At 40.1% G+C, this 72,089-nt stretch overlaps 1 pseudogene and 1 gene segment (V, D, J or C); both read right to left on the reverse strand.

Moving 5' to 3' along the window:
• Nucleotides 1-6,531: 6,531 nt before the first annotated feature.
• On the reverse strand, nt 6,532-58,593 carry LOC138603250 (immunoglobulin gamma-1 heavy chain-like; annotated as a pseudogene).
• LOC138602545 (immunoglobulin heavy constant mu-like) lies at nt 21,248-26,016 on the reverse strand. The segment is given in 6 exon segments: nt 21,248-22,502; nt 22,965-23,261; nt 23,369-23,680; nt 23,791-24,075; nt 24,243-24,524; nt 25,568-26,016. Coding segments are annotated over 6 exon segments (1,407 nt in total).
• Nucleotides 58,594-72,089: the final 13,496 nt, after the last annotated feature.

A 72,089-nucleotide genomic window follows, 5' to 3' on the forward strand; every position in this document is an offset into this window, starting at 1 on the left:
GTGCAGCATTGAAGTTGCCTCATTGTGTCTCAAAGAGACGGAGCTTCACACAGAAGGCTTTCATGTGTGTGTAAAGCTGTGGCACAAACTGCTCTTTGCCTTGTGGGCTCTTGTTCAGTGTGTCAAGATGACCAGTCAGATGAACTAAAAATGCCAGGTCTGCCAACCAGAGAGGGTCACTCAGTTCATGAAGAGGTCGGTCCTTCTCTTTCAAAAACTGGTCGATTTCTGATCTCAGGGAATAAAAACTGCTGCAGCACGGAGCCACGACTTAGCCAGCGCACGTCAGAGTGGAAGATTAGGTCCCCGTATTCAGCACCGATTTCAGGAGAGCCTGAAATTCTCTGTGATAGAGCCCTCGAGCTCGAAATATGTTTTCAGAAGTGTTCATCACGTCACCAAGCTGGACCTTCTTGGCACAGAGTTATTGTCAAACGTTCTCGTCAATTCCTGCAAACAAAAAATGAACAAAGTGGCCTCTGTGCTCTCATCACATGCAATCAAGTAGAAATCAAAAGCACGAGCTTCATCTGACACTTGATGCTTTAAGTCAGCTGACAAGTCTTGGATTCGCTGGGCGACTGTGTTTCTGGACGTGCTGACGTTGAATTCCTGCATTTTCTCTGGTCACATTATTCCTGCCACTTTAGTGAGGCACTGTTTCATGAAGTCACCCTCTGAGGAAGGTTTCCCGTGTCGGGCAATGAGTTGAGCTACCTCGTATCTGGTGACTGTGGCATCTTCTTGTGTTTTGTTAGGATGGAAAAAATACTGTTGTTGAGCTAACAGGCTAGCTGCCATTTGCTTAACTTTCTGTTGTGGCTCGGCACCAGTGTAGGACGTGTCGGACTGATGCTTGGTTTCATCGTGTCGTTGAACATTGTAGTCTTTCATCACTGCAGCAGTTTCAATGCAAATCCAACAGACACACTTCCCCTTGACTTCCATGAAGAAATATTCATTTTCCCACCGTGTCTGAAACTTTCTGCACTCACTTGCTAATTTGTGTTTCTTTGGTTTTCATGTTTAATCACCCGTGGCAAAATCTTCTCTGAGTGATTGCACCTGTTTTGTGAGGACGGAGAAGCTGCCTTGTTCAAGACAGCAGCGCCGCCTAGTGTCAAAACTAAGACGTACAATACAGTCAAGCACAAGCTTTATTTTCTCATGCGGGCCATATTCCATTCTGTGTTTAGGAATTGCTGCAAATTAGAAATGGACCACAGGCCGCAGTTGGCCCACGGGCCGTATCTCACTTCCTCTACTATCCCTTCACACATTGGCAATTAAAAAAAAAAGATATTTGATAGATGAATATAAATAAAATCTTACATATAGCCACTTTAAAGTTTTGCCAAAGTGAGTTTTTCCAACAAATCAAACCATCAGAGTTTTTCTTTCTGTCGTTTATTTTCTCACTGAGTTCTCATCAGTTTTATTTTTCAGGACATCATTAGGAAAAAAACAGCAGGAATAAATGTGTAGAAAACATTTGTGGATATTAATGAAGCTTTAACAACAAAGTGAGGAAACGTGTGTAAGCCCTCAGAACATAGATGCCATTTAACCCCATGTTATTTAGTCAAAGACAGAAATTCCATCTTTAATGTTTCATTTGTTTCATGGAAACCTTTTTGAGACAGAGTTGTGAAGAGAAATAATGTCACTATTTCACGTGTTGACACTTCACTGTATATTAAATATATTTTTATACATTATAATCTTTGACTTTTCCTGTTTCTAAATATGTCTGTTCTGTTCTTAACAGTGAACTGTTGTTATAATCATTAGTGGTCTGAGGGCTCCTCCTCTGGTGGCTTCATGTTACAAGTGTTCAGGCACTGAGGGGTTTTTGTTCAGCTCTGCTGATGGTTTGTGTTATTGTGTCTCTCAGGCACAGTAATACACAGCAGTGTCTTCAGTCTTCAGACTGTTCATCTGCAGATACACCTGCTGTCTGCTGTCGTCTCTGGAGACGGTGAACCGGCCTTGAACTGACTGAGAGTAGTATTTGCTGCTACTACCAGTGTGTATCCAGGCAAGCCACTCCAGTCCTTTTCCAGGAGCCTGTCTGACCCAGTGCATCCAGTAGCTGCTGAGTGTTAATCCAGAGGCTGTAAACAAGGATAAACAAAAATGATGCAATGACGATTGTTTGAAATTGATGAGAGCTTAATTTAATGTCCTTTCAGCCGTGAGTAGATTTGAGATCAACAGTAACAACTCTGTTGTAGTCAGCTCCATAAGTGCACAGTGCACGTTTCTGTTCAAGTAGACTCTGTAGCATAAATAACGAACTGTTCCATCGGGTGGGTACGTCTTGCTCAAGTCTTTTGATAGGCTGACCCAGTTGTTTCTGGATACTTTGAAGTCGCCAGTAGGCAAGCTGGGAGTGTTGGCCAACGATGCGTCTTTCAGAGGCTATTAAAGGCTTCAAATGTGATGCTTCATTGTGACGAAACTCCTTCGGCAACGGGAAGCTGGAGTGTACGCTCCATGTACGGCAGGCTGGGTAAATCCGTATCCCTCATGGCCTTTTCCATGTTCTTGGCATGATCTCTTAGAATAACGTGCACTTTTTCCTTCGGTATCCCCGTTGCTCGTAACATGTCACTGAATGCAACTGTGGTGTGTGACCTGCAGAACTCTTGAGGATAAAGAACAACTTTGTTTATGTAGCAGCATAGAAATATATTTATTTCTCTATGCAGTGTGCGGCTTCAATTAACGGAGCGCCACTGGTGGCCAATCATTGAACTAGAGGGAAGCATTTAAGCAGCGACTTCCCCCCTGCCTCTTTCTTTTGCGCTCCTGTCTGTCACTTCCGGCTGCGACAGAGCGACTGGTGTGCCCCTGGCGCGTGCATGTCTCGCTCAGGGTTGCTGTGGTGAGTGTTCTCATCTCTCTCTGCGTTATTGTGCATGCTCATAGCTGGCTAATGCTAGTGTGGTCGCAAGTGAGATGCCGGTAGCTGCCTGGGTCTCTCTCTTCTGCCCTCCTCTCGTGTGTGTGTGGGTCTGCTGCTGCTGAGAGGTATGTAGATCCATCACTGTAGGTCGCAACCGCATCATTGTCAGCTAGATGGTAAATGTTAATATTTCTGACAGGTGAAGTTGAACTGAGTGGCTGTAAATATTTCGCCGCTATACGTCACGTCACCATCAGCTGACGAGGAAACACTGCTGCTTTGTGTTCGAGGATCCGACTGACTGTTTGGAAGTTGTTTGGTTGTCCGTCTCTTGCCCTGCATGCTGCTCGTCTGGCCACCTGCTAGAGTTGGCTGCTTCACCTCCTCCTTCAGAGGGAGACGGATGCCAGCCACATCGCTTATTGGCATTTAATGGACATTTTAATGGTGTGATCGAGTGGTGGGGATTTATGTCCCTTTTTGTTTAGATTAATTTCTAGAAGTGTACTCCTGTTGTTTGATTATTTTGATTTAGTCAGATTACCTGTTCCTTAGTTCCTTTATTTGAATTTGGGTAGTTTGTGGGTTTTCCTTTGGGTGTGTAGGTAGTTTCCTTTTTGTGTGAACTTAAGTTGTTTGTTTTGTTTCATTTGGGAAGTTAATTTGTATAGTTTGTCTAATTTGTAACCTACCGATAAGTTAGTATAGTTTTGTTATATTGTTTGTTTGTTTTATTGTTTCAACTTCACTAAATGTGTTATTCCTTTTCAGTTGCTGAGGGCCGGTGGTGGTACTGGTGATCCAGGTGGCGGTATCCCCCCCCTTTGTGTGCTGTGCTCCCCTGGGATTTAGTTACTTCACCATCGTGTGTGTGTCACTTGTGCCTGGGTGATTTGTTTGGTTTGTTTTGGTGGATCCCTCCCCCCTTCACTAGTCCCTCGTCCATCTGGTAAGCCTCAGCACCTGATTAGGTTTTTCTTTATTTTCCTCCCCCCCCCCCTTTGTGTGATTGATGTGTTTTCAGTACTTTAAAAAGAAAACTGATTTAAAAATAAAGTATTGGTTTTGTAAGTATTGGAACCACGTCTCTGGCCTCCTGACTATATGAATCTGTGTGTCCTAAGTGTGGGTAAACTAAATAATTCTCTGGGTGAAACTCCCAGAGTGGCGTTGTTTGGCAACTAAATATTCAATTGATCTGATAACATTAGACAGATATTGTTCCAATGCGCTTCCACTCGCTGTCACTGCCACATTTAGTTTGAAGTTTTGATCAATAAACTGCCCAGTTAGGCTCAACATGGACATGAGACACACACTCGAACTCCAGATGTCACTTGTGAAACTTATCAAAGTGATCTTGTTCTTCATAAGGCTGTCGATAAGCGTATAGATTGTTTGGTATAACTGCGGCTGGCGTACATCTGTGAAATATTTACGCCCCGGCAGAGAGTAACGTAGATCCATGTATGACATGAGTCATCTGAGCCCCTCGTCTTTCACAACTGACAGCGGCTGGTGATCAATACCATTATTTTGGTGGATTTCTTTCTGACCTTGCTCTCTGGTTGCTGTCATTGAAATGTCTCTGCTGCAGATGTTTGAGTGAGTCGTGGCAGTGTTGCTGATGCCAGCTGCTCTCTCTCCTTAGTGCTACAAGCTCACTTTGAATACTCGTCATATTCTTTGACGTGACTCAACCTCAAACGTCTGAGATTTGTGGTGTTGAATGTTATCGTTTGCGTTCCCCCACGAGGTACTAACTTGGAACACACCTTGCAAATGAGTAATTTATTATCTTCTTCAGACACCAAGTAAAACCACCAGACCAGTGACGCCATTTAAGTGTTGCTTAGAGAAATTGTTTTTTTGCATCATCTGATCAGCTCTTATGATCGGCCTTTAATACAGGCCACTGATCAAACCAGTTAGTATGTATATCGGCTGATCACGATCGGTGGCCGACCAATTGGGGCACCGTTAGAATGAACATGACAGTTAATCACAATCAGTATTGCAAAAATGTGTTCCAAGTGTCCCATGTGGTGCTGGCAAATAGAGGAAGTAGTTTTTGTACGACTCTCCTGTTATTGTTTTTCACTGTGTGTCTCTGGCACAGTAATACACAGCAGTGTCTTCAGTCTGCAGACTGTTCATCTGCAGATACAGCTGCTGTCTGCTGTTGTCTCTGGAGATGGTGAACCGGCCTTGAACTGACTGAGAGTAGTATTTGGTGCTGCTGCCAGTATCAGCAGCAATCCACTCCAGTCCTTTTCCAGGAGCCTGTCTGACCCAGTGCATCCAGTTGCTGCTGAATGTGAATCCAGAGGCTGTACAGGTCAGTCTGTGGGATTCTCCAGGACGTTTAACCACTGGTTCAGATTCTGTCAGAGTCTGAGCATCAACACCTGGAGAGAGGATAAAAACATCAAGTGAAATCAGCTGCTGACAGATATATACGCTATGTAACATGAATATAGTGATGATCTTCACCTGCCCAGCAGACAGTTAACAGCAGCAGTCCTGTCCTGTAGTCCATCATGTTAAACTGTGTGTCCACTGTTCTCTGTCCTCCTCTCTGCAGTCACATAAGTAGAGGAGGAAGACATCACAGTTTGCATTGACTCCTCCTCACAGGAGGGTGACAACTATTTGACTAAGATACCACTTGTTCCTTCTTTCACTGTTTTAAATTCACTAACTTGAACTGAAGATCTGCTCCCAAATAAAAACAGAAGAAGTCTAAAGTTTTTCTTTCTGCTATAATACTAAACTGCTGTTGAAATCATTGGTGGTCTGAGGGCTCCTCCTCTGGTGTAAACTGTGTTTACATCAATTATACATCATCATTATCAAATTGTAGTCAAAGCTGATGGACAATGTTTCACACATGTTGAGTAATTAAAGTTAATTACAATTGACACACAGGTGAGATTCACTAAACATAACAAACCTGCCAGTCTATGGCACAAACTTATCCTACCCACAGGCCACCTTCCCTAAAGGCTAGCAACCCTACAGGTAGGTCTAACAAACGCTCGGACAACAGATGCTGCAGCTTCTTGATGCTGCTTAAGGTATTTCTTTCTGAGGCTTACCAACAAATGGAAACTTGATCCACTCCGAGGAGCTTGTTTTGTTTCTACGTTTCCAAAAACGTACAAAAAACGTCATTTCCCACCGCGAATTTCTACCACTGTTCTTCTGCAACAAAGCTGACCTTTAAGGGCACAAAGGTAAGGCCAGGTGGGTCAAGCTAGCTGGTTTGATAAAAGCCAGCTAGTGAGATTGCTTTTGGTGTCTATGTTAAAAACATAGAAATGCTTAAAAGGATCCTGGATTCATAGATTTTATTTCAACAACCGAGATTACAGGCTTGATATATGTATAAAGAGTCATGTGACCAATGATCAGTGCTGTGTTTACTGCATTCTCCATCTCTGAGAGCATGCGCACGGTTCTACATGTAATGTTTAGGGTCTGAGTAAAACTGTTTAAATAGAGTGTAATGAGTCTATAATAGTCAACAATGCTATCTGCCTGCAGGCCAAAATGCATGGTAGCTAGTTGACAAATACTCTAATGCCAACATAAGCAGTAATGTGTCGGTGTGATTTATTTTTTTAGCAAACCTGAATGACATTCATCAGTTCTGTCTCGTAAATGTCTCTTCACTTTGGACACATTCTGAAATGCTCTCCAAATCCACATTTCATCCATTCCACGAAGGCCTCAGAGCAAACTTTCTGCAGACTTCACATAAGATGCCTTTCATGTGTCTACTCCCATGAGTTGGGGTATCCCCGCAGCCAACAAGTGTAGTTCCTTTTGTCTGAAAAACTGAAGGGAACTTTGCTCGATCCACCCTGGAAGGACTGCAGGAGTGAGTAACAACAAAGGTCACTCCAGGAAGCACATGCATCCATGGTTTGGTGGCAGTAATAAACTTAACACTCTGGCTGCTTTTTACCACCGAAGAACGAGAAGATGAACAAAACAAGCAAGGTCAGTTTCTCAAACAATATTTACTGCAGTGCCAACATGTCATCAGTATAAACATATTGTCAATATACATGTATATGTCATACTTTTTAAAAGCTCATGTTACCCACAGACCTAATACTTGCATTAATCTGTAGGCTGTGACCAATCACATATCAGCAGGCTGCTGCGTATGCAGGAAAAACAGTCCGTGTGGAGAGCAAAAGCAGGCAGATGACATCCCGGCTCCCATCAGCGGCTGTCTGGCGATGATTTAGTGTTTTATTAATCTCTATAAACAGACATCATGCTAACAGCTAAAGATACATCTAGATCAAGATTCAACTTGAGTTACATTTCCTGACACGGTGTCACAAAAGCCGTTCAGCGTTTAGATTTCCCGACTTCTTCAAATGCATAAGAAATGATCAATCCGACCTCCGTTCAACAAACCAGCATTGTAAAAGTAGTTTCCTCTTGAGGACAGACCTGACAAAGCTTCATGTTTACTACTTACTAATCCGCATCATGACGTTGAAATTTCGGCAAAGGCAAAACCTGTTAATTAAAGTAAAGAGCAAGAAAAACGGTTTCTTTTTCTGTATACAATGCAGCAGGCAGAAAAGGAAGTTGTTTATTGCTAACCGCTGGGTACTTGCTCCGGCATGTTAACAGGTGTGCCCAGAGACTATATCATCGTCAGACTGTAGCCAATGGGATCCGAGATTGCATTTGCATGAACTGATTTGCTATGCCTCCATTGATGCTGTGGGGCATTTCAAACATTTTAATCACATTATATTGTTAAAGGGTCCAAGAGGAGACAGAGCTCATCCTTAAGTTAAGACGTAGCAAAGACTCTTTTATCACAGCTCACTGGGACACTGATAAAACAGCTATCAGTTTTATGAGTAACACCTGTGCATTTGCAGCTATGACGGGTGAAGTGTCTTTTTGTTTTTGTATTGAAGATTTGAAGTTGTCACTATTTTTGTCGGTACAATATTTTTATGGTTGTCTGTTGAAGTAGCATCAGATAGAAATGTACTTTTTGACTGTTTGGGACAAGTGGCTCACTTATTAAATTTCAGTTGAATTTTAAAATAATAATACATTTTATTTATATTGCGCTTTTCATGACACTCAAAGGCACTTTACAGGTGCTTTTTAATTACACTATTACACTATAATTAACTATAATTACACTATATTATTTCCAAAAATGAAAATAATTGAAATCTCAATGTTTTTTGTAAATGAGGGTTTAGGAAGAAAGGAATCACCCTTGTAACATCAAAGTATAGATGTTGAATTTTATTCAGCTCTGTTTAATGTTGAATAAGATCTGTGCCTCAAGGTGGGCTCGGGGGCCAATATGAGTCCCTGTCTCCTGAATGGACCACTTACGTTAATCTAACCATGTTTGAACACTCTCTCTTAAGCCCTTTCCCCACTGGTCGAAAAACCCTCTAACACCCGGGAACACTCATCTTTTTTTCTTAATGGGAAAGGCTACAATCAACATTCAGACCCGGGTCAAATGACTCTGCAGTAGACCCGGGTAATTATCGCCTCGTCTCCAATCGGCATTGATGGGAACACAAAAACCATGTTGACACGCTAATCTCCGCCCCCTTTCAGGCGCAATGCCATGCTACGTCGGTAACTTCTGTGACTCCTTGTCAACTCAGCTACAATTTCCGCCCGTCTCCTTCCAAGCAGCGCTCGAACATCGTTCCAAGTTGTGGGTGCCGAGTTTGATAAATAGACTGAGTAATAGGTACAATAAAAACCTTTACTAACCCTGTCCCCGGCACGTTTGTGACGTCAGATGGTGACGCAGCAGAAAAGAGACTGAAAGCACTACACTCCACTGGGAATGGGAAAAGAGACCATCGGCATCTATAAACAATACAAACAAGCAGTTCTACCTCAAAGACAGAATGTGCACACATTGACAGTAACTCTGCATGTGTATGTATGGAGGAACAGAAATGGTTAGAAAAACAGTCTCTGTTCTTCAAGTGAATGTACCTCTGTGTCTTAGCATTTAGCAAGTCCAGTTCAGAATCATCAAATGTCTACCCAACTGGTGTTTCACAGAGGATGCAGCTCAACATTGCTGTACGTGGAGCTTTGTCTCACTCTTGTGGACAGTCTAAGTAACACAGGGGTGTTGGTATTGTGAGAACAATGTACTGCAGTATAAGCCTATCCTTGAAGAAAGTTATGACCTTTTTTTTATTGCTGATTTTATTGATGTTTGGAGATAGAACCTGCGGTCCTGAGAGAGAGAGAGAGTATTATTTTACCTTTGCTTGCTTCTTTCTAACTATTAGATGTTTATTTATAAAAAATGAGCTGATATCATATCAGCAGTTGTACATACCTTTACATTATGTGGGCCTGAATTGTAAATGGTAATACCTTTGTGTCTAGGCTAGATGGTGTGTGTCCTAAAAGTTAGGTGGAGAGAAGGCTGGAAGTCTGTTGCACAGATGTTGCAGCATGACAGGGTAGAGTGATCAGGGCAAGCAGCAGGCGGAAGCATTGAGTAACACCCAGCTCCCAATAAAGTAAATGGACTGTACTTGTGTGCTTTTCTAGTCTTTGCGACCACTCAGAGCTGCTTTTACACTACATTTCACATTCGACCATTCACACACACTGATGGCAGGACTGCTACGTAAAGTGCCCAACTGTCGATCAGATATCACATTCATACCCGTTGGCTATGCCACCGGGAGCAATTTAGGACACTTCGACCTGAGCGTGAGGGAGCTGGGGATCGAACCTCCGACCTTCCGTTTGAAAGACGACCGGCTCTAGCACTGAGCCACAGCCGCCCCTAGTAAAGTACCAAATTACAGAAGTGAAACAAAGTTATGAGCAACGGTGCATCACAGACTCCAGGTGTGAGGTGGGGTTATGCCAGTAAGAGAAACAGAGTGCACATTTAAATATCTCATGTCCTCTCATGTCAGTGTACATGCACAATAGTTTTTGCATTGCTTGTCAGGACCTGCTGAAGGTTTAAGTCTCTTAATAATAGAACCGAGAACTTTTGTCTTTTGCAGATGCAATGGAGATGATAAACAGAGTAATGCAATAAATAACATGATAAAACAATTAAAATGTCAATAACAAGAAATAAGTGTTACGTATTAAAAAATGTTTTGGTGAAATAGACATTTAGACAATAGATAGTATGAACAATTAAATGGAAAAGCAAAAAATGGATCAACATCAATGGTTAATGACATTTAAACATTTTTGTTCAGCAGACATAAAGCTTTTGTAATTAAAACAAAGGAAAATACTTACACAATACTCTTAATAATGACTCTTAAGTTAATGAAAAAAAGGCAGACAAAATAAGTCTTACAGAAAGTTCACCTTGTTTCATTTAACCTGTGAAGACAAAGAAAACAAATGTTGAGTGAAAATGCACCAAAGTAATCAAAGTCCTGCTTTTCCAGTTAGGCCTACATTACTGTATAATAAAATATCACAATGAGTACTTGTCTGACATCTTCATAATTATGACCTTCATAGTTTAAGTAAAACGTTCAAAGCTAAATGTTGGTTTTTGGATTTCAAAAGTATTTGAGTCATTTTTTGTAGGGTTATATACTTTATAACCTTCGAGGTAAGACCAGATTTAAACAGTTGTTCGGTCAGTTAATTCAATAGACAACAACGCATTTTAAAAAGGCAGTATTGGCATGTGTCGAAACATGTTGAGGTGGACCAGGTTGTTCCCTTCATGCATTCTGTACCCAATGGACCTGACAATAGCTTTGGTTGAGTTTGGTTGAGCCATAGACTCGTGGGACACTTCACAGCTATACACTACATCACTCTGTTTCCACTGATCAAGGCTGAGCGATAACTGGCCATAAGCCGAATAGGATCCTTGGTTTTCTACAGGCTCTGTGGTATGGAACGTGTATGTTGAATCTGCTTTCTCGTCATCAACAAGCCAAGACACCAAAACCTCACGAGGGTAGAAGTCTTTCACATAGCAAGTCAAGGTCACCATTTCTTGTCTAGTATGTTCTACTGGAGCCAGCATAAACACTGAAGGACGCCGAGTCGGTCCTCCTGCAAGCATGAGAGAAACATTAAACCTCCTGCCACACATACAGTGCTGAAGAAAATCTCTGCTCCATAATCAGCTGAGAAAGATCACTGGATTTGATGGCATGATTAGAAAAAATAAAGACAGCCCTTCAGTTTTCTTACCAATATTCCTTTCAAAGGGTTTCTTGAGCGGTTCATGTAAATCTGGATGAATAACAACACAGCTGGGTTTTATCCCCCGGGTCCAGTCCTCAAATGTGATCTCGAGTGGTACTCTGTAAAGGCCTCCACGTCCTTTTTTGTCCTTCGATTTGGCATTAGCGATTTCAGTTCCTTCCTCGTCCTCCCAACGTACCTCTTCTACTGATGGCGTATTTACCTTGACTTCACATACTATTGTTCCTTTTCCTTTTGAAAACAAGTCCTCCAGTGAAGGGTCTTTGATCACTACGTCAGCAGCTAATTCACTGCATCCGTCACCTTTGGGGCTGAGGAATAAGGGAAACATTATTGGACAGGAATGGCTGCAAACCAATGAGAATATAAACCATAGAAATTCACACAAAATGTTTCAATAATTAGTATTCATTTACTTACTAGAGGGAGAGGACGTCTGTTTGTAGGACACAGTGGATCTATTGAACGTTGCACCATTTTGACCTTTCCCTTCAAACTCGCATGTATAATTAATGCTCTCAGTCCATTCACTGGCTGGTACTTTGAGAACACTGTAAACACTGTACAGTCCATTAGCTGTCTTTTTCTCTGCAGAAGAGCTTTTCATCACATTTGCTTCATCGGCTATTGGTGCTTCATTTTTCAGCCATTTGATCTTTTTGATTACTTGGTGAAAAATCACTGGCAATGCAGGTGAAGGCAACCTCGTGATCCTCATAACATGAGACAAACACTTTAACATCTGGTATCTGATAAGGCATATCTGAAAAAAAAAAAGATATAAACAAATATATGTATGCGCAAGCAGGGGATGTGTGTGTGTGTGTGTGTGTGTGTGTGTGTGTGTGTGTGTGTGTGTATAATATATATATGCAGAAGCAGAGGTTCATGTAGTTTGATAAAACTCAAAGGATCTCTTTAGCTTGTTTTTAAAGTGCGCAGAAGGACTCGAGGAAAATACAATTGAACAGCAGAGCTCTGATGCTCGCTTCTGCATATACATTGACTGCTCAGGCAAGCAAACATGGAGTTAACTTGAACGTTAATTATCACCATAAAGGTTCAATCTATCTGCATCACTATGATTATGCAGATAGATGGAAAGAAGCAGAGCACACAACAATAATTTGTTCTTCAGCAGGTGCAGAGGGCATGCAGAATATTAGTAATAGATAATATAGACTGAGTCAGCAGCTGTATGTGCACGAGAAAGTGCCAACCTTCTCATTCCACCACACTGTTTGGTTAACCGGTCAGGTCTGCTCATTATGACATTAGAAACCTTAGAAACACTCTAACCTTTTAATAGCTAAATTATTTTTTGTGCTCTCCTTTGTGTTCACGTTCCTTCATAATTGAGTATATTGTAAAACAATTACAACAGTGATGGCTCACTTTTACTTTTACTTCAAACGTCAAAATATCAGCTCAGGATAAAGGTACAATGACGGGGTTAGTCTACCTCTGATAACACCTCTAAAGAACACAGTAATAAAACCAACTAGTAGAGACACATTGCACCAATAACATTTATCAATGTATTATTATTATTGATTAGTGCACCGTAAGAAATGGATCTTATGTATTTGGTACTGTATTCTACTGTTATCTACTGGCAATACATGTACGCTTTGTGTCATCACAATCAATTTGAAAACCTTTTAAATTGTTTCACAATGCTAAAATATGTTAACAGCTCTGCCATGTTAACCTGCTAAATTTCAAATCAACTACTATAAAGGCATTTATATATGACTAAACACAAGACTTACGTGGCTTGATGAATGTCCCCTGTCCTGTTCCTGCTGTATTTCTCACAACACAGTGGAAGGGCTTCATGTTGTCCCAGTCCTGTCTGCTCACTTTGAGTTGACTGACTCCCGTATAAACATTGTCTTTCAGTACTGGAGGATACTGAGTGAATTCCCGCAAGTCAGACCCCTGTTTGTTCCATGTGTAGGTCACTGAGGACGGTGTGAAGCCAGTGGCAAGGCAGCCAAGAGTGACCAGGTCACCAGTCCCAGAATCACATTGTATCAGAGGATACACGGTTGGCTTGGAAACACATGCTAACAAAGTAGAAACAAAAATGCCGTTAAAAAAGTGAAGTGAACATTTAAAATAAGATATTTTTCATCAAACATAAGTTAACAATGGAATGAAGTTGGCTTACTTCATCAAAAGCATAGCAAAGCATTGCAATCAAGGATACATTTTAATACCTTAACCTTTTCATATGTTGAATGAGAGAAGTGCGCTCCGTACATACATCTTTATCTTATCACATTTCTTTAGATGTTATTTGATGAACTAGCCTCCCTCAGTAATATCATTTGTGGTCTACTCTTTTTAAAATATAAATGTCGATAACTTTTAGTCCGTAACTTTGATGATAATCATTGTTATTTTTTCAAAGTTAAATGGAGTGTAGCTGTACATTTGACAAACATACAGTACTGAGTTTATGGCATCATATCATTTTGTTAACTTTAACTTTTGTTTAAATTAGGCAAATATGTTTGAGATTAAACAGTATTCTTACCTGATGTAACAGTTACCATTGTACCCTTTCCCCAGTAGTCAAAAGCTTCATAGTAACACAGCGCTGAAATTACTGAACCACTAGTCTGAAAAGGCTGTCTACTAACGTTGAGAGCTACTCTACTCTACTCTAACTTTTAATAATGCTCGCTTTGTCATATATTTTCTTCCAATGAAATAAAATACACTTAGTATAAATCTTCACCAGTGTCTTCAGAGAATTTTTACCGGCAAACAGATTTTTTTTTTTTACCCTTATAGTAAAACACTTTCATTTTGTGACACTCCAAATCTTTAGAGGTTTTAGCAATTTAAATGTAACTTAAAAAGGGATTTAGCAGTGCAAATCTTACCTGATGACACCGTTACCATAGTGCCTTTTCCCCAGTAGTTGAAAGCACCCCAGTTGTCACAGTTCAGAAAGTCATAAGGACTTAACACGAAAACTTACTTTTTACTGTAATATCCCTTAATAATAACTTCTCATCAAACAGTTTGATTTGAACTGTTGCCAAAACCAAAGTAAGATATAAACCTGTCCATAGAACTACCAGCCAGGAGTTTTAATATTATCAGAGATTCTATGCCAGCCTACAAAATACTGTTGGCTATGATATCCTTGTTCAACACTTGTGACCACATGAAAAAAGATGAAATTGCATTAGTAATGGGATCAATGGGAGTTTCATTCACTAATCAAACATATTAAAATCACTTACCTGAAGTGACAGTGACCATAGTGCCTTTTCCCCAGTAGTCAAAAGCCCAGTTGTCACAGTTCAACAAATAATTAACCGCTGCATACAAAAACCTGGATCTCAAGCATCTACATGTTCCATAGTGTGTGATTTTGTAATAATCTACCCTATTACATAGTTACATTGGCCTCTGCAATTACCAACTTTGAAATTGGATCCGCTCAGTTTAAATTGAGTCTATGGATTTTAACACCTTTAACATACAGTATTCCAGATATACATTAACTTACGGTGTCAAAACTGGATTTCCTAATTCTGCTTCAAAATCAAACAAACAAATTAAAAAGACAAAAAAAGTGTTTGGCTTACCTGATGTGACTGTAACCATCGTTCCTTTTCCCCAGATGTCAAAAGCACCGTCACAGTGTGATATGTGAACACATCCAACATACAAAAACAAGCACCTCAAAGACTCCCTTCGAGCCACTGAGGTCAAAATACCTCATATTTAACTGTGTAATCACCAAATTGTCATTATCAAGACCAAAATGAATTATTTTACCTGATGTGACGGTCACCATGGTTCCTTTTCCCCAGATGTCAAAAGCATTGTCACAGTGTGATATGTCAACACATCCAACATACAAAAACAAGCACCTCAAAGACGCCTTTCACGCCACTGAGGTCAAAATATGTGATATCAATGACATTTTAAATGTAAGGAGAGGTTTCAATTGAACTATAGTAGGAAAATACTTGGGAGCTTGTATCATATTCTAAATTGTTGTACTTACTCAGTAAATTAGTGTATATATGTAATATTTACTCTGATCTTATGTTTTAACTAAAGATTAAATGTTAGTTTGAGTACAGTTTTAACCAACATACATTTTTATAATGAAAAAAACCATGAAAAGCAAACATGTTTCACTGACTAAAGCAATCCCCAATGTACCATTTATTAACCACTTCCCTAAAGGTATTCCTTTCCTGTGGTGGGGCTTATATAAAACTAAGTGTTTGCCAACAGTTGGTGTACAGCTTTATCACATCCTCCTGTCACCTTCAGTTACTGCAGCGTGGATAACCAGATATACTTGATTTAGCTGCATTACTTGGACATGGATATAGGTTTATGATATCGGGCTGTCATATCCACTCAATCATCCACAACATCCATACTGAAAGTATCTCATGTTTTAGTCCATTAACTTTTTAGGTTTAGGTAACGTATGGATTTTAGTCATTCTGACTCAGTTCTTACTGGAGGATTTTTAATTATTCTCGGTTGTGAATCTTCAAGAAGCAATGTCAAAACAGCTTACAAGCTTTTTCTGTTTAACTTGGCAACTATTATCAGGACCTCCATTCATCATGTCATGGTTCAGATTTGACAAAAGGTTGGGCAAACCAAAACATCGGAAGGTGTCCCTTTAAGCTCTTGTAGCGATCTGGTTCAAATAACACCGCCCAATATTCCTTGTGTTCATTCACACAGTCAGCAGCCACAATCATTCAATAACCCAATCACACCCTCCCAAAATAACCATGCAGTGGAAAACCCAGACATATCTTTATATACTGTATGTCAGAGGCTAATGTGTTGTTTGTTGAGTGGAGGAGAGGAACGCCAGCTTACCAGGAAACTATTTTTGTTCTTTATTTTTGGTATTTGTCAGACTTGACTCTGACTGGCACCCCACATTTTTATATTTATTCAAACCTGCTAGACTCTATATTATTGTGACAACATTCCTATAATAAAAAAACTATTACAAAATAGTTTAAAATGAACTCCACATCTTCCAGCTACATCAATGCATAAGTAATAATAATCAAATATTTAACAGTCAGTGGAAGGTGTTCTCTTTTCTATTTCTGTAATATTTTAGGGTTTATTTAGGCTTCTTTACCAACGGAATAGAGGAGATGTATCATGTCCTTGTTCAGGGCTTTGTATTAACAATGCCAGATTAAGTTCATTATTACAGCTACCTACTGCAGCTTTAACAGACCACATTTAATTCTCATATCTTTTGCGTAGACCTGGCGTCTGGGCTAATACACGACAAAATTTGGGCAGTAGACGTACAAATTGCCTATGTGGCAGAATTGAGCTCCATCAGGATGAGAGCGAAGCTGCAGCTTCGAGAATCTATGACCATTATTTAAAACGAGGCCACGATTTACTATCTCATGTGCACGAGAGTAATGACACAATACTGAATTGTATTTGTGCTATGCTATACAGTACCATTTATAATTAATGGTAGCCCACTTTCTTTTCTATATAATATTTACTACAGTTTAACTGACAACTGAAATTACAAATGAAAGATTTAACTTTATTATCATGGTCTTACCATCATCCTTCATCTTCATCATTGATGAAGAGTTCAGTATTTTAGGTAAATTAATGTTTAAACAATGTTTACAGTGTTTTCATAAAATGAACATGAACTCAATGCAATGGGAAAATAATACATAAGAATACAGCCACAGCTATTTCTGCAAAGCCACAGAGTCACAAAAGCATTATGTTGCAAAGCAAACTAAATATGACTTTATAGCTGACATCGTTTATGCTGACTTAGTTTAGTAAATGCAGAGTCAAGTCAGACAATATTCTCTGCATATAAACACAGGATTTCACTTCTCTTAACATGTTTTTTGCTATATTTCTACAATCTCCATAGTTGAAATGAACATAAGTACTTTTACTGAACCAATCCTGTGACAGCCTGATGGTCATTCACCAGCAGCTCTGCTGCCATTTCAATTAAAAAGAGAGATGAATGTATGAACAGGGTTTTGGTTACAGTGTGTAACACTGTGTCGTAACCCCAGCTGCTATCAGTTACCACAGTGACAAAAGTACATGACAAAACCTCACCACATCTGCAGGAGACAACACAGTTCTCTGACTTGGTCAGAAAATCAGTGGATTTTATTTTAAATAAAAATTAAAATGGTTTAGAGATTGTTTTACAAAAATATGAAAATAAATGAAAGTGCAATTCTCTTGATGTTTTATGTTATTTTTTCAAGCAGGATGTGAACGATGTGAACGCAATACAAGAATATAAAGCTGCATATTTTATAACATCAAAGATACACCAAGATGCATTTGGCTGCAGCTAATGTTAGAATATGGGCTGAATCAGTGCCGTCTGCTTCCACTGCTTCTGGTGTTAGTGTTAGGTCTATGCTTTTAATATCTTAGTGGTGGATGAATTATAGCCTTAGTGCATATTTTTAAATGTATTTCTCTGTGTGTGAGAATTTCAGTATCATTTAGACCCTTCCTCTGATGCTGGTCATCTCAGATCTATCTCATCACTTGAGCTTTTAAAAGATCAATTACAAAAAAGAATGGAAATCAGCGTTGCATGTCGTGTCAGATAATGATGTGTTGTGAAGTGGTGACACCGGGCAGAGTGGGCAGCTGGTTCAGTAAAAGTAGAAGCCTGTGGATGGCAGCAAAGTATTAGTAATAATGTTGTGGTAGTGTAGAGGGGTTTTTTTTATATCTTTGTAATGATTTGTTTTCTTAAACAACAAATGTCATAAATGTGTCAAATCTAACAGTGTTATACAATGTTAAAATCTTCTCACATAGGAGAGGTTTAAGTTGTAAACTGTGTCCCCTTCATTTGCTGCAGCAATATGACAGAACACTTGATGCTTTTGCCACTAGATGGTGGTTTTTACCTACTTTTCCCACTTCTAGTAAGGAGCTGGCATTTAAACCAAAATATCTCTCTTGCATATCAACAAGCTGAAACTGAAACATTTCTTGATGGTTGAAACTGTCCATCTGACGGTTTGATATGATTCTCAAGGAGGACACAGTTGTTGTAGTGAGTTTGAATGAAACATAGTACAACATTCAATAAACAACATACAAGTAAACTGCCCAATAAATATGATTTAAAATTAGTTTTATTGAATTAGTTTACAAAAAGTGGCTCTTCTGGTGGCCCAAGAGGTTCTGAATGTGCAAAATGAATTTGACATCTACGTTAGAAGTGACATTGCATTTATCAGATCATATATCAGACAAACCTTTTATGGTATCTGGGGTTAGTAAAGTATGACTTTTTAATAAAGGAGTTTGTTTAGTAAACAAAGGTGATGAACTTAAAGGTGATACCGTCGATGTGCTTAAACCCCACGTTTCTGCAATAGGAAGTTCTTCTAAAAAATAGTCTCTTTTCAACTTCACGCCCATCTCACCCACAATAGCCTCTACGAGCCTTTTCAATCTGGTTTCCGTCCCCGTCACAGCACCGAAACTGCCCTCATCAAAATCACCAACGATCTCCTCACTGCAGCTGACACCGGTTCACTCTCCATCCTCATCCTCCTTGACCTGAGTGCGGCCTTCGACACTATCTCCCACCCCATCCTCCTCAGTAGACTCTCCTCCATTGGCATCACTCACACCCCCCTTTCCTGGTTCCGCTCCTACCTCACAGGCCGCACCCAGTTCATTCAGCTCAAGTCCTTCACATCCGTCCCCTCCCCAGTCACTACAGGTGTGCCCCAGGGCTCTGTCCTGGGGCCCCTCCTCTTCATCACTTACCTCCTCCCCCTTGGCCATATCCTCCGCAAATTTAACATCCATTTCCACTGCTTCGCGGATGACACCCAGCTCTACCTCTCCTGCAAACCGAATTCCACACTCCCACCCCCCTCCCTCTCCTCCTGCCTTTCTGAAATAAAATCCTGGTTCACCTCAAACTTTCTAAAATTGAACAGCAATAAAACCGAAATCCTTCTTATCGGCACCAAATCCACCTTATCTAAAGTTGACAGTTTCTCACTCTCCATTGACGACACCCCTGTTTCCCCCTCCCCTCAGGTTAAGAGTCTGGGTGTCATCCTCGACAGTACTCTATCTTTCCAATCACACATCAATAACGTCACCCGGTCCGCTTACTTTCACTTACGTAATATCAACCGTCTCCGCCCCTCCCTCACTCCCCACACCTCTGCTATTCTTGTCCACAGCCTCGTCACCTCCCGCCTTGACTACTGCAACTCCCTTCTCTTCGGCCTCCCCCAGAAAGCCCTCCATAAACTTCAGCTTGTCCAGAACTCTGCCGCCCGGATCATCACCAGAACACCTTCTTCCCACCACATCACCCCCATCCTTCAGCAACTCCACTGGCTCCCAATCAACCAACGGATCACCTACAAAATCCTTCTGTATACTTTCAAATCTATTCACAACCTCGCCCCTCCTTACCTCTCCGACCTCCTGCACATTGCCACTCCATCCCGCACCCTCCGGTCTTCCTCCTCCATCCACCTCACCGTACCCCCTGCCCGCCTCAGCACCATGGGGGCCAGAGCTTTCAGCCACTCTGCTCCCCAGCTCTGGAATTCCCTCCCACCCGAACTCCGAAACTGCTCCACCCTCCCGATCTTTAAATCAAATCTCAAAACCCATCTGTTCCGCCTCACCTACTCTCCCCAACTCTAAGCACTGTCCCTCACCCACTCCTAATGTATTTTATCTGGTCTGTTTTACCTTTGCTGGTGTTTTTACTCTTGTTTGTGTTTTTTTGTACAGCGACCTTGAGTGTCCTGAAAGGCGCTTATAAATAAAATGTATTATTATTATTATTAAATGTTGAAGTTGTTTCCATCTTTAAGCACAGTTGCTTTTTTCATGAATTGCTCAGCTGAATCTTCATCCAGTTTGGGCTAAAACGTTTGGGGTGCGTGCTTTTGTCAGCGGCACCTCGTCTCGGTGCTACAGATACAGGCTGGTAACTGAGTGGACATACTGCGAAAGGTTTACTTTAGCGGCTTCACCTGCAGCACACACACGGCGTGAGGTTGTGTGTGCCATCAGGAAGTGGGATGCAGCGAGCTTTCATTTCCAAAAGTTACTGTCACCAGGCTGATTACGCTCATTAAACATATATTTAAACATTGTTAGAAATGTTGGATGACATACCTTATAAGTAACTGCAGCAAACTGCTCGTTGGCTCTGTCATCACCATTCATATCTGCCAATTTGGTTACAAGATCACACATTTCTAGCCTCTTAACTTTGGTCTCAATTGAACCAGTGAGAAGGTCAGACTCATTAAACACCACCTCAGAGGCTTCCAGCTCTGTCTGATGTGTGCTGCCATGATGTTCTACAAACCAAGAACGCTTATATGAAACTATCCTTCTCTATATCACCAAGAACTCTTCACCACACAGCAAAACAAACACACTACACACATACATATGTTCTGTTGTACTGTTTAACGAGCTTTCAATATTCTGTGTATTGGATATATCTGATTTATGCTGCTGCTTCACGTTTGTGTAAAAAGCTTTCATCAACACTTTTCTCTAGACATTTTTTAATGTTATCTTTGTCTGTGAGGATGTGTCTGCTGTGTGCAAATTCGCCTCTTCACGCTTGGTTACGTGCTGATTTGCAAATATATGCAGTGAAAGATGAGTGTCTCACTTCAAGGAAGTGTATTTCTAGCTCTGACAGTTTCTACAAAGTTCCATTGCCACAGGTGTGGTCCCAGAGGTGCATAGAAAAGGGGAAGTGACTCTCGAAAGATGATATGTTTAGCAGCGGCAGGAAATTGAAAACCCTTCTGCTCTTAACTGATAACAGAAGTCTGCAGGACGTTGACTTCACATGCTGTTCTTAGATTCCTTTGTTGGGCCTCGAGTGACAACAAAATCCTCAAAAGCTTTTAATCATGAGCACTCCATCATTCCTTCTCCCTTTAGTTTTATGTCTCCCATAATCTCATATGTTTTTGTCTATTATGTGAGTGTTTGTAGAAAGCAAAGATTTCAAGTCAAAATTTAAAAAGCATCACAATATATCCATTTTCACTGCAGTGCAATTTATTAATGCGCCAATGAAAAGTTAGCACTACACCTCACTTACACAACATTTTGATGACAGTAAAAGTGTCAGAAATAAAATGGCAAAATAATTATCTGCTGTATATTCTGTATATTTTTAAAGGTTACATATAAGTAAACTTTAAACAATATTTAAAGCATTATGTATGACAGTTTTATTTAGCAGATATACAGCAGTAGCATTATGTACATTGCTTTAAAACTTGATAAAAAAAAGACAAACAAATGAAGACAAATACTTGTTTCTGCTGTGCAGCAATTTCGTCCCTTATTGACTCCTCATCTAGGAATAAAGAAACATCAAACAATTACAAACAATAGATTATTTTCACTTATTCAATACAGATTGTTAATCAATAGTACAATTTGACTGATTAATCAAACTGGAGTTCACCAGTGTCTTCAAGACAGAAGACAGTTCTGACCTGCAGATTTGCTGCAGGCGACTGATGTTTAATGACAGTTGTGTTCAGTGTTGGACTGATTCCTTCATTGTTATTGCTTTTGGAATAATTTGCCTGAAGGTTTGCTTTGATGCAAGAGGAACTCCAACACTTGCAATGCATTTGATTCAGCACAGTGTTTAATCCTTATTATGTGCTGTGGAGCATTTTAAACGCACAGACCAGCACATTTTAAGTGTTTGGAGAAGCTTTTCATTGAAACTCTTCATAACAGAGCTAACCACTTTATTGTGTAATTGTGTCCTTCAACGTCAACAAAATAAAATGTATCACAATGTATGATTTGGTGCCAGTAAACTTTACAGATCGTTGATAATCAGTAAGACCATTATTATACTGTATTTGAGTTTGCAGTTCATCACAAGCTCACGTAGACTACACTAACTTTCACAGTGATGTCTCTGAACAAGTCTTTTCTTCTCCTGCACATATTTGTCTGTGAAGATCAGAGGAAACTGTGGCACTCAGAGCACTTATGCAAAGATGAGTTGGTCAGAGGTGTCTTTCCTTTATCATCAGCATTTCCATTGTGTATGTCACTGGCCTTTATTTCATAACTTACGTTATGATGATCATAACACAGTAAAGCTAAAATGAAGAAAATACCTCCATGTTTACCTTGACCAGGCTGATTATCATGCTATAGAAGAGAGACGATATGAAGAGGAATATGAAAGAGGAGGTTGTAGACCACAGGCTGCTGAACTCATCCTCTTCACTGGCATCATCTATGCAGTTCAGAGCAAAACAATCTAAGAAGAGGAAGGTAAAGGTGGTTATTTTGAAGCGTGTGTGAACGTGAAGCATTGTTAACTCTATGATCACACGTGTGGAGGTTTCTCCAGTTGAACAGTACAAAATAAATCTAATATTAAAGCCTATTTATTGAGTTACTTTGTGCAAGCTTTTCAGTTTGTTTAAAAATGTAGAAGTCATTCATGAACATGTAACAAACTTTTCTCCATGCAACATTTATTTGGAACAATAAGCATGCTTCTCAAGCTGTTAGACAATGTGACAGACAGTTTGAAACACCATATGATGACAAACAAAACTACATTGACATGTTGACTGTTGTGTTTTACAATCACAAAGACTGGTGACATCACAGGGTGCACATGTTACCGCAGCACAGATTACACACACAGACAGAACAAAACGTGAGCACTACATACCACATGCAATCTAAACTGTTTCGCATTCACTCGAGTTACCCTTGGTCTGAGACACTGATTTTGGAATCATGGAGGATCTTTCGCTGCCAGCAGGCCAGACGTTGCACACAAACATATTTGTCTTCTCAGTTGGATAGTAAATACTTGTAACTAAGTAGCCCTTTGGAGTCTTCTGTGGGGGGAGGTCAAAGCCATCAACATAGTTGCCAGTCTTCTCTCCTTTATTCTCTGCCCAGGTGATGTAGTAGTCCTGCTCTTTGTCACTGGAGACCAGACACACCACAGTGAGTGGATCCTCTTGGAAGATGTTGACTGTCACAGTATGTTTCGTCTGATCTGAAAGAGACACTTGTTTTAGCAATGAGGTTCATCTACAAGATTAATGTTCATTTTACACACAGCTTGCTGTTTCATCAATGAGTTTCCATCACTCGGTAACATACCTCCTTTGTGGACAGTGAATTCTTGAATTACCGGTGTCCTGTTGTCTCCTCCAGCAGAACAGCGCACTTTGTTAACTTCCTGCCACTTCGAGAAACTCCGAGTCATCGTGCTGGTTCTGCTGTGTTGACCGTTTCTGGATTCTGTTTTCTCTGTTATGTTGTCATTCACATTGTTTCCGTCAATTAGCCAAGTTATCTTCATCACATCTACAATGGCCTTGTCTTGTCCAGTAACGATACACTCCAACTGTGCCTGATTGTTATTGAACAGCTCTTTGGGACTTGGTTGTTTGAGTGTCATTGTGACAGCAGCTACATAAACGAGATAAACAGAGAAAACATTTAGCTTATTTTAGCTCAATGTTCACTGTTATTTTACGACCAGGTTACTTGGAGTAATAGTACAGCAGTAATGACTGTACCTTTAGAGGCCTTCTTTGTATATGGTGTGCCTTTGTGCGTCATCTCACATGTGTAAACAGCATTACTGTCCCAGTCTGTGTTCTTCACATTCAGGACACTGACAGATGAATACAGGTCTCCGGATGATTGGGCGGGGCAAGAAGTGAAGTCTTGTACATTGATTCCATTTTTCTTCCATTTTACTGACAGGTCTTTGTTAGGTAATTCCTCAATTGTACACACCAGAGCCTGAGTGTCTCCTCTTGGCACTGATACCAGATTTATCTTTGGAGGGGTCGAGGCCTCTACGCGTAGTAATGAAAAAGCAGAAGAAGATTAGTTAAGAAGATTGTTCATTGTAGACTTTGTAGATAAAAATTTAAAATAGAAAATCAATTGCTAACATAAAAACAAGGTCATGCGTTTAGACTACACATAAGAGAGCCACGATAGAGGGTAAAAAATGACATACTTTCAACTTTCACACTTCGGGGGCCTTGAGGATGAGTCGCAGAACAGTTCAAAGACTTGAAGGAGTTCCAGTCAGATTTTGGTACGTTGACCAAACTGACTCCTATATATTTGTTGTCTTTGACAAGCGCAGGATATTGTACAGAAGTCAAGCTGTTCCCTGTGGCATCGGTCCACTGCAAAGTACCCTGTGGGTAGAAGTCGTCTGCCATACAGCCAACAGTGATTGTGTCTCCAGTCCCAGAATCGCATGGAACCAAAGGGAACAGAGTCGGTGGAGAGGCTTTCAAAGAGAGAGATTTTATAAGGTTAAAATAAAATTAATAGAAATTAACAAATGATCACAACTCATCATATATGAATCATATATAAATAACAACTATTCTATTGTTATAAAATATATTGCGGCAGATTTCAGAATCAGTTTTATCGGCCAAGTATGTGGACACTTTCAAGGGATGTGACTCTGATACTGACACTTAAACACTAAAAACTAAAACTACTATAAACTACGACTACCAAATGTTTTGTTCAAGAATTCTTATTTGATATACTGAACAATTTCTGTCTAAAATTTAAAATTATTTTGTTATCTTTATACAAAATTTAAGCATTTCACAGACATGAAGCTGAAAAGACTTTAAATAATACAATTTTTAATAAAACGTAATATAAAGAAAAACATACTGATTAAATAAAAATGTTTACATAATGAACTTGCGTATTAAATCTTAATGTTAGAAGCTAGTGAAGCCAGTGAAGTCACTGCACTGTTCTGTGGCCATAATAATCGTATATGATAATAATCACTTTTAATAAAGTATTGAAGTATTTATTATTAGAATGTAGTGGGTCTATTGTTTAATTGTAACAAGACATATAAAACACTTGATGAGAATTGTTTTCTCAGAACTTAAACTGATCAACAGTTCAGTGTAATTATATAGTCCTATTAAAGTCAATGCTCCTGGAATTTCAAAAGAAACTTTATAATATATATTTAACATTTTATTTAAGTGTGAGCTCAATAATCTCTTCACTCACAGTTTAATTGAAGGGCATCGAGACCTTGTATTCAAACACACAAACCTCTCAAAAACTATGGATTTCAATCGGCCGGGTGGATTTAAAGATTAAAACGAACCATCTCTTAAATATGAACTTTTAATGCCAAAGAGGAACTTTTCTAAATGCTTTCTAAGAAACGGCTGCAGTGAAATCATTTTTCTAAATATGAACTGAGCTGAACCTCTCAAACATCAATGATCATTTTAAGAAAAGTAAAAGAAACTAGTCTCTAAATATATTACATTAAATGTGACTTACCTGAATAAACGCTGACTTGAGTCCCCTTCCCCCAGTAGTCAAAGGAGTCACAGTGATACGCCTCCATTCAAAGCTTGAACAAAAACCTGAAGTACCAGAAAAATGTGTTAAAACCTTATTAGACAGAAGTCCTGGTCAGGAGTCCCGGTCAGTGTGAAACCCTGGTGTCATCTTGTAAGCGTCGGCTCGGAGTGATGCAAAATATTATTTTAAAGTAGAGGTTTACTGAGAGGTAACATTTACATCTGTGGACTAACTGTGGCTGTAAACGACTAAAAACCGGACTTCTAACCACAAATCTGCGTATCAAAGTCATCGACACAGTAGTGACCACGTTTTTAGAGGGATATATTTCGTCCTGTGCTCTTTGGTCCATCACATGAATGGTTGAGTTTGAGATTATTGCTGTAAGGTTTTTGTATGGCTCTGTATCTCAGTGCCCCACCCCATAGAACACTGTGATAAACCCTCGTACAAAAACCCAACACAGTTTCCTGCACTGAAGAAACAGTGCAGAACTATTTAAGGTTTTAAATAGGTCATTTACTTTTTTGCATTATAGTTTGTATAAAGCATTTGATTTAAATTACATTACTTTATACTCTTGTATTGATATATTGAACGCCAACCTACTAGATGTCCATTACCATTCTTTATCATCTATGATATTACATAAACTGTTTCTACATAAACTCACCGGATGACTTGGTAAAAAAGGATTATGGTATGTAAACCCAGATGTCATTGAGATCACATGGCTGTTTGCCTGTGGAGGTTTTTGTGCAGCTGCTCCACTGTCTTCACTCACTGTTTCTTCTCGAGCACAGAAGTAAACAGCAGAATCTTCTGCTGTCAGGCTGTTGACCTGGAGGTACTGAGTGCTGCTGGGCTCATCTTCAGTCATGATGAAACGGCTTTGAAAGGAGCTGGCATAGCTAGCAGAGTTATAGCCTGTACTCATTCACCCAATCCACTCCAGAGCTCTCCCTGGCCTCTGTCGTATCCAGTGCATATTGTTGCTTGTCATGTCAAAGCCTGATGTGATACATGACATCTTCACTGTCTCTCCAGGTCTTTTCACCTCAGAGGGAGACTGCTCCAGTTTGATCTCACTCCAAACTCCTGTAGAAAAATGAATAGTGATCATTATCAAACAAACGTGTAAAGAACAGGTTGGACATTAAAAAGTGAAGCAGAATTGATTTTCTCACCATGAATAGAAACTACAAAAACTAAACTCCAGATAATCGTTTTTTCCATCCTGTAGTTTAGTTCTCTCTGATCTCAGTGTTACAGAATAAACTAAAGTGTCCCGGTGTTCTGCCACAGGTTACTGATGGTGTGTTTATAAGAGAGGAAGAGTTTGCATGGACCTCCCTCTGCAGGTTTAACAGGGAAATTTAAATATGAACCAGATACATTTAGTTCAGCAGAGTATCTCTTCAACAGCAAACCTCAGCAAATGACAGAGGAGGAAATAATACATTAACTATATGTTGTACATCTCCAAGAAAGTAAAAAAAGAGCTTATTTTTCATCTTGATGATTTACAAAAGGGAAAATGAGTTCCTGTTTGTGTGAGAAAGGGAGCCACATTATTTTAGTATTTTATAGTTATCAACTGAATTTCCACCCTGTTGAGTGGAAAAAATAATAGTGCCTAATCATTTCTAGGTATAAAATAATTCATGAAATGTATCATGTCCAACAGAGACTTCATGTCCTTATAAGGCAACACACAAGGAGGCTTATTTACACACACAGGACAGTTAATCAGCTGACTAACTTTATTCAATCATTCAAAGTGTCGATGAAATGTTTTGTTTTTCTCAGAATCTCACAGAAAGAGATGGTGGAACATCAGTCCCATCATTACCATTCTTCAGTCAGCTATGATATTCAATAAACTGTTGCATCACAATCTTCTACATTAGTTTCAACCTCTACATTTTTGTACAACACCTTTTTATTTTCTAACAATAGCAACATTTTGTAAGTACTTTTAAGATATTAAAGAAAAACTAGAAGCTTTCAAAGTCTTGGTGGTTTAAGGCATTTAAAGATCATTAAACAGGACAGATCACACTGAATCAAACAGGTGAAAAATGAATAACGTGCACTTTTTCCTTCGGTATCCCCGTTGCTCGTAACATGTCACTGAATGCAACTGTGGTGTGTGACCTGCAGAACTCTTGAGGATAAAGAACAACTTTGTTTAGTTTGAAGTTTTGATCAATAAACTGCCCAGTTAGGCTCAACATGGACATGAGACACACACTCGAACTCCAGATGTCACTTGTGAAACTTATCAAAGTGATCTTGTTCTTCATAAGGCTGTCGATAAGCGTATAGATTGTTTGGTATAACTGCGGCTGGCGTACATCTGTGAAATATTTACGCCCCGGCAGAGAGTAACGTAGATCCATGTATGACATGAGTCATCTGAGCCCCTCGTCTTTCACAACTGACAGCGGCTGGTGATCAATACCATTATTTCGGTGGATTTCTTTCTGACCTTGCTCTCTGGTTGCTGTCATTGAAATGTCTCTGCTGCAGATGTTTGAGTGAGTCGTGGCAGTGTTGCTGATGCCAGCTGCTCTCTCTCCTTAGTGCTACAAGCTCGCTTTGAATACTCGTCATATTCTTTGACGTGACTCAACCTCAAACGTCTGAGATTTGTGGTGTTGAATGTTATCGTTTGCGTTCCCCCACGAGGTACTAACTTGGAACACACCTTGCAAATGACTAATTTATTATCTTCTTCAGATACCAAGTAAAACCGCCAGACCGGTGACGCCATTTTAGTGTCGCTTAGAGAAATTGTTTTTTTGCATCATCTGATCAGCTCTTATGATCGGCCTTTAATACAGGCCACTGATCAAAGCAGTTAGTATGTATATCGGCTGATCACGATCGGTGGCCGACCAATTGGGGCACCGTTAGAATGAACATGACAGTTAATCACAATCAGTATTGCAAAAATGTGTTCCAAGTGTCCCATGTGGTGCTGGCAAATAGAGGAAGTAGTTTTTGTACGACTCTCCTGTTATTGTCTCTCACTGTGGGTCTCTGGCACAGTAATACACAGCAGTGTCTTCAGTCTTCAGACTGGTCATCTGCAGATACACCTGCTGTCTGCTGTCATCTCTGGAGATGGTGAACCGGCCTTGAACTGACTGAGAGTAGTATTTGCTACCACCAGTGCTGATGAAAGCGATCCACTCCAGTCCTTTTCCAGGAGCCTGTCTGACCCAGGCCATAGGGTAGCTGCTGAATGTGAATCCAGAGCCTGTACAGGTCAGTCTGTGGGATTCTCCAGGACGTTTAACCACTGGTTCAGATTGTGTCAGAGTCTGACCATCAACACCTGGAGAGAGGAGAAAAACATCAAGTGAAATCAGCTGCTGACAGATATATACGCTATGTAACATGAATATAGTGACGATCTTCACCTGCCCAGCAGACAGTTAACAGCAGCAGTCCTGTCCTGTAGTCCATCATGTTAAACTGTGTGTCCACTGTTCTCTGTCCTCCTCTCTGCAGTCACATAAGTAGAGGAGGAAGACATCACAGTTTGCATTGACTCCTCCTCACAGAGAGAAAAGGAGTGTTTTGGGGGCAGGTGGGAGATTTTCTTTGTGTGGCCTCGACATATTTCGTCATATTTGATCATCATGTTTCCTCTGTTCTAACTGCAGTGTGGTCGGGCAAATCAAGAAAACTTCATGTAGAAAATGATCATGTACAGTTTCCTCATTCTCTGGAACATAAAAGAAATCGTCCTTCTTTTATTCCTGAATATGAAACACCTCATATTTCACTGTGTTGAATAACATAGCTTTCAGAATTTAATCTAGAATCTAATATTTACTGACATTTTTAATTGAACCAGAATCACTCGTATTATTGGTGCCCGAGCACCGATGGGTGCAAAGACCCTTTCTTTTTACCCCAAATGAAGCGCAAATTTCGCAGCTTAAACATGCCGAAAAACTCACCACATTTGGATTGTGCATCAGGTCTGACGAAAAGTTTGCTATTTTGTGGGTTACGCACATTGGCGTGGCAAAATGGCTCCATAGCGTCCCCTAGAAAATTTCAAAAAGGGGTCCCCATATAGGTTACTTTGACCTACACGTGTGAATTTTGGTAGGTATATATAGCAGGTCAAGATGCACAAAATAGCCTCTTGTTTTTGGTGATTTACAGTGGTCATACTTTAACGAATTCCTCGTAGGGACTTCATCTGATCCTTTTCAAACTCAGTCAGTGTATTGACAACACACTGGACATTCAAAGTTATTACAAGCTTGAGTTTTCATCAAAGGGCGGGGCCTTGGCGGGGGGTCAAAGACCAAAAACAGAAAATCATTGTAACTCCCATACACAATGTTCAATGTTCTTCATCTTTTACATGTATGATAACAGCCCCTGCCTGAACACAACTACATGAAAACATTTCCCATTGGGCCTAGCGCCCCCTACTGGAAACAGGAAATTACATGTTTTACTCTCCAAGCTTATCCTCCAAGGTGGTAAGACACATCAACATCAAACTTTGGCCAGGAAAGCCTTAAGACCTTGATCAAGGTTTGTGAAAAAACACGGTGAGGTTTCAACAGACGTCGTGACCCTGGTGCCGTGGAGAAGATAACCTTCGCCATGATGCGTCGCCTAACATGTAGGCTTTGATAACGTGGCTGTACTTCATCATCTCTGCACCAAATTTCATATGCTTGAGTCCCGCCCTGAACAGAGTCATTTTTTCATGATAAAAATGATAGCTGATTAACCCTCATATGCATTGTCCAATCTCCTCACAAATTTTTCATGGGGGTACTGCCCTGAAGAGATCTGCATATACATTTTCACTCATACTCTTGGCGCCACCTAGTGGAAAGAGGCAGTAGTAACTCGCATATAGAATTTTCAATCAGCTTCAAATTTCATTTGCTTGATTAAGGTCTCGGCCTGAACAGATCTACATAGGAATTTGGGTGATGCTGATAGCACCACCTACTGGTTAACAGCCCCTGGCTGCAGCACATGCTGTGGCTCATGCACACCCTGCTGCTGCAGCACGCCCCGAGGCTGCCTCACACCCCGTAGCCGCGACACTCCCCAACGTGGCCATGGGTGCGAGGGCCCGTTCATCGCCGCTTGTGGCTGTAACTTGTCTGTTGTTTTTCATGTTCTCTGTGTTCAAATGTGTATCAGTGTATTTTTCTGATGATTGAATCAGAGACAACATGAATTTCTGACATGAAAATAGACCAATTATTAAAGGAAGCCTGAGAATAAGAACTTCATTGCTACTGATTTCTTTGCTGCAGTAAAACTTGTTTATTATACTGTTTCATGACAGAAATACAAATGATTTAATCAGCATAGTTAGAAACAGAGATAGACTTTTTATATTGCCTGTTAATAATCCTTATAATCGAGAGAAAAGAATAAACACTGTTCTCTTAAAAAACTAAGAAAGGGACATTCCCTGAAGATGTTTCCATTATGAGGAACTTATGGACGACTTAGAGGCCAGAACAATCCAAAGTGAGAAAAGAAGTGACACCCTGCAACCAATCAGAGACAAGTGTTGACAGGTGACAGGTGACCAAATAAAGATTAAGTTTATTCACATGAACTTAATCTTTATTTTTGTTTTTATTTTTATTGGATCATGAAGACACGTTAACTTGTAGTTTTGGTTCACATCTCACTGAGGTTAAGTGAAGAAGTTTTACAAGAACAAGGATTCAGCTAAAGGATATTTCAGAAGCACAATTTTCAACTACATGCACCATTTTTATGGTAATTTGTGCAAATTTTATGACTTACACTTTATACATGCAGAAACTCTGATTTTGATGGGAGGGTCTGATACTACCACTATAAACTATTTTGCAGTGTTTAACACCTAAATACACTTAAAGCCTGTTTGTCCCACTGAGACTGTTATTATAATCATTAGTGGTCTGAGGGCTCCTCCTCTGGTGGCTTCATGTTACAAGTGTTCAGGCACTGAGGGGTTTTTGTTCAGCTCTGCTGATGGTTTGTGTTATTGTGGCTCTCTGGCACAGTAATACACAGCAGTGTCTTCAGTCTTCAGACTGTTCATCTGCAGATACAGCTGCCGTCTGCTGTTGTCTCTGGAGACGGTGAACCGGCCTTGAACTGACTGAGAGTAGAATTTGTAGCTACCACCACCACCGCTTATAGCAGCGACCCACTCCAGTCCTTTTCCAGGAGCCTGTCTGACCCAGTGCATCCAGTGGCTGCTGAGTGTGAATCCAGAGGCTGTAAACAAGGATAAACAAAAATGATGCAATGACGATTGTTTGAAATTGATGAGAGCTTAATTTAATGTCCTTTCAGCCGTGAGTAGATTTGAGATCAACAGTAACAACTCTGTTGTAGTCAGCTCCATAAGCGCACAGTGCATGTTTCTGTTCAAGTAGACTCTGTAGCATAAATAACGAACTGTTCCATCGGGTGGGTACGTCTTGCTCAAGTCTTTTGATAGGCTGACCCAGTTGTTTCTGGATACTTTGAAGTCGCCAGTAGGCAAGCTGGGAGTGTTGGCTAACGATGCGTCTTTCAGAGGCTATTAAAGGCTTCAAATGTGATGCTTCATTGTGACGAAAGTCCTTCGGCAATGGGAAGCTGGAGTGTACGCTCCATGTACGGCAGGCTGGGTAAATCCGTATCCCTCATGGCGTTTTCCATGTTCTTGGCATTATCTCTTAGAATAACGTGCACTTTTTCCTTCGGTATCCCCGTTGCTCGTAACATGTCACTGAATGCAACTGTGGTGTGTGACCTGCAGAACTCTTGAGGATAAAGAACAACTTTGTTTAGTTTGAAGTTTTGATCAATAAACTGCCCAGTTAGGCTCAACATGGACATGAGACACACACTCGAACTCCAGATGTCACTTGTGAAACTTATCAAAGTGATCTTGTTCTTCATAAGGCTGTCGATAAGCGTATAGATTGTTTGGTATAACTGCGGCTGGCGTACATCGGTGAAATATTTACGCCCCGGCAGAGAGTAACGTAGATCCATGTATGACATGAGTCATGGCAGTGTTGCTGATGCCAGCTGCTCTCTCTCCTTAGTGCTACAAGCTCACTTTGAATACTCGTCATATTCTTTGACGTGACTCAACCTCAAACGTCTGAGATTTGTGGTGTTGAATGTTATCGTTTGCGTTCCCCCACGAGGTACTAACTTGGAACACACCTTGCAAATGACTAATTTATTATCTTCTTCAGACACCAAGTAAAACCGCCAGACCAGTGACGCCATTTTAGTGTCGCTTAGAGAAATTGTTTTTTTGCATCATCTGATCAGCTCTTATGATCGGCCTTTAATACAGGCCACTGATCAAACCAGTTAGTATGTATATCGGCTGATCACGATCGGTGGCCGACCAATTGGGGCACCGTTAGAATGAACATGACAGTTAATCACAATCAGTATTGCAAAAATGTGTTCCAAGTGTCCCATGTGGTGCTGGCAAATAGAGGAAGTAGTTTTTGTACGACTCTCCTGTTATTGTCTCTCACTGTGGCTCTCTGGCACAGTAATACACAGCAGTGTCTTCAGTCTTCAGACTGTTCATCTGCAGATACACCTGCTGTCTGCTGTCCTCTCTGGAGACGGTGAACCGGCCTTGAACTGACTGAGAGTAGAATTTGCTGCTACTGTCAGTGTAGATGAGAGTGATCCACTCCAGTCCTTTTCCAGGAGCCTGTCTGACCCAGGCCATGTGGGAGCCACTGAATGAGAACCCAGAGCCTGTACAGGTCAGTCTGTGGGATTCTCCAGGACGTTTAACCACTGGTTCAGATTGTGTCAGAGTCTGAGCATCAACACCTGGAGAGAGGATAAAAACATCAAGTGAAATCAGCTGCTGACAGATATATACGCTATGTAACATGAATATAGTGATGATCTTCACCTGCCCAGCAGACAGTTAACAGCAGCAGTCCTGTCCTGTAGTCCATCATGTTAAACTGTGTGTCCACTGTTCTCTGTCCTCCTCTCTGCAGTCACATAAGTAGAGGAGGAAGACATCACAGTTTGCATTGACTCCTCCTCAGGGAGGAATATCATTTGACTTTTATCTCTGTTATTTTCAGTTCATCAGACTGAAGCAGTAAGTTCTTCTCTTGTTTGACACCAGAAGATCTGCTCCCATATAAACCTCTATCAGGTGTTAACTGCCCGTGATGTTCTTTCATTATAGATCTCACTGTCGACATGTGTGGGAGGTTTTGTCTCCTTTGTTTCTGGGTATCTGCCCAGAGTTTAGATTGGTATTGAAAGCTTTATTTGTTGTAGTTAGAATAATAAAGGTGACTTCTGGTTCAGTTTCCAATGCTCACATGATTCTGATAATGATCAGTTCTATTGATGGAAACAGAAGAGTTCTTTCATGAAGTCTCAAGTTTTTCTTGCTGCTGTAACAGTGAACTGATGTTGAACTCTTTGGTGGTCTGAGGGCTCCTCCTGTGGTGGCTTCATGTTAGTGTTCACAAGGGGAGAAACTGTTTTTATCGATGATACTTGGTGCTCAAATATTGTAAAATAATAATAAATAATAATAAAAGTTAATATTTCCCAGATGTCAAGTTTTTAAAGTTCAGATTTCAGCATAAAGTTATCAGCACTATCTTGTTGCTGCCGTTTACATTCCCCCAAACAGCAAATCCAAAAAGAGTGCAACAGAATTATAACTTTAATTGTGCTAATGAACCAGTGTATTAGTATCTAAATAACTCAGATATAACAATTTATTTTTTCTTTTTCTATTCTACTTTACAAAATGTCCTTTTGTTCTGTGTGTTGCAGGAATGGGCTAAAACATTGAATCATTGTGGAACTCTGTTGTGCAATGACAAATGAATGATGTTGAATTCTTGATGGAAACGACTTTAACATTCAGACGAATGAGATTAAACAAGACTTCAACATTGAATCTATAGTATGGATTTAAGAGGGGTGCTCCGATCCTGAGTTTTCAGGCCAATCACCGGATGCAGGATCTGCCGATGCCAATCACAGGGTCTTTTTGAAGCCCTGGATGGATTGTGTAGCTCTATTTATTGTTTTAACATGATCTATTCATTTATTTGACAACATTGTATATAATGTCTTAAAATTAAGAGATGAGAGAGAACCGTGTACTGCCAACTGTTTATTTAAACAGGCAGGTAACATGCCCAACATATTGGTCCTGCTCTTAGAAGCACTCCAGCGACACAACTTAAACCATACATTGGTTATGAGGAGCAGCTTAGAGTGAACAACGTAGCTTTCCTCTGAAATTAAACAAATAAAATCTTACAAAATAAACATCAGAATAGAAGCTACAAAAAACAAAAAAACAACTTGTTCACATATCTGGGTATGTCAAGGAAACCTACGAACAGAGCCGCAGCTGCGCTGTTGTTGTTGAAAACTCTTAAAAATTTAATCAAACTCTTCAAAAACTCAGACAAGCAAACACTAGAGACTGGCAGAATTTGATGCAAAAAGAGTTTATTCTCGTATAAATACAAAGAAATAAACCCGAGTCCATCCGGATGAGACTGCCCACGGCTCAGCCGCTCGGGTCTTATATACTCTTAACCCCCCCCCCGCTGGCCTTCAGCATGTATCAACACCTGTTGGAGACCCCCCCTCGCTCTGGCTCTCTGCCCTCAGTTTGTTTCCTTTCAGTTTTGCCCGACCCATTTCCAACTTTTCCGCAGGACTCTTCCTCACTCCGGCCAATTAATGATATTGTTGAACTTGATAAGACATTCTCAGTAATTAATTTCCATTGTAGAAGCCTACCTTAAAATTTTGCTAAAATCAATGAATGTTTGGACGTGTTTAAAAGTAAATTTAAGTTGATAGCTTTATCAGAGACATGGATAAATGAAGAGAAAGATATTGATTTGCATATTAATGGTTATGATTTATATGTCAGCAGTAGAGCTAACATGAGAGGAGGGGGTGTGGCTATCTATGTGGACAGTGACTTAAAAGGCAGACCAGTAGAATGCATGACAGCTGTAATTGATGATCTAATGGATTGTATTTCTGTGGAAATCCAATTAGAAAGAATGAGAAATATCGTTGTTACATGTGTTTACAGGAAACCAGGGTCAAATGTGGAAACTTTTAAGGACACTTTAGAAGAATTAATGAATAGCTTAAATGACAACAAAACACTTATAATTTGTGGCGATTTGAACATCGACCTCTTCAAGGTTTCTACACATAAACAAACTTCTGATTTTCTGGATGCATTATATAGTAGAGGGCTGTACCCACTAATTACAAAGCCCAGTAGAGTAACCACAACTAGTGCAACATTAATTGACAATATCTTCACAAATGTCTTGGATAACAGTATAACTAGTGGGCTAATAATAAATGATATAAGTGACCATTTACCTGTATTTGCAACATTTAATTATCGATTACAGAGAAAGAAAGCAGAAGATTGTCACGGATATATAAGGGTATGGACTGATGAGGCAAAAAAGTGAAATACTATCTGTGGTAGCTAAAACAAAAATCAACTGATAGTGATGGAATTGACATGAACATAGTAAAAAAGACTATTGATTGTATAATTAAACCATTAAGTTATGTTTGTAATCTTTCATTTAGAACTGGTGTTTTTCCGGATAGGATGAAAATAGCTAGGGTCATTCCACTTTTTAAAGCAGGAGATAAACACAGTTTTGACAATTATAGACCAGTATCAATGCTATCACAATTTTCAAAAGTACTAGGAAAATTGTTTGTTCAAAAATTTGATAGTTTTATGGAAAACAATAATTTATTGAGTGAGAGTCAATATAGTTTTCGGAAAAACCGGTCTACAGGTCTAGCAATAATGAAAATATTAGAAGAAATCACAACAGCAAATGATAGACATAAATTTACAATAGGGGTATTCATTGATTTAAAGAAAGCATTCGACACAATAGATTATTCAATTTTAATCTCTAAGTTAAATACATATGGTGTGAGAGGGGTTGCTCTAAACTGGTTAACTAGTTATTTAAACAACAGACAACAATACGTGCAATTTGCTGGTAAAACGTCAAACTGTATGAAAATAAAATGTGGGGTTCCACAAGGTTCGTTTTTGGGGCCGAAACTTTTTATTTTATATATTAATGACATTTGTGAAGTTTCAAAGTTATTGCATTTTGTTTTATTTGCAGATGACACAAATTTCTTCTGTTCAGGAGATAATTTAAAAATGTTATCTGAAAATATTGAAAATGAAATGGTTAAACTAAAATCTTGGTTTGATGAAAATAAGTTATCGTTAAATTTAAAAAAAACTAAGTTCTTGATTTTTGCTAATAAAAGAAAGGATGAAGTCTTATTATCTATTGATGGAGTTAACATTGAGAAAGTACCTGAGTTTAGATTTTTGGGAGTTATAGTGGATGAAAAACTGACATGGAAATCCCATATATCATATGTTAAAAAAAAAGTGTCTAAGAATATTTTTATTTTGATCAAAGCTAAGCATGTTTTAGATTGTAACACAATGACAATGTTGTACTGTTCACTTATACTGCCTTACTTTATTTACTGTGTAGAAGTGTGGGGTAACACGTATATAAGCAATATAACGCCATTGTTTTTATTACAGAAAAGAGCACTTAGAATTATGCATTAAGTTGAATATAGAGAGCACACTAATAGATTATTTATTGAGTCAAGATGATTGAAATTCAAAGAAATAATAGAATAGCAGACATTATTAGTTGTGTTCAAGGCTAAAAACAGAGTATTGCCAGAGAACATGCAAAAACTGTTTGTGTTTGCCTCAGATGATGATCATCACAGAAGGAGATTTGATTTTAAGCATCAAGTTGCTCGGACCACTTTAAAACAAATGTGTGTTTCTGTTGTTGGTGTGAAACTTTGGAATTCTCAATAGAAGGATTTAAAAGGTTGTATAAATATCTTTCAGTTTAAAAAAATTTACAAATTAGACAATATGCAAATGAAACTTAACTTTATTTCTTTTGTGCCTGTAATTTTTTTACTTTATAGGTTATTTTGTTTAATGATGTTGTAACCAAGGGTGTAGATAATGGTGTAGGTTATTGGAAATGACAGACCATCTAAGATGTATTGTGTTCTAATAAGGGGCAGATAAATAACAAGAATTATATTCTTCTTTCCTTTCCTTTCCTTTCCTTTCCTTTTCAGACATGAAGGGCATGGATTTTTTATTTGAAATGTGTATTGTGGATTTGTGTACCGGTTTTGTGGTATGTTGTGCATTTTTCACGAAAGGAAGGAATGAATAAATAAATAAATAAATAAATGAATAAATTAGGCACGTTCATGCACTGTACAACAGATAAGGGGGGGGCTCGGGGGGACACCTGTTTTTCTTGGCCAGCTGCCCACCCTGCACCTGGCTTTTATACTGAGCCCAGCGAGTTTCTCAGCTTAGGATTCTATTTTTAAAGTTTTAACACTTTAGATTATAAAAACTTATTTTAAAACATTTGACTAAAAAACCTTAACTATAAAACATTTGACTTTAAAACTTTAACTTTAAGACATTTGACTGTAAAACTTTAAGGCTTTAGACTATAGAAAAGTTAACTTTAAGACATTTTAACTATAAAGGCATTAGACTATAGGAAAGTTAATTTTAAGGCATTAGACTATAAGACCTTTAACTTTTAAAACATTTCATTTATAAATCTTATGGATATATAACTTCAACTCTAAAACATTTGATTATAAAGTTTCAAAAATGTTTCCAACATTATGATGACTTTGGCATCACAAGTAAATAATACAGTCCTGTTCTTTTGTTCTGTAAAGCTGAGGCAGTTTGGTGCATGTTTAGAGGGTGAAAGGTGGTGGTGGTGGGGGGTGGAGATCAGTGTCTCTCTAAGCTTATTTATTTGGCATCAATGGCAAATGTTTCTTTATAAATATAAGCATCTCTGCATTTTTGGCAGACCGCTTGTTCCTCTTGTCATCAACACTATCCCCTGCTGTGCTGAAAAGTCTTTTGCTATCTACACTTGTGCATGGTGCACCGAGGTAGGCTCGTGCTGCTTGTGCAAGAGCAGGGAAGCGACTTTTATTGTCCTGCCAAAAAACAAGTGGCTGCCGGCTTCGTGGGATAACTTGTTCCAATAGGCAGAGGTTCATCTGTGATGATGTTGGGCTGACGATGCCGCCGCCACCATGTTCCCCATCTTCATCCGACAATTCAGAATACATAGCATGCTAGGACCTAGCTCGTGGTACTTTCTCTGGGGGCTTGGAGCCACTTGCTTCTGAACTCGCCTGACTATTCTGTTGCTCCGTTTGGGCAGCTAGGACTTCAGAAAACAGCCCACGTATCTTTGGCTTTAGTGTGTCGGGAAAATATCTCTTTAGACCTTTTTATTTAAAAAAATAAATGTAAAGAATAATTTTATGAATTCCGAAGATTGTTCATAAGTCTTGTTTTGATTTGTCATATTTTTATCAAAGCAATGAATACGTTTTAATTTACATTGCTTCTGAATCTAAACATTTTCAATAGCCTACTCATTTTGCTTGCTTTCTTTCCTGTTCTTTAATTCGCTCAGAGCGACATAAGCACTGGACACACACAAACGCACATGCGCTCATGAGGTTTTCTCACCTCGGATCTAGGACTGTAGCGATGGTATACAGGCGCTCAGATTCAATGTCCCTAAATCTCCTCTGGACTGCTTCCAACAATGTGGCTCTCGATGTTTTTACTTCATGGTCAGAATCTGCAGTTTTTCTCAAGACGAGTTAAAGCTCTGATGAATGTTATCACATCTGTAGCAGATGCCGTTAATGAGCTGATCTGTTGTGTGAGCTCTTCAAAGCCTGTTGATAGGCTGACCCAGTTGTTTCTGGATACTTGGAGTGTTCGAAATGGCCAACGATGCGTCTTTCAGAGGCTATTAAATGCTTCAAATGTAATGCTTCATTGTGACGAAACTCCTTCGGCAACGGGAAGCTGGAGTGTACGCTCCATGTACGGCAGGCTGGGTAAATCCGTATCCCTCATGGCCTTTTCCATGTTCTTGGCATTATCTCTTAGAATAACGTGCACTTTTTCCTTCGGTATCCCCGTTGCTCGTAACATGTCACTGAATGCAACTGTGGTGTGTGACCTGCAGAACTCTTGAGGATAAAGAACAACTTTGTTTAGTTTGAAGTTTTGATCAATAAACTGCCCAGTTAGGCTCAACATGGACATGAGACACACACTCGAACTCCAGATGTCACTTGTGAAACTTATCAAAGTGATCTTGTTCTTCATAAGGCTGTCGATAAGCGTATAGATTGTTTGATATAACTGCGGCTGGCGTACATCTGTGAAATATTTACGCCCCGGCAGAGAGTAACGTAGATCCATGTATGACATGAGTCATCTGAGCCCCTCGTCTTTCACAACTGACAGCGGCTGGTGATCAATACCATTATTTTGGTGGATTTCTTTCTGACCTTGCTCTCTGGTTGCTGTCATTGAAATGTCTCTGCTGCAGATGTTTGAGTGAGTCGTGGCAGTGTTGCTGATGCCAGCTGCTCTCTCTCCTTAGTGCTACAAGCTCACTTTGAATACTCGTCATATTCTTTGACGTGACTCAACCTCAAACGTCTGAGATTTGTGGTGTTGAATGTTATCGTTTGCGTTCCCCCACGAGGTACTAACTTGGAACACACCTTGCAAATGACTAATTTATTATCTTCTTCAGACACCAAGTAAAACCGCCAGACCGGTGACGCCATTTTAGTGTCGCTTAGAGAAATTGTTTTTTTGCATCATCTGATCAGCTCTTATGATCGGCCTTTAATACAGGCCACTGATCAAAGCAGTTAGTATGTATATCGGCTGATCACGATCGGTGGCCGACCAATTGGGGCACCGTTAGAATGAACATGACAGTTAATCACAATCAGTATTACAACAATGTGTTCCAAGTGTCCCATGTGGTGCTGGCAAATAGAGGAAGTAGTTTTTGTACGACTCTCCTGTTATTGTCTCTCACTGTGACTCTCTGGCACAGTAATACACAGCAGTGTCTTCAGTCTTCAGACTGTTCATCTGCAGATACACCTGCTGTCTGCTGTTGTCTCTGGAGATGGTGAACCGGCCTTGAACTGACTGAGAGTAGTGTTTGCTGCTACTACCAGTGTTAATCCAGGCAAGCCACTCCAGTCCTTTTCCAGGAGCCTGTCTGACCCAGGCCATATAAGCACTGCTGAATGTGAATCCAGAGGCTGTACAGGTCAGTCTGTGGGATTCTCCAGGACCTTTAACCACTGGTTCAGATTGTGTCAGAGTCTGACCATCAACACCTGGAGAGAGGATAAAAACATCAAGTGAAATCAGCTGCTGACAGATATATACGCTATGTAACATGAATATAGTGATGATCTTCACCTGCCCAGCAGACAGTTAACAGCAGCAGTCCTGTCCTGTAGTCCATCATGTTAAACTGTGTGTCCACTGTTCTCTGTCCTCCTCTCTGCAGTCACATAAGTAGAGGAGGAAGACATCACAGTTTGCATTGACTCCTCCTCACAGAGAGAAACTGGGCCACTTTAATTTACCTCACCTCTCGTGTGTTAAAGTTTGCTCACATTTGTATGAAGAGACAAAAAGACTGATCATTCTTTTTGGCGCCTCATCAGAGGAAACTTGGCCTCTTCTAAGCTCCAGTAGAAGTCGGGTACAAAGAGAAGCTGATGTTGATTCTTCAGAGTCTTCACACTGCATTTCCATCAGTTCTAATTGCAGACTCTCATCCACTTCTTCTGCATCCATCAAGAAGGAGGTAGAGAACAGCTGGATGTCTTTGTCAATAGCAGAAAAATGATCCCAGACACATATTTCCCTTTCTTAGCAGAGAAGTTGGCCTTTGGAAAAGCAGATTTAATTTCACACAGCGTGGGGAAGTGTGCAGCATTGAAGTTGCCTCATTGTGTCTCAAAGAGACGGAGCTTCACACAGAAGGCTTTCATGTGTGTGTAAAGCTGTGGCACAAACTGCTCTTTGGACATTGGAAGATTAGGTCCCCGTATTCAGCATCGATTTTAGGAGAGCCTGAAATTCTCTGTGATAGAGCCCTCGAGCTCGAAATATGTTTTCAGAAGTGTTCATCACGTCGCCAAGCTGGACCTTCTTGGCACAGAGTTATTGTCAAACGTTCTCGTCAATTCCTGCAAACAAAAAATGAACAAAGTGGCCTCTGTGCTCTCATCACATGCAATCAAGTAAAACTCAAAAGCACGAGCTTCATCTGACACTTGATGCTTTAAGTCAGCTGACAAGTCTTGGATTCGCTGGGCGACTGTGTTTCTGGACGTGCTGACGTTGAATTCCTGCATTTTCTCTGGTCACATTATTCCTGCCACTTTAGTGAGGCACTGTTTGATGAAGTCACCCTCTGAGGAAGGTTTCCCGTGTCGGGCAATGAGTTGAGCTACCTCGTATCTGGTGACTGTGGCATCTTCTTGTGTTTTGTTAGGATGGAAAAAATACTGTTGTTGAGCTAACAGGCTAGCTGCCATTTGCTTAACTTTCTGTTGTGGCTCGGCACCAGTGTAGGACGTGTCGGACTGATGCTTGGTTTCATCGTGTCGTTGAACATTGTAGTCTTTCATCACTGCAGCAGTTTCAATGCAAATCCAACAGACACACTTCCCCTTGACTTCCATGAAGAAATATTCATTTTCCCACCGTGTCTGAAACTTTCTGCACTCACTTGCTAATTTGTGTTTCTTTGGTTTTCATGTTTAATCACCCGTGGCAAAATCTTCACTGAGTGATTGCACCTGTTTTGTGAGGACGGAGAAGCTGCCTTGTTCAAGACAGCAGCGCCGCCTAGTGTCAAAACTAAGACGTACAATACAGTCAAGCACAAGCTTTATTTTCTCATGCGGGCCATATTCCATTCTGTGTTTAGAAATTGCTGCAAATTAAAAATGGACCACAGGCCGCAGTTGGCCCACGGGCCGTAGTTTGGACACCCCTGCTCTACGTTCTGGAGCTCAGGCTGCATGATGTGACGACTTTGACAACAATGAATCAGTTTTAAAGTTTTGCCAAAGTGAGTTTTTCCAACAAATCAAACCTTCAGAGTTTTTCTTGCTGTTGTTTATTTTCTCACTGAGTTCTCATCAGTTTTATTTCTCAGAACATCATTAGGAAAAAAACAGCAGGAATAAATGTGTAGAAAACATTTGTGGATATTAATGAAGCTTTAACAACAAAGTGAGGAAACGTGTGTAAGCCCTCAGAACATAGATGCCATTTAACCCCATGTTATTTAGTCAAAGACAGAAATTCCATCTTTAATGTTTCATTTGTTTCATGGAAACCTTTTTGAGACAGAGTTGTGAAGAGAAATAATGTCACTATTTCACGTGTTGACACTTCACTGTATATTAAATATCTTTTTATACATTATAATCTTTGACTTTTCCTGTTTCTAAATATGTCTGTTCTGTTCTTAACAGTGAACTGTTGTTATAATCATTAGTGGTCTGAGGGCTCCTCCTCTGGTGGCTTCATGTTACAAGTGTTCAGGCACTGAGGGGTTTTTGTTCAGCTCTGCTGATGGTTTGTGTTATTGTGGCTCTCTGGCACAGTAATACACAGCAGTGTCTTCAGTCTTCAGACTGTTCATCTGCAGATACAGCTGCTGTCTGCTGTTGTCTCTGGAGATGGTGAACTGGCCTCGAACTGACTGAGAGTAGGATTTGGTGCTACCATCAGGGTGTATCCAGGCAAGCCACTCCAGTCCTTTTCCAGGAGCCTGTCTGACCCAGTTCATCCAGTAGTTGCTGAATGAGAATCCAGAGCCTGTACAGGTCAGTCTGTGGGATTCTCCAGGACGTTTAACCACTGGTCCAGATTGTCTCAGAGTCTGACCATCAACACCTGGAGAGAGGATAAAAACATCAAGTGAAATCAGCTGCTGACAGATATATACGCTATGTAACATGAATATAGTGATGATCTTCACCTGCCCAGCAGACAGTTAACAGCAGCAGTCCTGTCCTGTAGTCCATCATGTTAAACTGTGTGTCCACTGTTCTCTGTCCTCCTCTCTGCAGTCACATAAGTAGAGGAGGAAGACATCACAGTTTGCATGAATTTCTTTTCTGAGAGGATGATGGTCTCTCTCTCTCTCTCTCTCTCTCTCTCTCTCTCTCTCTCTGTCTGTCTGTCTCTCTCTCTTTCTCTCTCTGTCTCTCTCTCTCTGTCACATTTTTTGTCATTATTGATCCAGTTTCTTCTTCTGATAACTTTATTCAGAATTGAATAGAAAATATAACAACCACAGACTTCATGTAATAAATGCAGATCTACAGTTTTCTCATTCTCTGACACATGAACAGAAACCCTTCCTTTCTTTGTGACTCTATAAAATGAACAAACGTTTCAGTGCAATCAGAGACAGTCGAAGGTTTTTAAATGTTTTTAACCACATAGATTTCAGGGTTAAGTCCTCATATTTACTAAACTGGACAGAAGTTTCTCCTACTCATCACATGACTGTTTTGAGTGTCTATGAAGAATTATAGAATAATGTGTTGTTTCCTCGTTTTTGACGCCATAGGGACACAATACATTTCTGTTATGTGATAAACTAATTGATGAATGGAGCCTGAATATTTAGATTTATTTTCATTCAATTATTTTTGTTACAGTACAGGACTGTTGGAACATTTCAATATTGATTGATGATATTGATAGAAATTCGACTGATTGACTATCAGTGGAATTTCTATCACTGCCAGATAATTGAATGAATGTGAGTCACAGTAATGCTGGTTTGATCAGATTTCACACTCACGAGGAAACTACAGAGAAAGTAACTTTAGTGAGAAACAGGAAGTATGTTTGAGCACTTTAATGATGATGATCACTGAAAAACTCTCTGAAGTCCTGCAATTAAAATATCATGTAACATGTTAATAAAACAAGATTAGATTTAGAGATTGATTTGGATTAATATTAATGTCCTTCAAATGTAAAAAAATATATAGTTATTATTGTAATGATGTTGCTGCTGGTGATAAATAGAGGAAGTAGTTTTTGTACGACTCTCCTGTTATTGTCTCTCACTGTGGCTCTCTGGCACAGTAATACACAGCAGTGTCTTCAGTCTTCAGACTGTTCATCTGCAGATGCAGCTGCTGTCTGCTGTTGTCTCTGGAGATGGTGAACCGGCCTTGAACTGACTGAGAGTAGAGTTTGGTGCTACCACCAGCGTAGATGTAAGCGATCCACTCCAGTCCTTTTCCAGGAGCCTGTCTGACCCAGTCCATAAAGAAGCTGCTGAATGTGAATCCAGAGCCTGTACAGGTCAGTCTGTGGGATTCTCCAGGACGTTTAACCACTGGTTCAGATTGTGTCAGAGTCTGACCATCAACACCTGGAGAGAGGATAAAAACATCAAGTGAAATCAGCTGCTGACAGATATATACGCTATGTAACATGAATATAGTGATGATCTTCACCTGCCCAGCAGACAGTTAACAGCAGCAGTCCTGTCCTGTAGTCCATCATGTTAAACTGTGTGTCCACTGTTCTCTGTCCTCCTCTCTGCAGTCACATAAGTAGAGGAGGAAGACATCACAGTTTGCATTGACTCCTCCTCAGGGAGGAATATCATTTGACTTTTATCTCTGTTATTTTCAGTTCATCAGTTTTACAATGCTGCTAGAGTTAGTGTTTCTAATGATATAAAAAAGGAGAAGAGATCAACTAGAACCTTTCTATCACTGACTCATCCTCACACACAGTCAGACATGTTGTCATTCTCTCTGGAGTCACATCGGTAAAGCTGTAAGACAGCTAGGTTTTACATTGACTTGAGTTTTGGACTTTTGTTTGAACCACTTGAAAAAATAATGTCGGAGTTTAGACAACAGCCAAATAAAATGATATTTAGACAAAGTGAAATTTAATGTACAAAGCTGATATAATGTTCTCGTTAACTCACATAAATATTGAGAAGTCAGAAAACACACTGAAAATCCTCCACTTTGTATTTAATATTTTTATTTTAGTAGTTTAATTTAAGAGTATGTCAGTACCCTGAAATGTCCTCATTAAATCAAATTATTGTCATGATCATTATTATAATTATTGTTTTGGATGATGATAAACGTTGTTGCTTCTACTTTTACATCTCTAATTATGTCTATCTCTCTCTTTTACTATCAACTGTTGTTATAATCATTAGTGGTCTGAGGGCTCCTCCTCTGGTGGCTTCATGTTACAAGTGTTCAGGCACTGAGGGGTTTTTGTTCAGCTCTGCTGATGGTTTGTGTTATTGTGGCTCTCTGGCACAGTAATACACAGCAGTGTCTTCAGGCTGCACATTCTGTCCGTTTAGAGTCACTGTGTTGCTGGAAGAGTCTAAGTCGATACTGAACTTGTTCTTCAGTGAATCTTTGTAGTATGTTGTGGATCCAACTCTGCTACCAATCCACTCCAGTGCTTTCCCTGCAGGCTGTCTGATCCAGGCTGTGTAGTAGCTGCCAACAGAATAAGAGACCTGACAGGTGATGGTCAGACGTTGACCTGGCTGCACAGTCACAGAGGCTGGCTGTGTCAACTGTTCACACTTCACACCTGTTAAAATAAAGAACATGTTTTGTAAGAAATGATCAAGTTAAAGTGCAAAAGAAGAACTGTTGACTTTGACAAATCCAGAGAGACTCACATCCAGCTGCCAACAGCAGCAGCAGAGCTACAGAAAACATGCTTTATGTTAAAGTGACGTGCTGTGAACTCCACTGACAGCCTGATGTGAAGCTTTTATAGCCGAGTAACAAGGAAGCTCACTGAGTTTGCATAGAATCAAACATATGAAGCATCAGTGTTGCTCTGACTAAATGAAAGCATGACTGTAAATCACCTCTGCTTTACATATGATACATCTGAGTTTTGCATTGACTCCTCCTCACCAGAACGTACAGCTGGAACAGACTTGATCTGTAACTAAAGTTCCTCGAGATCAAGCAGCCAAGGGTCATTTAATATTCACCAATCAGCCAAAACATTATGACCACTGACAGGTGAAGTGAATAACATTAATTATCTCGTTACAATGGCTCCTGTCAGTGGGTGGGATATGTTAGGCAGCAAGGGAACATTTTGTCCTCGAACTTGATGTAATGGAAACAGAAAAACATGGTCAAGTGTAAGAATGTGAGCGAGTTTGATAAGAGCCAAGTTGTGATGGCTGGATGACTGGGTCAGAGCATCTCCAGAACTGCAGCTCTTGTGGGGTGTTCCCGGTCTGCAGCGGTCAGTACGCTCTGTGGTGGCAATTTTCTGATGATGAGACCAATAAAGTTCTCAGGGAAACAAAGTTGTCTTTTGATGTCATTTAATTGAAGAATATTAAAAGACGAGTAAAAGCAAATAACAACTCGAGCTGGGCCAGATCAGTACTACACAGAACGCAGCTGTCTGACTGACTGACACAGACTCAAGGTTCACAGTGTATTTTATACATTTCAGATAGAATTCCTTCTCACTGAGACAAAGCTACATGTCATTGTTATGACTTTAGCTGAGGCGCCTGACTATCTAGAGTTTACCCTTGGCTTTGGAGGTCTCAGCCCCAGACAAGCCCACCAACTATCTCTCGAGGACAGAAGGAGCAACAGTAAATCATGCACAAGACCCTGGAGAGGAGTAGACAAATATATCCTTAAAATTAACCTTAGCGGATTATACCATGATTATTAACTCCATAATATTAAAGAAATTTAAACACATGATCAAACAGGTTAACATACAAATTTCCTTCACACGCTCAAGGAGGGAGCGAAGGCTGCACCATGTGATCCTATCCAATCGACAAGCTACTGTAGCTGAAAGAGCTGAAAGAGTTGATGCTGGTTCTGATAGACACGTGTCAGAACACACAGAGCATCACATTGTTGTGTATGGGGCTGCTTAGCCGCAGACCGATCAGCTGTTTTTTTCATTTTCAATGAACTTCAACTCTGCGATCATTATTACATTTTTATTTACTTTTAGATTTTACATTTGGTCCAATATAAGTTGTTGAGCCAGTGTTGTGTAGCCTTTTTACAAAGTGATGCTGAGACAAGTGAATGTTCCCAGTGATGGTTGTAAATAGAGGAAGTAGTTTTTGTACGACTCTCCTGTTATTGTCTCTCACTGTGGGTCTCTGGCACAGTAATACACAGCAGTGTCTTCAGTCTTCAGACGGCTCATCTGCAGATACAGCTGCTGTCTTCTGTTGTCTCTGGAGATGGTGAACCGGCCTTGAACTGACTGAGAGTAGTATTTGTAGCTACTAGCACCGCTGATGTAAGCAATCCACTCCAGTCCTTTTCCAGGAGCCTGTCTGACCCAGGCCATGCCGTAGCTGCTGAATGTGAATCCAGAGCCTGTACAGGTCAGTCTGTGGGATTCTCCAGGACGTTTAACCACTGGTTCAGATTCTGTCAGAGTCTGAGCATCAACACCTGGAGAGAGGATAAAAACATCAAGTGAAATCAGCTGCTGACAGATATATACGCTATGTAACATGAATATAGTGATGATCTTCACCTGCCCAGCAGACAGTTAACAGCAGCAGTCCTGTCCTGTAGTCCATCATGTTAAACTGTGTGTCCACTGTTCTCTGTCCTCCTCTCTGCAGTCACATAAGTAGAGGAGGAAGACATCACAGTTTGCATTGACTCCTCCTCACAGAGAGAAAAGGAGTGTTTTGGGGGCAGGTGGGAGATTTTCTTTGTGTGGCCTCGACATATTTAGTCATATTTGATCATCATGTTTCCTCTGTTCTAACTGCAGTGTGGTCGGGCAAAGCAAGAAAACTTCACGTAGAAAATGATCATTTACAGTTTCCTCATTCTCTGGAACATAAAATAAATCGTCCTTCTTTTATTCCTGAATATGAAACACCTCAAATTTCACTGTGTTGAATAAAATATCTTTCAGAATTTAATCTAGAGTCTAATATTTACTGACATTTTTAATTGAACCAGAGTCACTCGTATTATTGGTGCCCGAGCACCGATGGGTGCAAAGACCCTTTCTTTTTATCCCAAATGAAGCGCAAATTTCGCAGCTTAAACATGCCAAAAAACTCACCACATTTAGATTGTGCATCAGGTCTGTCGAAAAAATTTTATATTTTGTGTTTTATGCACATGGGCGTGGCAAAATGGCTCCATAGCGCCCCCTAGAAAATTAAAAAAAGGGGTCCCCATAAAGGTTACTCTGACGTACACATATGGATTTTGGTAGGTATATATAGCAGGTCAAGATGCACAAAACAGCCTCTTGCACCCATACCTCAAACCCAACAGGAAGTCATCCATTTTGCTTTGAATTTCAAAATAAGGCTTGTTTTTGGTGATTTACAGTGGTCATACTTTAACGACTTCCTCGTAGGGACTTCATCTGATCCTTTTCAAACTCAGTTTATTGACACACTGGACATTCAAAGTTATTACAAGCTTGAGGCCAAAAACAGAAAATCATTGTAACTCCCATACACAATGTTCAACGTTCTTTATATTTTACATGTATGATGGCAACTGGCAACTCATATCTGAACCAGCTGAGAAGGAGAATACACCTTTCTCTCCTCACTGACGATCTTTAACTCATGGTTCAGCAGTTTAGAGCCTGTTTTTATCTTGACGATTTCCAAAAGGGAAAATAGTTTCCTGTTTGTGTGAGACGGGGAGCTATAATGTTTATGTAGTTACATTATCAGATGGTAATTTCTGCCCCATCCCATAAAAACAGAAACAAACTGTTTCTAGGTATCACAAGATGAAGCTTCTCTCTGATTCTTCTGTACTGATGTCGGCTGCAGTAAAGGTGAAACTAGATCTGCTTTGATACTTTGAAATATTGAACTCTCTGATTCTGTGAGTTACATAAACATTTATCTTATCTACTAATCAGAGAGTATTGTCTTTATAAAGTTAACATTTAGTGAGGTAGAGATCTTCTGTCCTCTCTCTGACACAAACACGCCCTTAAGTACAAGTTACATATATTTGCATATTTTTAAATAATCTCAGTTTAATTTGAATCAGTTGGAGGTTCTGTTTTCTTCTTAAATGAACATAAACGTCATTTTTTATTTGTTCTGTTTTTATGAAATGTCACCATCTAGATGGTTAATATATCAAACTTGTAGGGCCGCTCTGATTTGAGTCATACAGTGAAAATGTGTTTAAACTTGTAAAAGTTTATGTGGAGATGTATTTGTAGGTTTATGTAGAAAAACAGAATATAATGTGGTAGAGCTTTTTAAAGTACAGTTCTCTGTTCAGTCGTATTGATGATGTATTTACATAAATGCAGCTGTTGCAGTGAGTCATGATGAACTGTCCCAACATGCTGACAAACACACTTTCATTGATCAAATGTGCGTCAGTGTTAATTCTTCATTGTTGAAGGGGAAATGTTTTTAAAGCCCGACATGCTTCAGTGCTTCTCGTACAGCGATCAGGGTTGTTTAAAGCCTGTTTGTCCCACTGAGACTGTTGTTATAATCATTAGTGGTCTGAGGGCTCCTCCTCTGGTGGCTTCATGTTACAAGTGTTCAGGCACTGAGGGGTTTTTGTTCAGCTCTGCTGATGGTTTGTGTTATTGTGGCTCTCTGGCACAGTAATACACAGCAGTGTCTTCAGTCTGCAGACTGTTCATCTGCAGATACACCTGCTGTCTGCTGTTGTCTCTGGAGATGGTGAACCGGCCTTGAACTGACTGAGAGTAGTATTTGTAGCTACTATCAGTTTGGATCCAGGCGATCCACTCCGGTCCTTTTCCAGGAGCCTGTCTGACCCAGGCAATGTGGGAGCTGCTGAGTGTGAATCCAGAGCCTGTACAGGTCAGTCTGTGGGATTCTCCAGGACGTTTAACCACTGGTCCAGATTGTGTCAGAGTCTGACCATCAACACCTGGAGAGAGGATAAAAACATCAAGTGAAATCAGCTGCTGACAGATATATACGCTATGTAACATGAATATAGTGATGATCTTCACCTGCCCAGCAGACAGTTAACAGCAGCAGTCCTGTCCTGTAGTCCATCATGTTAAACTGTGTGTCCACTGTTCTCTGTCCTCCTCTCTGCAGTCACATAAGTAGAGGAGGAAGACATCACAGTTTGCATTGACTCCTCCTCACAGAGAGAAAAGGAGTGTGGGAGATTTTCTTTGTGTGTTCTCGACATATTTAGTCATATTTGATCATCGTGTTTCCTCTGTTCTAACTGCAGTGTGGTCGGGCAAAGCAAGAAAACTTCATGTAGAAAATGATCATGTACAGTTTCCTCATTCTTTGGAACATAAAAGAAATCTTCCTTCTTTTATTCCCGAATATGAAACACCTCAAATTTCACTGTGTTGAATAACATAGCTTTCAGAATTTAATCTAGAATCTAATATTTACTGACATTTTTAATTGAACCAGAGTCACTCGTATTATTGGTGCCCGAGCACCGATGGGTGCAAAGACCCTTTCTTTTAACCCCAAATGAAGCGCAAATTTCGCAGCTTAAACATGCCGAAAAACTCACCACATTTGGATTGTGCATCAGGTCTGACGAAAAGATTGCTATATTGTGGGTTACGCACATGGGCGTGGCAAAATGGCGTCCCCTAGAAAGTTCCAAATATAGGTTACTTTGACCTACACGTGTGAATGTTGGTAGGTATATATAGCAGGTCAAGATGCACAAAACAGCCTCTTGTTTTTGGTGATTTACAGTGGTCATACTTTAACGAATTCCTCGTAGGGACTTCATCTGATCCTTTTCAAACTCAGTCAGTGTATTGACAACACACTGGACATTCAAAGTTATTACAAGCTTGAGTTTTCATCAAAGGGCGGGGCCTTGGCGGGGGGTCAAAGGCCAAAAACAGAAAATCATTGTAACTCCCATACACAATGTTCAATGTTCTTTATATTTTACATGTATGATAACAGCCCCTGCCTGAACACAACTACATGAAAACATTTCCCATCGGGCCTAGCGCCCCCTACTGGAAACAGGAAATTACATGTTTTACTCTCCAAGCTTCTCCTCCAAGGTGGTAAAACACATCAACATCAAACTTTGGCAAGGAAAGCCTTAAGACCTTGATCAAGGTTTGTGAAAAAACACGGTGAGGTTTCAACAGACGTCGTGACCCTGGTGCCATGGCGAAGATAACCTTCGCCATGATGCGTCGCCTAACATCAAGGCTTTGATAACGTGGCTGTACTTCATCATCTCTGCACCAAATTTCATATGCTTGAGTCCCGCCCTGAACAGAGTCATTTTTTCATGATAGCTATAGTGCCACACGCTGGTGACAGCCTGTATCAACCCTCATATGCATTGTCCAATCTCCTCACAAATTTTTCATGGGGGTACTGCCCTGAAGAGATCTGCATATACATTTTCACTCACTCTTGGCGCCACCTAGTGGAAAGAGGCAGTAGTAACTCTCATATACAATTTTCAATCAGCTTCAAATTTCATTTGCTTGATTAAAGTCTCGGCCTGAACAGATCTACATAGGAATTTGGGTGATGCTGATAGCACCACCTACTGGTTAACAGCCCCTGGCTGCAGCACATGCTGTGGCTCATGCACACCCTGCTGCTGCAGCACGTCCCGAGGCTGCCTCACACCCCGTAGCCGCGACACTCCCCAACGTGGCCATGGGTGCGAGGGCCCGTTCATCGCCGCTTGCGGCTGTAACTTGTCTGCTGTTTTTCATGTTCTCTGTGTTCAAATGTGTATCAGTGTATTTTTCTGATGATTGAATCAGAGACAACATGAATTTCTGACATGAAAATAGACCAATTATTAAAGGAAGCCTGAGAATAAGAACTTCATTGCTACTGATTTCTTTGCTGCAGTAAGACTTGTTTATTATACTGTTTCATGACAGAAATACAAATGATTTAATCAGCATAGTTAGAAACAGAGATAGACTTTTTATATTGCCTGTTAATAATGCTTATAATCAAGAGAAAATAATAAACACTGTTCTCTTAAAAAACTAAGAAAGGGACATTCTCTGATGATGTTTCCATTATGAGGAACTTATGGACGACTTAGAGGCCAGAACAATCCAAAGTGAGAAAAGAAGTGACACCCTGCAACCAATCAGAGTCAAGTATTGACAGGTGACAGGTGACGAAATAAAGATTAAGTTTATTCACATGAACTTAATCTTTATTTTTGTTTTTATTTTTATTGGATCATGAAGACACGTTAACTTGTAGTTTTGGTTCACATCTCACTGAGGTTAAGTGAAGACGTTTTACAAGAACAAGGATTCAGCTAAAGGATGTTTCAGGAGGACAATTTTCAACTACATGCACCATTTTTATGGTAATTTGTGCAAATTTTATGACTTACATTTTATACATGCAGAAACTCTGATTTTGATGGGAGGGTCTGATACTACCACTATGAACTATTTTGCAGTATTTAACACCTAAATACACTTAAAGCCTGTTTGTCCCACTGAGACTGTTGTTATAATCATTAGTGGTCTGAGGGCTCCTCCTCTGGTGGCTTCATGTTACAAGTGTTCAGGCCATGAGGGGTTTTTGTTCAGCTCTGCTGATGGTTTGTGTTATTGTGGCTCTCTGGCACAGTAATACACAGCAGTGTCTTCAGTCTTCAGACTGTTCATCTGCAGATACAGCTGCTGTCTGCTGTTGTCTCTGGAGACGGTGAACCGGCCTCGAACTGACTGAGAGTAGTATTTGTCGCTACCACCAGGGTTTATAGCAGCAACCCACTCCAGTCCTTTTCCAGGAGCCTGTCTGACCCAGGCCATAAAGAAGCTGCTGAATGTGAATCCAGAGCCTGTACAGGTCAGTCTGTGGGATTCTCCAGGACGTTTAACCACTGGTTCAGATTCTGTCAGAGTCACACCATCAACACCTGGAGAAAGGATAAAAACATCAAGTGAAATCAGCTGCTGACAGATATATACGCTATGTAACATGAATATAGTGATGATCTTCACCTGCCCAGCAGACAGTTAACAGCAGCAGTCCTGTCCTGTAGTCCATCATGTTAAACTGTGTGTCCACTGTTCTCTGTCCTCCTCTCTGCAGTCACATAAGTAGAGGAGGAAGACATCACAGTTTGCATTGACTCCTCCTCACAGGAGGGTGACAACTATTTGACTAAGATACCACTCGTTCCTTCTTTCACTGTTTTAAATTCACTAACTTGAACTTAAGTCCATCAACATCAACACAGAAGGCAAATAACACACACTCACACACCAGACTGAAGCAGCAAGTTCTTCTCTTGTTTGACACCAGAACAGAAACAGAAGAAGTGTAAAGTTTTTCTTTCTGCTATAATAGTAACCTGATGTTGAAACCATTGGTGGTCTGAGGGCTCCTCCTCTGGTGTAAACTGTGTTTGCATCAATTATACATGGGGCTCAAATGTAGTCAAAGCTGATGGACAATGTTTCACACATGTTGAGTTATTAGTGTTCAGATGTCAGAAATATTTTCAGCTCGATCTCGTTGCTGCTGCAGAGTTGATACGTGACTAAAGTTCCAAGATCACGCAGCCAAGGGTCATATCATTGTAGTATAATTCGGTTGATTAATTATTTAATTATTAATTAGTCGTAGAATGCCTGCACTCTATTTTGACTATTGGAAATTAAAGTTTAACTTTAATGAAAAGATTTAACCTACTGTAGGTATTTATTGTGGCACCACCCTATTTTAATAAAACAGGGAAAGCTTATAATTAGTTACCTAATTATTTTATTCAATCTCATAATCTGAAGGTTGCTACAGTCTAGAATTGAGTTTGTTTCGTGGTGTACAGAGGCTTAGTACTTTACACATGCAAAGCACGTAATCAGTTCTAAATTAAGAATTAACTCAACTACTAAATACACATGAGATAAAGAAATATGGTGATGAGCATGAAAATGATTAATAATAGGATGAATATGATGGAAAACTTGGCTTCAAATGAAACCTGTTAAGGGAGCACGGTGCAGCCGCACGGCCGGTTCGGTCTCTCTAGATGACAATGTGCAGGTCACTCCGTGTTGTGACTGGTACTGGATGGAGGCTGCGTGCGTCTTTTGGGCTCTGGGTTCGAGGCTTGTCAGAGCGCAAGGATTGGAGCAAAAAGAGAGCTGTGGTCTTCAGTTCTTGGAACACAGGGCTAGAACAGCTTAAAGTTTACTTTGAGCAATGTCTACTCGCGAGGTCTTCAGCGCGACAAGGCGCACGCAGGCTCCGGGCCTTCACGTTGGGCAAAACTTAAAAGATAAAGAAAGGGTTAAAAGACCGGGGGCAGGGTGTAGCGCTCGTCAGCTGTCAGGTCAAAGAGGATGCAGGAACGCGAAGGGTTAAAGAGTGGAAAAGGGGAAGAGAGTAAGAGAGCGATCCTGGGGTGTCGTCTCTTATTTTAAGGGTCTCTTCTCCCGAGGGCGGTGTCCTGAGCGAAACGGTGCGAAGTTGACCACTCCTTTGTCCAAAACTTTCTTATCAAATAAACTATTTCTACCTAAATTTAAGTTGTTAATCTCATCTATATAACCCCCCCCCCCTCTGGACTCTCAGCTGCGTGTAGACTCCAAACATTGTTGGGTTATGAGACACAGAATGAAATGAAACAAACAGTTCATGAAAGTAAGTTAATTCAGTAATAAACATATCATGGTGAACACACATGTATATGTGAATGTATATGTGTGTTTACAGACTATTAAACCAAATAAAAGAGCCACAGTGATGAATCAACCTTTTCTCTGTCCTAAGTTAGCTCTGTTTCACCCCTCCCTTCTCCTCTCTGTGTGAGGGAGAGGGGGGAAAGCAGATATGTGACCCACAAAGTCTTTCAGTCTGGCATCTGAAGTGTGACTCGTCCCTGTTGTCCACAGTCCTTGGATCAAAGCATTTAGTTACTGATCCTCAACATACAATTCTAAATGCACATTTTTAAACAACGACAATCATTGCAGTTTATTGGAAGGTGTCCCAAGGTTTACATTCTGACTCTGTGGAATACTGAAACAAATGAGGGAGAGGGTTGTAAACCCCCCCTCTGAGTCCATTAGTGTCCTCTTGATTAATAGCAGAGCTCGTGGTCTAGCTCTCTTCCTGCTGGGGTCAAATGACCAGGTCAGGCCTGGATCAGGCCTATCCTGATGCCACGCTACAGTGTATACACCAATCAGCCATAACATTATGACCACTGACAGGTGAAGTGAATAACATTGATAATCTCGTTACAATGGCCCCTGTCAGTCGCTGGGATATGTTAGGCAGCAAGGGAACATTTTGTCCTCGAAATTGGTGTGTTGAAAGCAGGAAAAAAATTGGTCAAGTGTAAGAATGTGAGCGACTTTGATAAGAGCCAAGTTGTGATGGCTGGATGACTGGGTCAGAGCATCTCCAGAACTGCAGCTCTTGTGGGGTGTTCCCGGTCTGCAGCGGTCAGTACCGACCAAAAGTGGTCCAAGGAAGGAAAACAGGTGAACTGGTGACAGGGTCATGGGCAGCCGAGGTTCATTGATGCTCGTGTGGAGTGAAGGCTGGACCATGTGGTCCGATCCAACAGAAGAGCTACTGTAGCTGAAAGAGCTGAAAGAGTTGATGCTGGTTCAGATAGACAGGTGTCAGAACACACAGAGCCTCACATTGTTGTGTATGGGGCTGCTTAGCCGCAGACCGATCAGCTGTTTTTTTTATCAATGAACTTCAACTCTGCGATCATTATTACATTTTTATTTACTTTTAGATTTTACATTTGGTCCAATATAAGTTGTAGAAGCCTTTTTACAAAGTGATGCTGAGACAGCTGAAAGTTCCCAGTGATGGTTGTAGATAGAGGAAGTAGTTTTTGTACGACTCTCCTGTTATTGTCTCTCACTGTGTCTCTCTGGCACAGTAATACACAGCAGTGTCTTCAGTCTTCAGACTGTTCATCTGCAGATACACCTGCTGTCTGCTGTTGTCTCTGGAGATGGTGAACCGGCCTTGAACTGACTGAGAGTAGTATTTGTCGCTACCACCATAGCTTATAGCAGCGACCCACTCCAGTCCTTTTCCAGGAGCCTGTCTGACCCAGTGCATCCAGTAGCTGCTGAATGTGAATCCAGAGGCTGTACAGGTCAGTCTGTGGGATTCTCCAGGACCTTTAACCACTGGTTCAGATTGTGTCAGAGTCTGACCATCAACACCTGGAGAGAGGATAAAAACATCAAGTGAAATCAGCTGCTGACAGATATATACGCTATGTAACATGAATATAGTGATGATCTTCACCTGCCCAGCAGACAGTTAACAGCAGCAGTCCTGTCCTGTAGTCCATCATGTTAAACTGTGTGTCCACTGTTCTCTGTCCTCCTCTCTGCAGTCACATAAGTAGAGGAGGAAGACATCACAGTTTGCATTGACTCCTCCTCACAGGAGGGTGACAACTATTTGACTAAGATACCACTCGTTCCTTCTTTCACTGTTTTAAATTCACTAACTTTAACTTAAGTCCATCAACATCAACACAGAAGGCAAATAACACACACTCACACACCAGACCGAAGCAGCAAGTTCTTCTCTTGTTTGACACCAGAAGATCTGCTCCCATATAAACCTCTATCAGGTGTTAACTGCCCGTGATGTTCTTTCATTATAGATCTCACTGTCGACATGTGTGGGAGGTTTTGTCTCCTTTGTTTCTGGGTATCTGCCCAGAGTTTAGATTGGTATTGAAAGCTTCATTTGTTGTAGTTTGAATAATAAAGGTGACTTCTGGTTCAGTTTCCAATGCTCACATGATTCTGATAATGATCAGTTCTATTGATGGAAACAGAAGAGTTCTTTCATGAAGTCTCAAGTTTTTCTTTCTGCTGTAACAGTGAACTGATGTTGACATCATTGTTGGTCTGAGGGCTCCTCCTGTGGTGGCTTCATGTTAGTGTTCACAAGGGGAGAAACTGTTTTTATCGATGATACTTGGTGCTCAAATATTGTTAAATAATAATAAATAATAATAAAAGTTAATATTTCCCAGATGTCAAGTTTTTAAAGTTCAGATTTCAGCATAAAGTTATCAGCACTATCTTGTTGCTGCCGTTTACATTCCCCCAAACAACAAATCCCAAAAGAGTGCAACAGAATTATAATTTTAATTGTGCTAATGAACCAGTGTATTAGTATCTAAATAACTCAAATATGACAATGTATCTTTTTCTATTCTACTTTAAACAATGTGTCCTTTTGTTCTGTGTGTTGCAGGAATGGGCTAAAACATTGAATCATTGTGGAACTCTGTTGTGCAATGACAAATGAATGATGTTGAATTCTTGATGGAAACGACTTTAACATTCAGACGAATGAGATTAAACAAGACTTCAACATTGAATCTATAATAAGAATTTACATTATGGCACATCAGTATTACAAACATATGTTCCAACTGTCCCCAGTGATGGTTGTAAACAGAGGAAGTAGTTTTTGTACGACTCTCCTGTTATTGTCTCTCACTGTGGCTCTCTGGCACAGTAATACACAGCAGTGTCTTCAGTCTTCAGACTGTTCATCTGCAGATACACCTGCTGTCTGCTGTCGTCTCTGGAGATGGTGAACCGGCCTTGAACTGACTGAGAGTAGTATTTGTCGAAACCACCACCATTGCTTATAGCAGCGACCCACTCCAGTCCTTTTCCAGGAGCCTGTCTGACCCAGGCCATCCAGTGGCTACTGAATGTGAATCCAGAGGCTGTACAGGTCAGTCTGTGGGATTCTCCAGGACGTTTAACCACTGGTTCAGATTGTGTCAGAGTCTGAGCATCAACACCTGGAGAGAGGATAAAAACATCAAGTGAAATCAGCTGCTGACAGATATATACGCTATGTAACATGAATATAGTGATGATCTTCACCTGCCCAGCAGACAGTTAACAGCAGCAGTCCTGTCCTGTAGTCCATCATGTTAAACTGTGTGTCTACTGTTCTCTGTCCTCCTCTCTGCAGTCACATAAGTAGAGGAGGAAGACATCACAGTTTGCATTGACTCCTCCTCAGGAGGAATATCATTTGACTTTTATCTCTGTTATTTTCAGTTCATCAGACTGAAGCAGTAAGTTCTTCTCTTGTTTGACACCAGAAGATCTGCTCCCATATAAACCTCTATCAGGTGTTAACTGCCCGTGATGTTCTTTCATTATAGATCTCACTGTCGACATGTGTGGGAGGTTTTGTCTCCTTTGTTTCTGGGTATCTGCCCAGAGTTTAGATTGGTATTGAAAGCTTCATTTGTTGTAGTTTTGTAGTTTGGGGCGGCTGTGGCTCAGTGGTAGAGTCGGTCGTCTTTCAATTGGAAGGTCGGAGGTTCGATCCCCAGCTCCCTCAGGCTACATGTTGAAGTGTCCTTGGGCAAGACACTGAACCCCAAATTGCTCCCGGTGGCATAGCCAAAGGGTATGAATGTGATATCTGAAGGACAGTTGGGCACTTTAGTAGCAGCCTCTGCCATCAGTGTGTGAATGGGTGAATGTGATATGTAGTGTAAAAAGCAGCTCTGAGTGAGAAAAGCGCTCTATAAGTACAGTCCATTTACCATTTGAATAATAAAGGTGACTTCTGGTTCAGTTTCCAATGCCCACATGATTCTGATAATGATCAGTTCTATTGATGGAAATTATATTATATAATATCACTTCATGCATACGTGTATTGGTGTTTATCTCAACTTATTTTTTTAAAATTCATGAATTCTTGATTTAAACGTGTTTATGAATGTTATGTGTGTGAAGCAGGGAGGGGCAGTCGAGTAGAAACATGCCTGGAAATCACCTTTGCTTCACATGTGATATTTTCATTTCAGAACACTCAACATTTAAAATGTCCCAACATTTACAGAATATAAATGTCTGAATGTTTTGCACTGAGAGACATTTGATTTTTAAGCATCATGTAATTTATTTTCAAATTGCAAACAACCAGAAGCATTCATTGATAATATTTATTAAAATCAGCGTTGCTGTAACAATGAAGAAGAGCACTACTGGAAACTAAAGGAGCAGCCATGAATAGAAACTAGAAACCAGCAAGAGGAGAAGACACTTTATGTCCTTATAAGGCAACACACAAGGAGGCTTATTTACATCCATGGGACAGTAAAGTTTATTAAAATGTTTTCTCTCCGTCTCACAGAAAGAGTTGGTGAAACTTCAGTCATATCAAACGTAATGAGATTGATGTTTAAATCACATGTTTTATGTCCTAAATAATAAACACCACCATGACTTTGGCTAAAGACCGGTTCAGTCTCTAATGCACGTATGATTCTGATAACTTATCAGTTTGATATTTTTTAGTATGTTCTCAAAAAGGAACTGACTTTCAGAGACGAGGAACACTGAGCAAAGTAATCAACCTCATTTGTATAAGTTGTTGAATGCTTTAATATTTAATAATGTATCGTGGAGTTTGTTACTGTGACAACATACACTATTTTATCAGTGATTGGAACATTGTCTATTATTTCCAATGTTCTAAAGACTGTTTCTGTTGTTGCTGTAACAGTGAACTGATGTTGACATCTTTGGTGGTCTGAGGGCTCCTCCTGTGGTGGCTTCATGTTAGTGTTCACAAGGGGAGAAACTGTTTTTATCGATGATACTTGGTGCTCAAATATTGTAAAAGTTAATAATATTTCCCAGATGTCAAGTTTTTAAAGTTCAGATTTCAGCATAAAGTTATCAGCACTATCTTGTTGCTGCCGTTTACATTCCCCCAAACAACAAATCCAAAAAGAGTGCAACAGAATTATAATTTTAATTGTGCTAATGAACCAGTGTATTAGTATCTAAATAACTCAAATATGACAATGTATCTTTTTCTATTCTACTTTAAACAATGTGTCCTTTTGTTCTGTGTGTTGCAGGAATGGGCTAAAACATTGAATCATTGTGGAACTCTGTTGTGCAATGACAAATGAATGATGTTGAATTCTTGATGGAAACGACTTTAACATTCAGACGAATGAGATTAAACAAGACTTCAACATTGAATCTATAATAAGAATTTACATTATGGCACATCAGTATTACAAACATATGTTCCAACTGTCCCTAGTGATGGTTGTGAACAGAGGAAGTAGTTTTTGTACGACTCTCCTGTTATTGTCTCTCACTGTGGCTCTCTGGCACAGTAATACACAGCAGTGTCTTCAGTCTTCAGACTGTTCATCTGCAGATACGCCTGCTGTCTGCTGTTGTCTCTGGAGATGGTGAATCTGCCCTGGACTGAACTCGAGTAATGGATAGGAGTACTGGCTTTGCTGATGTAAGCGATCCACTCCAGTCCTTTTCCAGGAGCCTGTCTGACCCAGTTCAAATAGTAGCTGCTGAGTGTGAATCCAGAGCCTGTACAGGTCAGTCTGTGGGATTCTCCAGGACCTTTAACCACTGGTCCAGATTGTGTCAGAGTCTGAGCATCAACACCTGGAGAGAGGATAAAAACATCAAGTGAAATCAGCTGCTGACAGATATATACGCTATGTAACATGAATATAGTGATGATCTTCACCTGCCCAGCAGAGAGTTAACAGCAGCAGTCCTGTCCTGTAGTCCATCATGTTAAACTGTGTGTCCACTGTTCTCTGTCCTCCTCTCTGCAGTCACATAAGTAGAGGAGGAAGACATCACAGTTTGCATTGACTCCTCCTCACAGGGAGGATAAACCTGGATCAGAGTTTATCTGTTCCTTTAATTTTTCACAGAGTTTGATGTAAAGTTCTGATAAAACTCAAAATCAAGCAGCCAAAGAGACATTTAGTATTTGTAGGTCAGTGTTTTGATGGATTAGTAGTTTACATCATCAGACCAGGTGACATAGGAACATGGGCTTGATTTGGACAAATGAACCATCATCAGTCGTTGTGTTCATGTCACATAAGACAAATCAAGTAACCTGTATCAAACTCAGTCAGTCCTAGACTGCCCTCTAGAGTTTGAAGAACACTTTGTAACACGACAAAATTGTATCAGTGCAGTTATTATAGAATGTTTATGTAGTTTAATGTTAGAGTTGGTACTGTATTGGCTGCAGAGTCCTTGTTGGAAGGTTTAGAAGGTCCGGGCTCCTCAGCAGCAGCAGAGCTACAGAAAACGTGCTTTATGTAAAACGTGCTGTGAACTCCACTGACAGCCTGATGTGAAGCTTTTATAGCCAGTAAATTTGATATTGAAACATTATTTTAATTATTTTCAAATTGCAAACAACCAAAAGCATCATTATTATGATTCTTAATGTCAATTTTAACATTCACGGACAATATAAAATGTGTTTATTAAAATCAGCGTTGCTGTAACAATGAAGATGAGCACTAATGGAAACTAAAGGAGCAGCCATGAATAGAAACTAGAAACCAGCAAGAGGAGAAGACACTTTATGTCCTTATAAGGCAACACACAAGGAGGCTTATTTACATCCATCGGACAGTAAAGTTTATTAAAATGTTTTCTCTCCGTCTCACAGAAAGAGTTGGTGAAACTTCAGTCATATCAAACGTAATGAGATTGATGTTTAAATCACATGTTTTATGTCCTAAATAATAAACACCACCATGACTTTGGCTAAAGACCGGTTCAGTCTCTAATGCACGTATGATTCTGATAACTTATCAGTTTGATATTTTTTAGTATGTTCTCAAAAAGGAACTGACTTTCAGAGACGAGGAACACTGAGCAAAGTAATCAACCTCATTTGTATAAGTTGTTGAATGCTTTAATATTTAATAATGTATCGTGGAGTTTGTTACTGTGACAACATACACTATTTTATCAGTGATTGGAACATTGTCTATTATTTCCAATGTTCTAAAGACTGTTTCTGTTGTTGCTGTAACAGTGAACTGATGTTGAAATCTTTGGTGGTCTGAGGGCTCCTCCTGTGGTGGCTTCATGTTAGTGTTCACAAGGGGAGAAACTGTTTTTATCGATGATACTTGGTGCTCAAATATTGTAAAAGTTAATAATATTTCCCAGATGTCAAGTTTTTAAAGTTCAGATTTCAGCATAAAGTTATCAGCACTATCTTGTTGCTGCCGTTTACATTCCCCCAAACAACAAATCCAAAAAGAATGCAACAGAATTATAATTTTAATTGTGCTAATGAACCAGTGTATTAGTATGTAAATAACTCAAATATGACAATGTATCTTTTTCTATTCTACTTTAAACAATGTGTCCTTTTGTTCTGTGTGTTGCAGGAATGGGCTAAAACATTGAATCATTGTGGAACTCTGTTGTGCAATGACAAATGAATGATGTTGAATTCTTGATGGAAACGACTTTAACATTCAGACGAATGAGATTAAACAAGACTTCAACATTGAATCTATAATAAGAATTTACATTATGGCACATCAGTATTACAAACATATGTTCCAACTGTCCCCAGTGATGGTTGTAAACAGAGGAAGTAGTTTTTGTACGACTCTCCTGTTATTGTCTCTCACTGTGTCTCTTCTGGCACAGTAATACACAGCAGTGTCTTCAGTCTTCAGACTGTTCATCTGCAGATACAGCTGCTGTCTGCTGTTGTCTCTGGAGATGGTGAACCGGCCTTTAACTGACTGAGAGTAGGATTTGGTGCTGCCGCCACCATAGCTTATAGCAGCGATCCACTCCAGTCCTTTTCCAGGAGCCTGTCTGACCCAGTTCATCCAGAAGCTGCTGAATGACAATCCAGAGGCTGTACAGGTCAGTCTGTGGGATTCTCCAGGACGTTTAACCACTGGTTCAGATTCTGTCAGAGTCTGAGCATCAACACCTGGAGAGAGGATAAAAACATCAAGTGAAATCAGCTGCTGACAGATATATACGCTATGTAACATGAATATAGTGATGATCTTCACCTGCCCAGCAGACAGTTAACAGCAGCAGTCCTGTCCTGTAGTCCATCATGTTAAACTGTGTGTCCACTGTTCTCTGTCCTCCTCTCTGCAGTCACATAAGTAGAGGAGGAAGACATCACAGTTTGCATTGACTCCTCCTCACAGAGAGAAAAGGAGTGTTTTGGGGGGCAGGTGGGAGATTTTCTTTGTGTGTTCTCGACATATTTAGTCATATTTGATCATCATGTTTCCTCTGTTCTAACTGCAGTGTGGTCGGGCAAAGCAAGAAATCTTAATGTAGAAAATGATCATGTACAGTTTCCTCATTCTTTGGAACATAAAATAAATCGTCCTTCTTTTATTCCTGAATATGAAACACCTCAAATTTCACTGTGTTGAATAACATAGCTTTCAGAATTTAATCTAGAATCTAATATTTACTGACATTTTTAATTGAACCGGAGTCACTCGTATGATGGGTGCCCGAGCACCGATGGGTGCAAAGACCCTTTCTTTTCTCCCCAAATGAAGCGCAAATTTCGCAGCTTAAACATGCCGAAACACTCACCACATTTGGATTGTGCATCAGGTCTGACGAAAAGTTTGCTATTTTGTGGGTTACGCACATGGGCGTGGCAAAATGGCTCCATAGCGTCCCCTAGAAAATTTCAAAAAGGGGTCCCCATATAGGTTACTTTGACCTACACGTGTGAATGTTGGTAGGTATATATAGCAGGTCAAGATGCACAAAACAGCCTCTTGTTTTTGGTGATTTACAGTGGTCATACTTTAACGAATTCCTCGTAGGTACTTCATCCGATCCTTTTCAAACTCAGTCAGTGTATTGACAACACACTGGACATTCAAAGTTATTACAAGCTTGAGTTTTCATCAAAGGGCGGGGCCTTGGCGGGGGGTCAAAGGCCAAAAACAGAAAATCATTGTAACTCCCTTACACAATGTTCAATGTTCTTCATATTTAACATGTATGATAACAGCCCCTGCCTGAACACAACTACAAGAAAACATTTCCCATCGGGCCTAGCGCCCCCTACTGGAAACAGGAAATTACATGTTTTACTCTCCAAGCTTCTCCGCCAAGGTGGTAAGACACATCAACATCAAACTTTGGCCAGGAAAGCCTTAAGACCTTGATCAAGGTTTGTGAAAAAACACGGTGAGGTTTCAACAGGCGTCGTGACCCTGGTGCCGTGGCGAAGATAACCTTCGCCATGATGCCTCGCCTAACATCAAGGCTTTGATAACGTGGCTGTACTTCATCATCTCTGCACCAAATTTCATATGCTTGAGTCCTGCCCTGAACAGAGTCATTTTTTCATGATAGCTATAGTGCCACGCACTGGTGATTTTTCATAAGGGTACTGCCCTGAAGAGATCTGCATATACATTTTCACTCATACTCTTGGCGCCACCTAGTGGAAAGAGGCAGTAGTAACTCGCATATACAATTTTCAATCAGCTTCAAATTTCATTTACTTGATTAAAGTCTCGGCCTGAACAGATCTACAAAGGAATTTGGGTCATGCTGATAGCACCACCTACTGGTTAACAGCCCCTGGCTGCAGCACATGCTGTGGCTCATGCACACCCTGCTGCTGCAGCACGTCCCGAGGCTGCCTCACACCCCGTAGCCGCGACACTCCCCAACGTGGCCATGGGTGCGAGGGCCCGTTCATCGCCGCTTGCGGCTGTAACTTGTCTGCTGTTTTTCATGTTCTCTGCGTTCAAATGTGTATCAGTGTATTTTTCTGATGATTGAATCACAGACAACATGAATTTCTGACATGAAAATAGACCAATTATTAAAAGAAGCCTGAGAATAAGAACTTCATTGCTACTGATTTCTTTGCTGCAGTAAGACTTGTTTATTATACTGTTTCATGACAGAAATACAAATGATTTAATCAGCATAGTTAGAAACAGAGATAGACTTTTTATATTGCCTGTTAATAATGCTTATAATCGAGAGAAAAGAATAAACACTGTTCTCTTAAAAAACTAAGAAAGGGACATTCCCTGATGATGTTTCCATTATGAGGAACTTATGGACGACTTAGAGATGATTTAAACGTTTTTATGAATGTTATGTGTGTGAAGCAGGGAGGGGCAGTCGAGTAGAAACATGCCTGGAAATCACCTTTGCTTCACATGTGATATTTTCATTTCAGAACACTCAACATTTAAAATGTCCCAACATTTACAGAATATAAATGTCTGAATGTTTTGCACTGAGAGACATTTGATTTTTAAGCATCATGTCATTTATTTTCAAATTGCAAACAACCAGAAGCATTCATTGATAATATTTATTAAAATCAGCGTTGCTGTAACAATGAAGAAGAGGACTACTGGAAACTAAAGGAGCAGCCGTGAATAGAAACTAGAAACCAGCAAGAGGAGAAGACACTTTATGTCCTTATAAGGCAACACACAAGGAGGCTTATTTACATCCATCGGACAGTAAAGTTTATTAAAATGTTTTCTCTCCGTCTCACAGAAAGAGTTGGTGAAACTTCAGTCATATCAAACGTAATGAGATTGATGTTTAAATCACATTTTTTATGTCCTAAATAATAAACACCACCATGACTTTGGCTAAAGACCGGTTCAGTCTCTAATGCACGTATGATTCTGATAACTTATCAGTTTTATATTTTTTAGTATGTTATCAAAAAGGAACTGACTTTCAGAGACGAGGAACACTGAGCAAAGTAATCAACCTCATTTGTATAAGTTGTTGAATGCTTTAATATTTAATAATGTATCGTGGAGTTTGTTGCTGTGACAACATACACTATTTTATCAGTGATTGGAACATTGTCTATTATTTCCAATGTTCTAAAGACTGTTTCTGTTGTTGCTGTAACAGTGAACTGATGTTGAAATCTTTGGTGGTCTGAGGGCTCCTCCTGTGGTGGCTTCATGTTAGTGTTCACAAGGGGAGAAACTGTTTTTATCAATGATACTTGGTGCTCAAATATTGTAAAAGTTAATAATATTTCCCAGATGTCATGTTTTTACAGTTCAGATTTCATCACATAAAGTTATCAGCACTATCTTGTTGCTGCCGTTTACATTCCCCCAAACAACAAATCCAAAAAGAATGCAACAGAATTATAATTTTAATTGTGCTAATGAACCAGTGTATTAGTATGTAAATAACTCAAATATGACAATGTATCTTTTTCTATTCTACTTTAAACAATGTGTCCTTTTGTTCTGTGTGTTGCAGGAATGGGCTAAAACATTGAATCATTGTGGAACTCTGTTGTGCAATGACAAATGAATGATGTTGAATTCTTGATGGAAACGACTTTAACATTCAGACGAATGAGATTAAACAAGACTTCAACATTGAATCTATAATAAGAATTTACATTATGGCACATCAGTATTACAAACATATGTTCCAACTGTCCCCAGTGATGGTTGTAAATAGAGGAAGTAGTTTTTGTACGACTCTCCTGTTATTGTCTCTCACTGTGTCTCTTCTGGCACAGTAATACACAGCAGTGTCTTCAGTCTTCAGACTGTTCATCTGCAGATACACCTGCTGTCTGCTGTTGTCTCTGGAGATGGTGAACCGGCCTTGAACTGACTGAGAGTAGAATGTGTTGCTACCACCAGGGTAGATGTAAGCGATCCACTCCAGTCCTTTTCCAGGAGCCAGTCTGACCCAGGCCATCTCATAGCTGCCGAATGTGAATCCAGAGCCTGTACAGGTCAGTCTGTGGGATTCTCCAGGACGTTTAACCACTGGTTCAGATTCTGTCAGAGTCTGAGCATCAACACCTGGAGAGAGGATAAAAACATCAAGTGAAATCAGCTGCTGACAGATATATACGCTATGTAACATGAATATAGTGATGATCTTCACCTGCCCAGCAGACAGTTAACAGCAGCAGTCCTGTCCTGTAGTCCATCATGTTAAACTGTGTGTCCACTGTTCTCTGTCCTCCTCTCTGCAGTCACATAAGTAGAGGAGGAAGACATCACAGTTTGCATTGACTCCTCCTCACAGAGAGAAAAGGAGTGTTTTGGGGGCAGGTGGGAGATTTTCTTTGTGTGGCCTCGACATATTTAGTCATATTTGATCATCATGTTTCCTCTGTTCTAACTGCAGTGTGGTCGGGCAAAGCAAGAAAACTTCATGTAGAAAATGATCATTTACACTTTTCTCATTCTCTCTGTTACGTTCCCCGAGGATGGTTAGGTGATGAGGAGAGTAACGATAAATTATAACCCAGAAAAAAGAAGGGAGGAACAAAATATCTGCAAATTTAAAGGAATTTGCTGTTGCATATCTGCTGTCAGTCAAAGACTAACCAGAGACATAACAGGTGAGAGAGAGCTTTTTAAAGTACAGTTCTCTGTTCAGTCGTATTGATGATGTATTTACATAAATGCAGCTGTTGCTGTGAGTCATGATGAACTGTCCCAACATGCTGACAAACACACTTTCATTGATCAAATGTGCGTCAGTGTTAATTCTTCATTATTGAAGGGGAAATGTTTTTAAAGCCCGACATGCTTCAGTGCTTCTCGTACAGCGATCAGGGTTGTTTAAAAAACAAATTTAAAAAAGGGGTCCCCATAAAGGTTACTCTGACGTACACGTATGAATTCTGGTAGGTATATATAGCAGGTCAAGACGCACAAAACAGCCTCTTGCACCCATACCTCAAACCCAACAGGAAGTCATCCATTTTGCTTTGAATTTCAAAATAAGGCTTGTTTTTGGTGATTTACAGTGGTCATACTTTAACGAATGCCTCGTAGGGACTTCATCTGATCCTTTTCAAACTCAGTCAGTGTATTGACAACACACTGGACATTCAAAGTTATTACAAGCTTGAGTTTTCATCAAAGGGCGGGGCCTTGGCAGGGGGTCAAAGGCCAAAAACAGGAAATCATTGTAACTCCCATACACAATGTTCAATGTTCTTCATATTTTACATGTATGATAACAGCCCCTGCCTGAACACAACTACATGAAAACATTTCCCATCGGGCCTAGCGCCCCCTACTGGAAACAGGAAATTACATGTTTTATTCTCCAAGCTTCCCCTCCAAGGTGGTAAGACACATCAACATCAAACTTTGGCCAGGAAAGCCTTAAGACCTTGATCAAGGTTTGTGAAAAAACCCGGTGAGGTTTCAACAGACGTCGTGACCCTGGTGCCGTGGCGAAGATAACCTTCGCCATGATGCGTCGCCTAACATCAAGGCTTTGATAACGTGGCTGTACTTCATCATCTCTGCACCAAATTTCATATGCTTGAGTCCCGCCCTGAACAGAGTCATTTTTTCATGATAGCTATAGTGACACGCACTGGTGATTTTTCATGGGGGTACTGCCCTGAAGAGATCTGCATATACATTTTCACTCATACTCTTGGCGCCACCTAGTGGAAAGAGGCAGTAGTAACTCTCATATACATTTTTCAATCAGCTTCAAATTTCATTTGCTTGATCAATGTCTCGGCCTGAACAGATCTACATAGGAATTTGGGTCATGCTGATAGCACCACCTACTGGTTAACAGCCCCTGGCTGCAGCACATGCTGTGGCTCATGCACACCCTGCTGCTGCAGCACGTCCCGAGGCTGCCTCACACCCCGTAGCCGCGACACTCCCCAACGTGGCCATGGGTGCGAGGGCCCGTTCATCGCCGCTTGTGGCTGTAACTTGTCTGCTGTTTTTCATGTTCTCTGTGTTCAAATGTCTATCAGTGTATTTTTCTGATGATTGAATCAGAGACAACATGAATTTCTGACATGAAAATAGACCAATTATTCAAAGAAGCCTGAGAATAAGAACTTCATTGCTACTGATTTCTTTGCTAAAGTAAGACTTTATTATACTGTTTCATGACAGAAATACAAATGATTTAATCAGCATAGTTAGAAACAGAGATAGACTTTTTATATTGCCTGTTAATAATGCTTATAATCAAGAGAAAAGAATAAACACTGTTCTCTTAAAAAACTAAGAAAGGGACATTCTCTGATGATGTTTCCATTATGAGGAACTTATGGATGACTTAGAGGCCAGAACAATCCAAAGTGAGAAAAGAAGTGACACCCTGCAACCAATCAGAGTCAAGTGTTGACAGGTGACAGGTGACGATATAAAGATTAAGTTTATTCACATGAACTTAATCTTTATTTTTGTTTTTATTTTTATTGGATCATGAAGACACGTTAACTTGTAGTTTCGGTTCACATCTCACTGAGGTTAAGTGAAGACGTTTTACAAGAACAAGGATTCAGCTAAAGGATGTTTCAGAAGCACAATTTTCAACTACATGCACCATTTTTATGGTAATTTGTGCAAATTTTATGACTTACATTTTATACATGCAGAAACTCTGATTTTGATGGGAGGGTCTGATACTACCACTATGAACTATTTTGCAGTGTTTAACACCTAAATACACTTAAAGCCTGTTTGTCCCACTGAGACTGTTGTTATAATCATTAGTGGTCTGAGGGCTCCTCCTCTGGTGGCTTCATGTTACAAGTGTTCAGGCACTGAGGGGTTTTTGTTCAGCTCTGCTGATGGTTTGTGTTATTGTGGCTCTCTGGCACAGTAATACACAGCAGTGTCTTCAGTCTTCAGACTGTTCATCTGCAGATACAGCTGCTGTCTGCTGTTGTCTCTGGAGACGGTGAACCGGCCTTGAACTGCCTGAGAGTAGTGTTTGCTGCTACTGTCATATCTGATGTAAGCGATCCACTCCAGTCCTTTTCCAGGAGCCTGTCTGACCCAGGCCATCCAGTAGTTGCTGAAGTGTAATTCAGAGGCTGTACAGGTCAGACTGTGGGATTCTCCAGGACCTTTAACCACTGGTTCAGATTGTATCAGAGTCTGAGCATCAACACCTGGAGAGAGGATAAAAACATCAAGTGAAATCAGCTGCTGACAGATATATACGCTATGTAACATGAATATAGTGATGATCTTCACCTGCCCAGCAGACAGTTAACAGCAGCAGTCCTGTAGTCCATCATGTTAAACTGTGTGTCCACTGTTCTCTGTCCTCCTCTCTGCAGTCACATAAGTAGAGGAGGAAGACATCACAGTTTGCATTGACTCCTCCTCACAGAGAGAAAAGGAGTGTTTGGGGGCAGGTGGGAGCTTTTCTTTGTGTGGCCTCGACATATTTAGTCATATTTGATCATCTTGTAGAAAATGATCATGTACAGTTTCTTCATTCTCTGGAACATAAAATAAAGCTTCCTTCTTTTATCCTGAATACAAAATACTTTAATCACTTTTCTCTACGTGTCAAACAACAAAGATTTCAGAATTTAATCTAGAATCTAATATTCACTGACATTTTTAATTGAACAGGAGTCATTCGTACCATTTGTCTTTTGTTTTTAATCTTCTCTCTGTTTAAATGTGTATCAGTGTATTTTTCTGATGATTGAAACAGAGACAACATGAGTTTCTGACATGAAAATAAACTCATTAGTCCTTCGGAGTATTAACAATTTTAAGTGTATTTTAGTGTATTTCATTCCAATCCACTCCAGTGCTTTCCCTGCAGGCTGTCTGATCCAGGCTGTGTAGTAGCCGCTAACAGAATAAGAGACCTGACAGGTGATGGTCAGACGTTGACCTGGCTGCACAGTCACAGAGGCTGGCTGTGTCAACTGTTCACACTTCACACCTGTTAAAATAAAGAACATGTTTTGTAAAATGTGAGTAAAAAAAGAATACAGTGATTTGCAAATCCTTTTCGACTTATATTCAATTGAATACAGCACAAAGACAAGATATTTAGTGTTCAAACTGATTAACGTCATTTTGGGGGGGAAATATACACACATTTTGTGTATATTACAGAGTGTTGTTAGAAGAAAAGGTGATGTAACACAGTTGTGAACATGTTCCTGTCCCAACTACTTTGGAACGTGTCGCAGGCATCAAATTCAGAATGTTTGTATATTTCATCATAAACAATATTGTTTTATCAGTTTGAACATTACATATCTTGTCTTTGTGCTGTATTCACTTGAATATAGCTTGAAAAGGATTTGCAAATCACTGTATTCTCCTCCTCACAGATGTAAGATGTTACAAACTGAAGACTCACTTGCATGATCTCCATGTGTACTGATGACAATTACACTAATAAAATAATTTATTTAGCAGCATTGTATGAACCAAGAAATAGTCTTTTTACATCACATCTTCTATTGGATTTATGTTTCTTTTAAAAGAACTATTTCAATCAAATAAGATGAAAAAAAAGACATTAAATCACAACTAAGAATTTTCATCATTTATAGTTGATCACAGTCAGTATCAGTGCTGAGACGACTGAATATGTTCAGAGGTGATAAATAGAGGAAGTAGTTTTTGTACGACTCTCCTGTTATTGTCTCTCACTGTGACTCCGGCACAGTAATACACAGCAGTGTCTTCAGTCTTCAGACTGTTCATCTGCAGATACAGCTGCTGTCTGCTGTCGTCTCTGGAGATGGTGAACCGGCCTTGAACTGACTGAGGGTAGTATTTGTCGCTACCACCAGGGTTTATAGCAGCGACC

This window comes from Semicossyphus pulcher, unplaced genomic scaffold (genome assembly GCF_022749685.1).
Source record: "Semicossyphus pulcher isolate SPU_LCO1_2020_fin unplaced genomic scaffold, fSemPul1.0.p SCAF_23, whole genome shotgun sequence".
Taxonomy (NCBI): domain Eukaryota; kingdom Metazoa; phylum Chordata; class Actinopteri; order Labriformes; family Labridae; genus Semicossyphus; species Semicossyphus pulcher.